The sequence below is a fragment of the Cervus canadensis genome, chromosome 9, assembly GCF_019320065.1.
Source record: "Cervus canadensis isolate Bull #8, Minnesota chromosome 9, ASM1932006v1, whole genome shotgun sequence".
NCBI classification, from domain to species: Eukaryota; Metazoa; Chordata; class Mammalia; order Artiodactyla; family Cervidae; genus Cervus; species Cervus canadensis.
Genome location: NC_057394.1, coordinates 58,385,318 through 58,457,406, shown reverse-complemented (window position 1 = coordinate 58,457,406; position 72,089 = coordinate 58,385,318).

Below are 72,089 nucleotides of genomic sequence, written 5' to 3'. Positions count from 1 at the left end.
GCAGATATTCAGGGCATGAGAAGAATGAAATCCACTCTGAGAACTGGAAGATAAATGACTAGCTAAAAGGCATCGATTTTATTAAGTTAGTACACATAATAGAAGGTGGAGCGTTTAGACTCTGATGAAATTACCTTTCAAAAGAGTTGGAGGAATATATAGATAAGACGCAAAGAAGTATGGTTTGTGTAGAGGACTGAGTTTCAGAAAGTCAGTTTCCACTTCTAGTTCAGACAGTGATGCTTTTTTCATTTCACTTCCTCTGCTCCAAGTCATGCATTGCTCTTCCGGGGATTAGAGGATCCCACTACAGGACAGTCACATTACATCCCTCCTTTCTCCCTGGAACATTCCACATGCTTGCTTTGTCCTAACTCTGTAATCTTGACTTGCACCTTTTTTTATTTTATTTTATTTTTTGCTTTAGTTTTAACTGAAAAATAAATACTTATTAAATCTAGGTTTCTTTCTTTTGCCATAACACAGAATCATGACCCTGATGGCCAGATATATCAATGCAAAGGTGTTGGAAGCCTCACCAGTCATTGATTCCAGTGTTATGGGAATTGCAGTTACAGTGGAGTTTCAAGTCCTGGGGTCTCCCACACCTGCCAAGCTCATGGAGTGGACCCGGAAGCATGAGAATCAAGAGTGTCGTGCAGATGTACACAGACGGCTGCAGGCACAACACCGCTGCAGGGGGTGCTTCCGCTTATGGAGCTAGAATTGCCCACCCTCAAGTCTGCTCCATCACAGCCCTGCTTCCCTAGGAAGCATCTCCCTTTGGCTGCGGGAGGAAGGCTGCACTCTCAGATCACCCTGAGAAGCCTGGTTCCCACACAGCCCACCCAAGTCTGAGCCACCATCACTGTCTTTGCAGCAGGTCTGCTCAGCTCGCTGGCGCTGCTGCTGCTTGTGGCGAAGTGTCTTCCTGGACAGGGGCACCTCCCGGGGGATCAGGGGCTCCTCCCTGCCCCGGGGCATCCTGGCCCTCTCCACCCAGCATGGAGCCTGGGATGGCCTGCAGGAAGAGATGGCTGTGAGGCCAGGTGGGCACATGCCCACAGAACTTGCCTGCAGTGAGCGGGCACCTCCTGACTCCCCTGTGGCTGACTGCCCTCCTTGGGCAGATGGAAAGGTCTGGAGCTGGAAGCCTAGCTGTCACCTTCAGTAAGTCTCACCTGTCGAAGTGGGGAGGGTACCTCTTCATATTACCCACCAGGGCTTTTGATTCCCTTAATCAATAGAAATTGAGATGAGCCAGACAAGACATTCAAGCACAGTTTTAAAGGGGGTCCTGCTACAGCGGAGCCGGTAGGGAAGCAAGAACAAGTAACTGGGTTCCCTCGCCCCTAGAGGGGCAAGTTGGTTCCTCAAATGTCGTGAGGGTAGGGGTGTGTCCTGAGAGTCCGGCTGGAGGGGTGGATTGGGTGGTTTGCACACCCCCTTGGTGGCGGTGTGTGCAAGGGCATGTCCAGAATGTGCTCAGTCACCCAGTGGTCTCCAACTCTGTGACCCCATGAAATGTAACATGTCAGGCTCGTCTGTCCATGGAATTCTCCAGGCAAGAATACTGGAGCGGGTTGCCACGCCCTCCTCCAGGACATCTTCCCCACCCAGAGATCGAACCTGCATCTCTTGTGTTTTTTGCCTGCAAGCGGACTCTTTACCACTGGGCCACCAGGGAAGCCCCACGTACAGTAGAGTACCTAGGTTTTGCTCCTGGCTCTTTAGAAGTGGCAGCTGGGCTTTTGGTCTTTTTGTATCTTGTCCATAATTTGTCCCAACTGCAAATGTGCATAATGATATTTATTAATAGTCCCTTATAATTCCTCATTATTTTGTTGCTTGAGGTATCAATGCAAGCACCACAGCAAAGGGACCCAGGTCCCAGGTCTCAGGCCGTCTCATTCAGAGTATCAGACCCCAGTCAAGCCCAGTGAAGGCTGGCAGCTAGGCCCAGCACACAGTGAGCCTACCAAGAGCACCCCGCCTCCACGACAGGGCTGCCTGGGCTCAGCCCCATCCGGGTGGGAAGAGAATGTCAACCTTGACCCTCCACATGTCATGTGTGAGGTCACAGACCCCTAGGAGACACCTGGGTTGCACAGAGGTTTCAGAAGGCAGGCTCCCACTTGAAGGAGCAGCAAGCAAGGAGGCTTTTCACAGTTGGACTTCTTCCCCATCTAACGTGAGAATTCCTCCAGGTTTGAGAGATGAGGGGAGCAGCCACCAGGGGTCAAGGCACAGTTGGACCTCTGAGTCAGGTGTGGAAAAGCAGAGGTTGCCCAAGGACAACTCACCCAGAACCCTCCTAGAATTCAGGTGTGGGGCAGAGGGACCTTGCACTCAAGCTATTCGCTGAGCTGAGGATATTTGAAACAGTCACCACAACGGAGGCAACAGTCGAAGACATGGAGAAACTGAAGTCCCAGCTGAGAAATATTTGCGTGAGGGAATTGTTGATAACCTTGGAAAAGGAAATGGCAACCCACTCCAGTACTCTTACCTGGAAAATTCTATGGACTGAGGAGGCTGGTAGGCTACAGTCTATGGGGTTGCAAAGAGTTGGACACGACTGAGTAACTTCTCTTTCACTTTTCATGAGGAAGGAAATGGCAGCCCACTCCAGGTTTCTTGCCTGGAGAATTTCATAAACAGAGGAGCCTGGTGTGGTATATAGTCCATGGGATTGCAAGGAGTTGGATATGACTGAGCGACTAACACACTAACACACACTAAGCCACAGAAGCAGAAGCCCGTGTTCGCCTCCCTGCTGAAGCCCGGCTTGGTGGAGATGGTGGCCAGCACTCCGAATGTGCATGTGCACAAGCTGTTGGAACACACGTCAGGAGCAGCTGTGTGTAACACAGACCTGGAGGAGCACTGCCGCCTCTGCCTTCTTTTTCTTAAAGTTAAGTTTTATTGAGATATAGCTGCTTTACAACACTGTTCTAATTTCTACTGCATAGCACAGTGAATCAGGTATATACATATATCTCCTCCTTTTTGAATTTCCTTACCATTTAGTTCACCACAGAGCATGGAGTAGATTTTCCTGTGCTATGCAGTAGGTTGTCTTCGTTATCTACTTTATATTTAAGGCTTCCCTAGTGGCTCAGAGGGAAAGAATCTCCCTTGCAATGCAGGAGACCTGGGTTTGATCCCTGGGTCAGGAAGTTCCCCTGGAGAAGGAAATGGCAACTCACTCCAGTATTCTTCCTTGGAGAATTCCATGGACAGAGGAGACTGGCGGACTACAGTCTGCCAGGGGGGTTTAAAAGAGTTGCATGCGACTGAAATATATACATAAAATATATATAGTGGTGTACATATATCAGTCTTAAACTCCCAATTCACCCTCCCTCCACATGGCTGTCCATATGTTTGTCCTCTACATCTGTGTCTCTATTTCAGCTTTGCAAATGACTTCATCTGCACCACTTTTAGATTCCATATGTAAGTCTTACAATACAATATTTGTTTTTCTTTTTCTGAGTTAACTCCACTCTCTATGACAGTCTCTACAGCCATCCATGTCTCTGCAAATCACACAGTTTTGTTCCTTTTTATGTCTATATTCCTTCTTCTTTATCCCTTCCTCTGTTGATGGACATTTAGGTTGCTTCCATATCCTGGTTATTGTAAATAGGGCTCCAATGAATATTGGGGTTCCTGTGTCTTTTCTGAATTATGGTTTTCTCCAGGTGTATGCCCAGGAATAGGATTTCTGGGTCACTATTATTTCTACTTTTAGTTTTTTAAGGAACCTCTGTATTGTTTTCCAGAATAGCTGTGTCAATTTACATTCCCACAAACAATGTAAGAGGGTTCACTTTTCTCCACACCCTCTCCCGCATTTATTGTTTGTACTGGGCTGGCCAAAAAAGTTTGTTCAGCTTTTTCTGTAACATTTTACAGAAAAACACAAATGAACTTTTTGGCCAACCAAGTGGATTTTTTGATGATGGCCATTCTGACCTATGTGAAGTGATACCTTATTACAGTTTTGATTTGTGTTTCTCTAATAATTACTGATGCTGAATATCTTTACATGTGTTTCTTGGCCATCTGTATGTTTCCTTGGTGAAATGTCTGTTTAGATCTTCTGCCCACTTTTTTGATTGGATTTTTTTCTTCTTTTTTTGTATATTGAGCTGTGTAAGCTGTTTGTATATTTTGGAAATTAATCCCTTGCCAGTTGTTTCATTTGCAAATATTTCCTGCCATTCTGAAGGTTGTTGTTGTTGTTGTTTTCTTGTTGATGGTTTCCTTTGCTATGCAAAAGTGTTTAAGTTTAATTAGCTCCCATTTGTTCATTTTTGTTTTTATTTTTACTAATCTAGGAAGTGGGTCAAAAAAGATCAAATGTCAGTGTTCTACTTCTGTTTTCCTCTAAGAGTTTTATACTGTCCAGGCTTACATTTAGGTCTTACTGCAACAAAAAGAATAAAATGCCTATGAATAAACCTACCTAAGGAGGCAAAAGACATGTATGCAGAAAACTATAAGATATTAATGAAAGTAAGGTGACACAAACATATGGAGAGATATACCATGTTCTTGCATTATAAGAATCAATATTGTGAAAACTGACTCTACTACCAAAACAATCTACAGATTCAATGAAATCCCTATCAAATTACCAATGGCATTTTTCACAGAATTAGAACAAACATTTTTACAATTTGTGTGGAAACTCAAAAGACCTGAAATGTCCAAAGCAATCTTGAGAAAAAAAAAAAACCAAAGTGAAGAAATCAGGTTCCCTGACTTCAGACTATACTACAAAGCTATAGTAAACAAGACAGTATAGTACAGGCACACACACACACACACACACAAATATAGATCAATGCAATAAGATAGAAAGCCCAGAGATAAACCCATACACCTATGTTCACCTAACATATGACGAAGGAGGCAAAAGCGTACAATGGAGAAAAGATAGTCTCTTTAATAGGTGGTGCTGGGAAAATTGGACAGCTATATGTAAAATAATGAAATTAGAACGCTCCCTAACACCATACATCTTCATTTTTAACTCATTCATTTTCTATCTGTTTTTTCCTGTCTTTGAATTGTGTTTTCTTTGCTTTTATCTACTGTATTGATTTGGAAAGTAGGCACTTAAAAATGTTAACAAATATATTTACCAAAATTTACTCTAACAACTCTTTGATGATGTTTCAATGATAATCAAACTCAAGAATAACATGGCACCTTCTGACTTTTACTTTTTTAATGCATTTTCCCTCTCTCCTTCACCTTTTCAGTCTTTTTAAATAGAATCTTAGTTTGGGCCTAGGCTTTTGTTATAACTTGTTTTTGTATTTTTTTAATCATGATTCTTAACATTTTATGATAGTCATAACAATGTCTTGTGTGACAATTAGAACCTTTGGTGTTTTTTTAAATGTTATTCTTTCTCTTGCTTGTGATTTCTTTCGCAGTTGATTTGAATTTCAATTTTTCCCAAGAAAGGCAAATGTTTGATTGAGCATATGTTAATGCTTTTAATTTACTTTCACCAAAAAATAATAGACTATATAAAACATCTTGTATTGCTGTATTTTCCACAAAATATTTGTAGACATTTCCACTATTTTTAGAACTTTATCCAGACTTTGAGTTCAATCATGCCATTAATTTTTTATAATATATTTTGCTGCCCCTGTGTATCTCTGAGATTTAAAAATTTTTCATTTATAATTCATTTTTTTTTGATATGTAAATAATTTTCTTTTACTTTTGGCTGAAATATAACTCCTTTTATATCATAATGCTTTCCTCTATACTTTAGTTAAAAATATAAAAGTTGAAAAAGCAAAAATATTAAGAAAACAAAACCTACATGCCTTTCAAATATTATTATTATGTTTGCCACATTTGCTTTCTCTCTCTTCCTGCACACATTATAGGCACACTCTATATATACTTATATACACATGTGTATCTCTCTATATATGTAGGGATAGATGGCATATAGCAAATAGACAGATGGATATGTATGTGTCTCTGTATATACACATACCTGTGTGTGCATAGATAAGTTCAGTCAGTTGGAAATAAGTTGCAGATATGATATTTTTCCATAAATATTTTGAGATGTTTTATGAGAATAGTGGCATTTTCTGATTATCATTATTATGTTATTACCATATTTAACAAGGTTAATTCAGTGCTATCAATTATACTGTATCTTCATTCTCTGACTTCTGTATTTGGCGACATCTTTCTCAAAATTTAAAACTCATTTGCATTTTTCCTCTTGATTCTAAGAACATTTTGCAAATATGTTGAATGTTTTTTGTTTCAGTTTTATTTAGTAATATTTCTGTTTTTCAGTTTCCTCTAGTGGATAACTTAATTCTGTCAATGAAGATTTGTCTTTGCATATTTTCCATACTTTGTTTCCCCATTTCATCTTGTTACCATCCTGATCTGTTCTTCTGATTTCCTGCCTTTTTTTTTCTCTATGGCCACATTTAATTACATCATATTGAGAATTCCAAATGGCATTATAGACTTCTTGTGTCTGTCTTTGATTGTGATTTTAAGATGCAGTTTCTTTTCTTCTAAGTTTCTAAGTCAGTGCCTCCTTTTCCTTGTGCTATGGGATGAATTATACATTTTTTCCAGCTACACTTATTTTTAAAAGAATGAATTTACTTATGCCCCACATTGAAATCCTGGATTGCCCTTGATCTTGCTCCATATTCACTTGCTTAATAATTGGCTTTTCTGATCTACATCTGGAAGAGAGCCTGGAATTCACAGCTCTTATTACAATATTTTGCATCCGGAAATAATTTTTCTAGCACCTTTCTAATGGACTGACTTGGAAAATTAATGTCTAGTTCTATGACACTGAGAGTGAATGTAATTTATGAAAAATAAAATTTCCGAATACCACTGATGGGGTCTTTGTCTTAAGGTCTTTGTCTTAAGAGTTTGCTTAAGGGTACCATAGTCTAAGTCACTTCAGTCGGATTCAACCCTTTGTGACCATATGGACTGTAGCCTGCCAGGCTCATGTGTCCATGGGATTCTCCAGGCAATACTGGAGTGGGTTGCTGTACCCTCCTCGAGGGAATCTTCCTGACCCAGGCATTGAACCCATATCTCCTAGGTCTTCTGCACTGGCAGGAGGGTTCTTTACCACTAGCTCCACTTGGGAAGCCAAGGGTACCTTACCCCCCAGAATTCAGCGTGCTCAGTTCATCCAAACTGTCTCCCTTCTGTCTTCCCACTGTCTGTCCTAATGAGTTCTTGGATACCCAGATCGAAAGATGCTGTTTAAAGACTCAAGCAGGCAAGACTATTACTCTGGTTACTTCATACAGACAATGCAGAACCGTATGATGCCATACCTGATAAGACGTGATGTGATTCCATGGGACATGCAGTGACATGACACAATAAAACAAGAAGCTGAAGATCGGGAGCCTAGTTTTCTGCTCGGTTCCAGCTTTTTGAGCCTTGGGCAGAAGGGGAGTATTCTTCTTAACTTTCTGATACAAACATGAGTCAGGTTCTTACTGCTTTTCTTAAAGTCCAATGATTGATAATTTGAGGATTTTAGTTTTTATCAGTATTTCAAGTTGTATTATTTTCAGCACTTTTATAGGCATTTTGGGAGAGGAGGAGCAATGTGCAATATGAGCAAATAGCCAAAGCTCTTTTAAACTGAAAATTCAAAGTGGAATTTGGATTTGATCAATTTGGCTATTTAGCTCAAGCAATTTGCATTTTTCCACACGTTCTTTCTCTTAAGAGATGGTTTCCTCCACATTTCTTATTTGGTGAGATGTTTTACAAACATTGCATCTTATTTGTATTGATTATCACAATAATGTTACAGGGTAGGCACTATTATTTACAGAGTAGAAAAATGAACCTCAAAAAATAATTTTCCCTCCAAATTCATAGTAGAAACAGATCCATTTAAATTGAAAGCCCATATCATTTCTCTGTAACTGATATTCCAAAGAAAGGAACGTCTTATTTGCAGTAATATTAATCCCTCCTCCTAGTGCCTGAAAGTGTCAAATGTGAAAATACTATCAAAGGAGATAACGGTGGGAAAATTAGTCTTACCTCTTCTCTGGAGTACATATCGTTTAAAGGGATTAGTGATCAATTTAAAGATATTGGTAACTGTTTGATATATAGAAGCTTTCTAAAGAAATCTAAATGCCAGGACATAGGAATATTAGAAAATTGCTTTATCTTGTTATGTGAAAATTGAAAGCAAGCAAAAAGTTGGTGTTTGTTTCTAGACACTGAGATTCTCCCAATTATCTCAAATATTTCTTCCTAAGGAAAATATCACAATAATATTTAATTATTTGTTATATCCCTTCCCTAGAAAACTCTTAAAAAATCTGCTTTGAACTGTCCAAACCTAAAGTGAGTACACTTAAAATACTGCACGGAAGTGTAAAGAAAATTGTACAATATTTTATATAAAATGTGCTAAGTTAGCTGAATATTCATATACAAAAAAAAATGTATCTTGGCTCCTACCTCGTAACACATACACATATTCCAAATGGGCTGCAGATCTAAATGTAAAAGGTAAAACAATAAATATATTAGTAGAAAATTTAGTAAGAATATCTAAATTAACTTGGGGTAAATTTCCTAAGTATGGCACAAGGACAAGTAACCATAAAAGAAATACATTGATAAACTGAAATGTTAAAAATCAGATCTTTCTTTTCATCAGAAGACACCTTAAGTGAGAAGACAATATGTAAGTGGGAAAACAGATTTGCAATACATCCACCTGACAAGGAATTCCTATCTAGAATATACAAAAGATTCCTATAAGTCTATATGAAATTACAGATCATCAATGCAAAAGTTGGCAAAAGAACAAAAGATTTTTACAAAAGAAAGGAAACAAATAAACCTGAAAAAGTGCTCAATTTCAGTACGGGGAAACAGAGATTTAAATCCACAGTGTGGATATGTGAAAACATATCCTTATCTGAATGTCTAAAAAAGGTAATGCCTAAAGCACAGCAGTTTTGTGGAACTGTAGACAGGTATAACTACTTTGGAATATTATTTTTCAGTCTACACTAAGCCTGAACTAAAGCTGAGTGTTCACCTGATCAGGCATTTTAACCCCGGAGTATGTGCCTGACTGAAATATAAGCGTATATTAGAATGTTCACAATATCAGTGTCAGCAATAACCTAAAATCAGAAATTATCAAAATCCATTAGCAGAAGCAAGGATATTTTGATATATTGACATACTGACATACTCACACAGTGAAATACTATAGAACAATGAGAATGAATGGGTTACACTTAACATGAAAAAAAATATGGATAAATCTTAAAAGCATAATGTCAAACAAAAGAACCCAGAAATAAAAGTATGCATAATTTCATGTATATCAAGCACAAAAGATGCAAATGATGCGAAACTAATCTATGGTGTTAGGATTCAGGGATAAAGGATGTTAGTGTCTGGAAGGGGCAAGATAAATTTCTGGATAGTGGCTCTTTTTTTTTTTTTAACTTTTTATTTTGTATTGGGGTATAGATTAACAATGGTGTGATAGTTTCAAGTGAACAGCAAAGGGCCTCAGTCACCCACAGACATGAATCCATTCTCCTCCAAACTACCCTCCCATCCAGGCTGCCACATAACATTGAGCAGAGTTCCATGTGCTATACATAGGTCCTTGTTGGTTATTCATTTTAAAAACAGCAGTCTGTACGTGTCCATTCCAAAGTCCCTAACTACCCCTTTCTCCCATCTTTCCCCTCTGGCAACCATAAGTTCATTCTCTGTGAGTCTCTTTCTGTTTTGTAAGTAAGTTCATTTGTGTCATTTCATTTTAGAGTCCATATATAAGGAACGTCATACGATGCTGCTTCTTTTCTGTCTGACTTACTTCACTCAGTGTGACAATCTCTAGGTCCATCCATATTGCTGCAGATGGCATTGTTTCATTCATTTAGTGGCAAATATCCCATCATATAAGCATACTGCATCTCCCTTATCCATTCTTCCGTCAATGGACATTTAGGTTGCTTCCATTTCTTGGCTACTGTAAACAGCGTTGCACTGAACATTGGCGTGCTTGTATCCTTAAACTCCTAGAGGAAAACATAGGCAGAACGCTCTCTGATATGAATCACGGTAACATCTTTTTAAATCCATCTCCCAGGATAATGGAAATAAAACCAAAAATAAACAAATAGTACCTACTTAAAATCAAAAGCTTTTGCATAGCAAAAGAAACAATAAACAAAATGAAAAGACAACCCACAGATTGGGAGAAAATAGTTCAGATGATGTGACCAACGGGATTCATTTCCAAAATTTAAAAACGCTTCCCTGATAGCTCAGTTGGTAAAGAATCTGCCTGCAATGCAGGAGACCCTGGTTCGATTCCTGGGTTGGGAAGATGCCCTGGAGAAGGGAAAGGCTACCTACTCCGGTTTTCTTGGGCTTCCCTTGTGGCTCAGCTGGTAAAGAATCCACCTGTAATGCAAGAGGCCTGAGTTCCATCCCTGGGTTGGGAAGAGCCCCTGGAGAAGGGAAAGGCTGCCCACTCCAGTATTCTGGCCTGGAGAACACCATGGACTGTATAGTCCATGGGGTCTCAAGGAGTCGGACACGACTGAGCGACTTTCACCTCCACTCTCATGATGCTTAACAACACCAAAACAAACAACCCAATCAACAGATGGGCAGTAGACCTATATAGACATTTCTGAAAAGACAGAGATGGCCAAGAGGCATATGAAAAGATGGTCAACATTGTAAATTTTAGAGAAATGCAAATCAAATCTACAATGAGATATCACCTCACACCAGCCAGAATGGCTATTATAAAAAAAAATAAAAAAGAAAAAATTCACAAACAGGGACTTCCCTGGTGGCTCAGTGGATAGGAATCTGCCTGCCAGTGCAGGGGACATGGGTTTGCTTGCTGATCCGAGAAGATCCCACATGCAGTGGAACAACTAAAACCTACCTACTGCAGCTAATAAAGCCTGTGTACCCCAGAGCCTGTGCTCTGCGACAAGACCAGCCCGTGCACAACAGCGAAGAGGAGCCCCTGCTCACAGCAACTAGAGAAAGCCTGCACTCAGCAGTGGAGACCCGGCGCAACCAAAATAAATAATTCAATACAATTTTAAAAATCCACAAGCAATAAATGCTGAAGAAGGTGTGGAGAAAAGGGAATTTTTCCTACATAGTCAGTGGGAATGTAAATTGGTACAGCTACTCTGGAGAATAGCATGGAGGTTCCTTAAAAACACACACACACATACACACACATACACACACACACACACACACACAACTAAACATAAAGCTGCCGTATGACCCTGAAATCCCACTCCTGGGAATATATATGAATAGTGATTCTTGATCTGGGCATTGGTTCCACAGTTTTGCAATTTGAGAAAACCCTTTGAAGGGTACATCTACTATATGAGCACTTTTCTGCATCTGTATTAATATTTATACTTCAATGTAAACCTCTAACAATTCAATCTTTAATCAGAAAGTTGACTGCCAATTAGAGTTTCAATTTTTTTTTGCAACTAAGAAAACAGTGCAAACAAGGCAAAACTTTTTGGAATTTACCTGGTACTGTGATATATGCTACTTGTGATATATACTACCACAAGTGGTGGCAGGTTGGTTTCCCCATGGCTCAAGCGGTGAGGAATCTGCCTGCAATGCAGGAGACCCAGGTTCAATTCCTGGGTCAGGAAGATCCCCTGGAGAAGGGGATGACTACTCACTCCAGTATTCTCACCTGGAGAATTACATGGACAGAGGAGCCTGGCGGGCTAGAGTCCACAGGGTCACAAAGGTTGGACACGACTAAGTGACTAATACTTTCACTTTCACGATGCTACAATCTGAAAGATTATCAGAGAATCCTAGAGACTGAAATCCTAGAATGAAATCTTCTATTTGAGACTCATGATTTTGAGTCAACTGTATGTGATTGTTATTATTAAGTAATATCTATTCAACATGCTCTGGAGAAGGAAATGACAACCCACTCCAGTACTCTTGCCTGGAAATTCCCATGGACGGAGGAGCCTGGTAGGCGACCATGGGGTCACTAAGAGTCAAGAGTCTGGACACGACTGAGCGACGTCACTTTCACTTTTCACTTTCAGGCATTGGAGAAAGAAATGGCAACCCACTAAAGTGTTCTTGCCTGGAGAATCCCAGGGATGGGGGAGCCTGGTGGGCTGCCGTCTACGGGGTCACACAGAGCCGGACACAACTGAAGTGCCTTAGCAGCAGCAGCAGCAGCATTCAACATGCTCAGAGGTCAAAGAGTTTACAGATGTGGGTAGTATATCAGCTTCAGTTTAGTTTGGTTGCTCAGTCATTTCCGACTCTTTGCAACCCCATGGACTGCAGCAAACCAGGCTTCCCTGCCCATCACCAGCCACAGGAGCTTACTTAAACTCATGTCCATTGCGTTGGTGATGCCATCCAACCAGCTCATCCTCTGTCATCCCCTTCTCCTCCCACCTTCAATCTTTCCCAGCATCAGGGTCTTTTCAAATGAGTCAGTTCTTCACATCAGGTGGCCAAAGTATTGAAGTTTCAGCTTCAGCATCAGTCCTTCCAATGAATATTCAGGACTGATTTCCTTTAGGATGGACTAGTTGGATCTCCTTGCAGTCCAAGGGACTCTCAAGAGTATTCTCCATCACCACAGTTCAAAAGCATCAATTATTTGGTGCTCAGCTTTCTTTACAGTCCTACTCTCACATCTATACATGACTACTGGAAAAACCATAGCTTTGACCAAATGGACCTTTGTTGGCAAAGTAATGTCTCTGCTTTTTAAAATGCTGTCTAGGTTGGTCATAACTTTTCTCCCAAGGAGCAAGCAATTTCATGGCTGCAGTTACCATCTGCAGTGATTTTGGAGCCCAAGAAAATAAAGTCTGTCACTGTTTCCATTGCTTCCCTATCTGTTTGCCATGAAGTGATGGGACTGGATGCCATGATCTTAGTTTTCTGAATGCTGAGTTTTAAACCAACTTTTTCACACTCCTCTTTCACTTTCATTTAAAGAGGCTCTTTAGTTCTTCTTCACTTTCTGCCATAAAGGTGGTGTCATCTGCATATCTGAGGTTATTGATATTCCTCCCAGCAATATTGATTCTATATATAGCCTTACATACTTCTTTTGTGATTTAGAACCAGTCTGTTATTCCATGTCCAGTTCTAACTGTTGCTTCTTGACCTGCATACAGATTTCTCAGGAGGCAGGCCAGGTGTTCTGGTATTCGCATCTCTTTTAAGAATTTCCCACAGTTTGTTGTGATCTACACAATCAAAGGCTTTAGTGTGGTCAATAAAGCAGAAGTAGATGTTTTCCTGGAACTCTCTTGCTTTTTCAATAAGCCAACGGATGTTGCCAATTTGATCTCTGGTTCCTCTGCCTTTTCTAAATCCAGCTTGAACATCTGGAACTTTATAGTTCCCGTACTGTTGAAACCTGGCTTGGAGAATTTTGAGCATTACTTTGCTAACGTGTGAGATGAGTACAATATCAAATTGCCTTAGTCATTTAGGAGCCCTACTTTATACTAGAATAATGGAAATGGATGATTCTGCTTGGTTCAATGTAGAAATTCCATTTAAATCTAGACTCAGAGATATATTGAGGAATTAACTTCTGAACATAATGGTGTCTCCAAGACTTATGATAAGCAGATTAAACATATATACATTAAAATCACCATCATGTCACTATGACATGTACTGATAGCTATGATATATTCTGAAGACTCTCTAAGCTTCAAAAACTTTCCAAGTACTGTTACTTTGAAACTTACCTGAAGGTCATCATGAAAGAAATTATAATGTAAGAATAGGAAGAGGCACACAGTCTCTGTTCAGTTAAATTTCTCATCTTCTACCTATAATTTCTGGAACACTTAGTGGAAGTAGCAAAACCACAATAGTTACAGATCTGAATTTCAGGCTAGTTTAAATGGTAGCTAGGTGTGTGATCATGGGCAGTTGTTAAAACTTCTCAGGCATAATTTTCATCACTGGTTAAATGAAGGCATTGAATTTGATTATCATTAACTTCTCTTCTAACTTCATGATTACGTAGTTCTCATCATGGCACCAGCATTTACATAAATGTATTTCATTCTTGCTTTTCTGAAAGTCTGCATCTCATCCCCGCCTTTTCACTTTATCTGTACCCAAAATTTATCTCTACTGAAACCTGAAATTCAGCTAACTTCAAGCTTATTCATTTACTGTGAAATGTGGGAAATATAAATAGAAAATTACTAATTTTGCAACTAATTCAAGCATCTCTAAAGATCAGCAATTATCAGAAATAAAAGGGTGTGAGTAATACTTCATAAGCCTAGTTAATTAGCAAAGTCCTTGCTTGTGCTTGACAAAATTAAATATAAAGGAGCCATTTATAGGTAATCTCAAAATTACCACAATACAGGTATTCATAAAAATGTCAATTCAAGCTCTGGCTAATGTTGAGAATAAGTTGAATTTGAACCAGCATTCAAATATAATAATGTTCAATTCAAGAAGAATTTATCACATATACTCTCCCTTAAAATTACATATGTCTAAAATTTATGCTTAGTTTTCAAATCTATTTTCTTAAATCAACTCTCCAGAAATTTTATTCAGAAGAGTTTGAAACTCTTTTAAAAACATAGTGCTTTATTTTACTTTAAGATTAAACTTAACTACATGAAATAGCTTTGTTATATAATTTTAGAAAATAATGGAACTCACAAAATAAGGTATACAATAGGAAATTTTCAGGAATGTAAAGGAAGTATTTGAAAAAGATTAAACCTTTTGAACTTCCTTGGTTTTTGAAGAATTCAGGTGATAAATGAAGAAACTACCAGAAAGTATTCTATTTGTAGATACTAGATGAAACTGTCCACATAAACAAGAAAGAGAAATTGCACAGGCAGTACATCTGTTTCCATTTTTTAAAAATGAAATTAAAGACCACTATTTTAAAAGAAAATATATGTAAGTACAATTCATAAACACCTTTAAAATGGTAAGACATTGGTAGGGAAAATAAAAGATGTAGATGTCTGACATCAGGAAGAATAAAAATTTTAGAGTGGAAAAATTCATTATATAGCAAGTCTATAAGAGAAGAACTTATTGACTTCTTTTATAATATCAGCACAAAAGGATCAGATCATGCAACACTAAAAAGTAAGTTCAAAAAGTACAAGCATCTCTACTTCTCAGTCTTGCCAAAGAGCTTTCAATAGCACCTCTATTCTGCTTGGAAAGGAGAGCTGGGGAAATGGGCAATTTCGGCCCCACTTAAAACCTGAAGCCATTGTTATCCATATAAAGATACATGGATGTGGACAACTGGGCTTGACTGTTCCAGGAAAGAGCTTGAAAGAAAAATCATTCTCTACAAATGCACTAGAGGTAACCTGGTCCAAATGAACCATTAATCCCATTACTGTACAAAAAGTCCTTAAAAGCAAAATTATCTAGAGCAGATGCTACACAAAAGAAGACTGGAAAGTTCTTTAGGGATCAGCCAATGGTGATGTTAAATTGCTGGTCTGATTTCTTCAAATCAATTTCTTCAATAATTTTGGCAAAATAATTTTAAAACTACATGAGTTCAAAGGTTGTGCTTATTAACTCGACAGCTAAATTTTTCTAGCTCATTAGTAGAGTGCAAAATACCTCAAGTAACAGATGAACAGGGATAATTCGGGTAATAAGAATTTATTTGAGAACTCAATTTAAATGAGCTACCTATTGGTAATGTATTTTCATGTGAAGTGATCAAAAATACATTTTCAGTCACAGTCACTTTGCCTTTTTAAAATCTACATGCATTTCAAATAAGATTCAAGCAACTTTATGATTCATTGCATTTTATTCATCAACGCATTGCTTTTTAAGAGTTCTTTGATGTTTGAGGAATCTTGTATGTCTTTTGGATAAGCCTTCTCAAGCCTTTTCCCCTCAAGTCAGAAAGTTATACTTCACTAACTGTAAAGAAACATCTGAGGACTAAAATTTTGCTTTGTCATAGGGAACCTAGAATGTCCCAGAGAGGTGCCAACAGAGCATCTTCTTTATCCAGAAACTAAACAGAAGTCAGGGAGTAAGTAGTTGACAACTGCTCAGTCTATTGTAAAATACTCAGCAGCAGAAGAAATCATATGAATTTCTAGAAACTAGAAATCATATGGCAAGGCTGGAGGAAAAATAAAAATGATATTTTAAAAGTAAAAGTATTGACAGAACACACAATGAAAATGCATTCTAAATGGGATATGTCCAGTTCCAAAAAAAAAAAAGCGAAAAACCAAGAAAAAATCATCTTTTCCCTTGGATTTAAATTTAGAGAAAAATAAAGGAAACATTTTGTACCCCCAAATGATCTTTGGATCTGAATGTTTTAGGAAGAATTTGAAAAAAATAGGCGGTATTTTTTTTTTTTTTTAAATTTCTAGTGTATTGCTATTTACCACATTGCCTACTAACATAAGATCATTCACCATGTTAATTACACCAGGATGATATTTACCTTTGACCTAAGGGATATGCTGGAAAGTGTATATTCCTGAATACTACATGCTTATCACCTTTTTATACCATAACTGGAAGGTTTAAAATCAGAAAAACAATACAAGTCAAACATGTTCCATGAAAATTATGGGCAAACAGTATGCCATAGCAGAAAATCTGGTATGTTTTAATGTCAGGAATTCACAGCTATGAATGCTGGATTTATTTAATCATTCTACAATTCTATTTCTTTATTTGTAGGATATTAACAAATTCTCCAGGCAAGAATACTGGTAATAATGGTAGCCATTCCCTTCTCCAGGGGTTCTTCCCCACCCAGGGATCAAAGCTAGGTCTCCTGCATTGTAGGCAGATTCTTTACTGTCTGATCAAGAGGGAAGACTAATTTGATTATACTAAAGTACAATGAAACAATATGCAAAAAAGGTCTAGGACTATGTCAATTCTCAGCAAAATATTGTTACTATGAAGAATTCTGTACAGGATCTGATGATGGATTTTGGATTAGAGAAAGTAGAAAGGATGACCTTCTCTGTGAGTTTGACAGCAAGAGGCTGCCACAACTGCCCTGTATAAATATATTGTTTGTGCACCAAATGACCCTCTGGTACTCCCTTCATTGAACTTGCATGTTGAATGCAGTGCCCGGAGTTGTGTGGTTCGTTAGTTTCACCATCAGCCAGAATAGTAGTCCAGGTAGTAGCCCTACAGAATACCCTGCAGACAGTGGTACCTTGCTTACTTCTCCATTCTTGTTCTATTTAATTCAGTATAAATTTATTGCCATGATACTGGGTACTCAGGGCTGGTGCACTGGGATGCCCCAGAGGGATGGGATGGGGAGGGAGGTGGGAGGGGGGTTCAGGATGGGGAACACATGTAAATCCATGGCTGATTCATGTCAATGAATCAGCAAAACCAATACAATATTGTAAAGTAAATAAATAAATAAAACCGAAAAAAATTAATTTATTGCCAGATATTAAAATTTTCAAAGGAAAGTAGTGCATATTTTCTTGCTATTAGGCACTCACAGAAAGGAAGGTCACAGTAAAGAGTACCAGTGTTTCCAGTAAAATTTTAAAGGGATTTACTGGAGCACAGATGTGGAATTCCAACCATTGTTTTGAGAGGGAGGATATTAAAGAGGATGGGAGAAGGTTGATAAGGAGGTGAGGAGATAGTTTTAAAGAGTATGCATGGTCTAATCAAGTGGAAGACTGTTGGTTGTACAGAGGAGACTCAGAGTCATAAAAATGCTATGTGTTTGGAAACCTACTGCAAGTTGGTTGCTGTTCAGTCGCTCAGTCGTGTCCAACTCTCTGTGACCCCATGGACTGTTGCACACCAGGCTTCCCTGCCCCTCACAATCTCCTGAAGTTTGCCCAAGTTCATGTCCATTGCATTGGTGATGCTATCCAGCATCCTCATCCTCTGATACCCGCCTCTCCTTCTGCCCTCAATCTTTCCCAGTATCAGGAACTTTTCTAATGAGTCAGCTGTTCACATCAGATGATCAAAATACTGGTTTCAGCCTCAGCATCAGTCCTTCCATTGAGTACTCAGGGCTGATTTCCTTTATGATTGACTGGTTGGATCTCCTTATTGTCCAAGGGAAGAAGTTGGTTATAACTAGATAATTGTTCAGAAAGGTAAATGCACTAGTGAGACAAAAGAGTTAGAAGAAATGAAGAGGTGGTGGCTTAACTTCCTACAAAGCCAAAGAGTTATCTGAAAGGTATTTTCACTTTTCAAATTCAATAGGAAGCAGTCTTGCCCAGCTGACCTGTGCCCCAACACTTGTCATCACACTGAATCAGAGCTGGGGAGTTTACACTGAGTTGCCTGCAAAGTGAGGACTTCCCTGATGGCTCAGACGGTAGGGAATCTGCCCGCCACGTAGGAAACCCAGGTTCGGTCCCTGGGTCAGGAAGATGCCCTGGAGAAGGAAATGGCTCTCCACTCCAGTGTTTTTGCCTGGAGAATTCCATGGACAGAGGACCCTGACAGACTAAAGTCCATAGAGTCACACAGAGTCCGACACAGCCGAGCGACTAACACACGTGCACACTGCCTGACTTAGGCTTTTGGAGAGAAGATAAAAACTTCAAATGCTGAGTGACTGCAGTGGTAAATCAACAATCACTAATAGGCCAGGCAAGATCTGGTATCAAAATGTTGCCTGGGAGGTGGCAATTTAAAATGGTAAATGAAAATCCCTTCCTTTCTGAGGCCCGTGGATCCCTCATTTGTCAAATGAGAGAACTGCATTAAATCCAATATTTTTGACACAATATGATCTTGTTAATATATAAACTGGTAAATCTAATTAGCAATGACTCTAAGTGCTTTTGTCATGTAGGGGTACAGTGTTTACATTTAATTGATCATAAATTAAAACTGCACAATTTGTCACCACATTAGTTTCCTAGTGCCGCCATAATAAATTACCAGAAACTTCATGGTTTAAAACAACAGAAATATATTCCTCCACAGATGTGGAGGCTAATGTCTGAAATCAAGGTGTCGATGGGCAGGTGCTTCCTGAGAAGATGGCAGAGGAAAATTATACTTTTCTTCGGTGACGCCAGGGTTGCCGTGGTTTGGAAAGGCATCGCTCCAATTTCAGCCTGCACTTCAAAGGGCCTCCTCTTCAGTGTTTTTGTTTTCTTTTAGTCTCTTTCTTGCAAGGACATTAGTCATTGGTTTTAGGACCCACCTTAAGCCAAGATGATCTCATTTCAAGACCCTTGTCTTAATTAGATCTGCCAAGACCTTCATTCCAAATAAGGTCACATTCTGAGGTTCTAGGTAGATAAACCTTTTCGAGGATCACTATTCAAACCACTACAATCTCCAATAAATTATCGAGTGATTTTTCTCATTTTTTGCTTCAGGATATGAAAGAATAACTTGTATCAGACCATCTCTTCAGCTAACAATTTTGAAATTCAGATAAGATAAGACAAAAACATCAGATCCAAGAGCAAGCAGAGTAACTCTGGAAGTCAGGAGTTCAAGGAAGCCAAGATATAGGGAAGACACAAATGTCTTGAGAAGAGCCAGACCCTCTGCCCTTAACCTCGGATCTGTTCATAAGGAGCGCATTCTGAAATGCTAGGCAGAAAGACGTGGCTTGGAGCCTTCCACAGTCTCAGGGGATCAGGAATACAAAAGTGGATTGTAAGGTAATCAATCTATGCAGCTAGGATTTCAATGACTAAGATTTTGAAGAAAAGGAAGCAATAGAGACTTTACTTCTTTTTTTTAATATTTGTGGTTTCATACATGCTACCTCACAATGATTGGAATGGCTATCATCAAAAACAAACAGTAAGTGTTGGCAATTGTATGGAGAAAAAGAAGCTCTTGTGCCTTGGTGGGAAATTATAGACACTATGAAAACAATATAGAGGTTCCTCTAAAAATTAAAAGTAAAACTACCATATAATATAGCAATTGCACTTCTGGGTATATATATATGCAAAGGAAATGAAATCACGATCCTCAAGAGATACCTGCACAATCATGTTCATCACAGCAGTTCATAATAGCCAATACAGGGAAACAACCTGTATCCATCTATGAATAAATAAAGAAGATATGATATGATGAAGAAGAAAAAATATATGTACTCACAATGGAATATTATTCATCCGTGGGGCTAACATATAAAACTAGCATTTTATTTTAATGTATATTTTAGTATAGAATATATATTCTATACTAAAATAATATTTAATATAAAATTAAAGTGTTGAATTTTAAATTAAATTTTAAAATTAAAACATTAAAAGTTAAATTAATATTTTAAAATTTAAAATATTTTAATATAAAAATTAAAATATTCCTTCTCTCTCAATCATGAGAAAGAAGGAAACCCAGCTTTTTTACAACATAGTTAAACCCTGAAGGCATTATGCTGACTCAAATAATTCAGATTAAAAAAAAGACAAATTATGTATGCTATTACTCACATATGGAATCTAACAAAGCTGTACTCACAGAAACAGACAGTAAATAGTGGTTACCAGGGTCTTGGGAGTGAGGGGAAGGGAGAGAATTTGGTCATGGGATACTAAGTTCTAGCATAGATGAATTAAGCTCTGGGGATCTAATGTATAGCATGGTCGTTCTAGTCAACAAAACTGTATTATATGCTTGGAAGTTGATAATAGAGTTGATAATTATATGAGGTGATGGAGGTACTAATGAACACTACCATGGAAGTCATTTTACAATGTATAAGTAAATGTGCATGTTATACACATTAAACTTACACAATGCTAAATATCAATCATATTGGTATATCAATAATCACAAAACACTCCTTTATTTTCTTCTCCAGCTTCACAAAATAAAGCTGGAAAAGAAAAAGAGGAAGATGATCACATCAAATCCAAGGTGTTCCTAGCTCCTCAAACTTGCCCTATAGATTTAAGTTACTTACTATTACTTATACCATTCCCTTGGCTTATATTGTATATATTTTGGTATCTTCTCTGTAACAGTGGAGTTCCTTGGTACAGGAACACATTTAACTTCTCTAAGTTCAACAAAACATGCTTAGAGAAATGCAAACATTATTCCTTCCCCAGTTCAACACACAAGCACAAAATAAATTAGAAACCACAACCTAAAAGACTTGCGGAGCTTGTGAGTCTTTCCTTTCTGATTGGTAAGGCAAGTATGTGATCTAGGCAACAAATGTGGTCAAATCTGAATTAGTAAATGTCTGACGGCTGAAGCCAATAGGAATCATTATGTGAGTAATTTTAATATCTCCCTGACCATTAATGAATAAATGAGATGTTTTGTTCAGTTGGCCATGAAATTGGTTGAGATAGCCTTTATTTGCAGAGTCTTTTATAGAGGAACAATGCCTAATGAAGAGTTAAAAGTACTGGTCTATAGAAAAGAGTTAAAAGAATAGTCTATAGAAATAAATGATAACAAAGATCAGAAAAAGCCATACCTTTTTTCACATCTTCCTGGTAACAAAACATTTGAGAGATTAGGTCTCTGGATATAGTTTGTCTCTGAGATTATGTCCCTTACATTTCTATATATATTAGACATCCTTGCATTCTTAGTTCCGTGCAGGGTTATATATAACAAAATGCCCTTTGTGGTTGAGTATACATGTCTCCTGTAGGGTTATTTTGTTTATGGGTGATTTTTGTATTATGTGTTGATCTTAGAAATTAACCTTATATTTCTACACTCTGAAAGTCCATTATATATTTAAATGTTAAGTCCAATTGCCATTTCTTTTTGAAATCATCCTTTTTAAAAAAATCCTGACAGGACAAGTAAGATTGCTTCAGTTCGTTGGCAGTTTCATCACCCCTCTGCCGGTGCACTTATCTCTGCTCTCAAGTTAGCTGTTTGATTAGATTGTGAGATTCTCTAGGGTTGGGAATGACTTTTATTTGTTGGTTCCACTTGGCTCACAACACCATGACTTTAACATGTTATGTGTTACAGGCATTTGTAGTGAATGAATTTTAAATTCTATTTTTCAAAAGGGCAGCACGATGACTCTCACACAAATATAAAATGAACATGTGTCAGAAATTTTGTTCAGCTCATTAATTAATGAGAGAGTTGATAAGACAGTGTAACCAGTTCAAAGAACATCTGAAGAAAGAAAGTCTGTGTGTGAAGGTGTGGGGGTGGGTGTGGGTATGTGTGCACACACGATTTAATCAGGGAAGTTATGAATATTTCTGGCTTATATTCAAAACAAGTGAATGTATTGCAGTGTAATAGACTATAATCTTTGGAGTTATCTATTCTACAAGACAGAAATTATTTGCCTCTTTTAAGGACAGAAGTCTACAATTTAACATACGACTTCACTCGGTCTGAAGGCTTTAATCAAAAGTAGATAGAGATTTGATCCCAGTATATTCCTCTAGATACTGCTTAAGTGGCTTTCACTCCTGAATGATGTTGAAAATGTATGTTTTCTCTAACCCATAGAGCAACTGTCCACTGGCTTGAGCTGATGGGTTGTATTACCAAACCCTTGTCCAGTGAAGATTCTGGAACTGGAGTGAGGAGGCCCCAGTAGTGGTCTAGGCCCTCTACAAACATACAATTTCAACTGCAAAAGGCATAATTGGTTGCAAGAGGTTAGAAGCAAAAGAGGGAAGGATAGATGAGCACAGAGGATGTCTCAGGCAGTGACAATACTCTGTATGATAGTGATGGACACGTGTCCTTACATGTTTGTCCCAACCCATTAAATGGGTGGCGCCAAGAGTGAACCCGCATGTAAATTGTGGACTTTGGATGACGAAGACATGTCAATGTAGGTTCATGTGCTGTGTGGTTAGTCACTCAGTCATGTCTGACTCTTTGTGACCCCATGGACTGTAGACCGCCAGGCTCTTCTGCCCGTGGAATTTTCCAGGCAAGAATACTGGAGTGGGTTGCCATTTCCTCCTCCAGGGGATCTTCCCCACCCAAGAATTGATCCTGTGTCTCTTGCATCTCCTGCCTTAACAAGCAGATTGTTTACCACTGTGCCACCTGGGAAGTCTGATGTAGGTTCATAAGTTGTACTAAATGTACTGGTTTGGTGAGGGAGGTGGATAATGAGGGAAGCTATGCATGTGTGAGGTCAGGGTATATGAAGGAAATCTCTGACTTTCCACTCAGTTTTGCCGTTACCCTAAAACTGCTCTAAAAAATATAAAGTCTGTTAAAAAACAACTAAGGAATTTCTCTTAAAGACATTTTTTTTACCTTATTCTAAGTTTTATCTAATTTTTCATAAATAAGAAAATTGGTTTGTTCTCACTAAAAGTATCTGTTAATTGAATGTAGCACAGTTCTTCTAATGGATTACCTGGTACGTAATGAGTCTATTAACTTAGAAATTCAGTTACACTAAATGACCAATTTTACTACCACTGCCAGAAAATTGAGGGCTCACTGTAATGGTTTAGTGACTTGATTTCTTACCATTGTTAGGTATGCTGTATAACTTGCTCTTTGAAAACATGTTACCTTTGAATATTTAGTGGCAGTAAAATTAATGATTATAATGCACAGGATTACAATACAAAAATCTCTGAGCTCTAATTTAAGTCAACTTGGAAATGGAAAATTAGGATTTGTGTTTTTTAAAAATAATCAGATAACAGTTTACTATATGATAAACTAATGAAGTTATTAATCATTTTTAATAAGAAATAAGGATATGTACAGTGAACTTCTGTTAGTTTTTATATAAACAATTGAATGTTAGAACTAGAATGGACCAAGGAAATTGCTGATTGCAACAAATTCATTTCACAGGTGAGGAAATTGAGTCCCACTTGTAAGACTTGTTGGTCATTTTGAAACACTATGTGGATAATGCAGTGGTATGCAATTTTACAAGAATGCATCACTTCCTTATAGAAGTTATGGTCATTGTCCAGTATTGAACTATGCTATTTGTTGCATTATTAGAGTTACACTGGAAAAAGAGTATATATGTGCTTCCCTAGTGGCTCAGACAGTCAAGAATTTGTTTGCAATGAGGAAGACCTGGGTTCAATCCCTAGGCTATATCCCTGGAGAAGGAAATGGCTATCCACCCCAGTATTCTTGCCTGGAGAATTGCATGGACAGAGGAGTCTGGTAGGCTACAGTCCATGGGGTTGCGAACAGTCAGACTCGACTGAGCGACTGAATGCATACTGTGTGTCCAACTCTGCAACCCTGTGGACTGCAGTTTTTGGAGTCAGTGAAGTTAGTAGTTCGAACAGAGACTGACTGATAAAACATTGCCAAATTCACTGTATTTGGGTTTCCACCTCCCAAAGTCTCTGGATTTTAAAAAGCTGAAATCTTTTGAAGGAGGAGAAATGGGTTCCTGGGGAGAATGTATGAAACTTGTGATTCACTGAGAAATAAAATTTTATCACTCCCAAATTTCTATTTTCCAGGGGATATGACTAATACTGATGAGCAAAATCTTTTCAGAAGATTGTATTCTATTTTGTAGTTTTCGTTGGTTCAGGCTTTTTTTCTGTTAGTATAAAATGTGGTGGTTTAGAAAGCTGGAAACTTTACTATTCTGACCTGAAAAAATGATCAGAGTTGAGAAAAGTAGGGGAAGAAAATTCTATCTGCCTCCCAACCCTCCACCTGCAAAATGTGTGATTGTCTCCAGAAAAACTGTCTTCCTGAACATGACAAAGTTAACACTTTTTAAAAGGTTCTCATGATTGAGTGAACAGATCTCAGTAAAAAGAAAAAAAAAAAGGCTGGTGAATTTAAACAGTATAGTATTGAACTATTTCAAAACAATAGTTCTGTGATCCACTTAAGAACAATAATTCTCAAACTGAATTCCACAGAGCACCTTGGTCAGAATCATCAGTGTTTGCTGTAATGTTAGATCTGAGGAGGAGTTAGTGTCAGGATTCTATCTGCAGGTGCAGCTTTCCTAAATAGAGAAGTTTACCAGTAGGTTATTGGGTAACTCAGAAGGTAAACACAGAGGTTGGAAACTGAGATTTGGAGAACAAGCAAAAATTGATGACTTCTCCGCCATGGTGAAGAGTCTGTCAGATTCCACTCTGACAAGATTCCTTCTGTGCTTCAGTCACTGCCTCCACTCTGTTCCTGATGCCGTAACTTCTACTGTCCCTGAGAGTAACTTCCCAGTCAGTTTTATATTTTTCAGAATTCATTTTTGGATTATTTCAAGTTACTGTCTAAAGGTAGGACATCCATTGGCTAAATCCCCATGTCTTAATTTTTCCTAAGTTTGCAAAGGGATTACTTATCCATTTGGAACCCAGTAGGAAAAGAAAAGAGAACAACTATCAGCTACACTGGTCCTATTCCAGTGGGAACCCCCCAACCTCTTGTAATAGGGAAAAACCTTCTCTGAAAGAGATTTTTTCCTATAAGCTTAAATTATATGTAACAGTCCCTCTATGGGAACACTGCCTCCCAGGTAAGGAGCATTAGGGTAAAATATCTTTATTTACCTCACAGGAAATATCCAGACCAGATTTGCTGACGAATGACTACAGGAAAGAAGAAATTAATATATCCCTTCAGAAGACTGAGAGGAACCAGGAAATGTTTGACTTTACCTCCCCTTTTATAATAGTATAAAAGAAACCTGAAATCTAACTCAGGCAAAATGATTCTTTGAGACACTAGCACACCGTCCTATCAGTCTTCTGGCTTTCTAAATAAAGTCATTATTCCTGTCCCCAACGATTTGTCTCTCAGTTAATTGGCCTGTTATGTGGTGAGCAGTATGAGCTTGAACTTGGTAATAGAAATGCATCAAAATCTTGGAAGAAAGCATGAGATTTGGCACTTTTAAGCAAATATAGTCAGTTCTTCTATCATGTGATATATTTGCTCTTGTAAATTACAGCACTGTACTAAACCACGCAATAATAACTTCAGGTCATATGAAAAAAATGGAATAAGGAACACAACACTAAAAACTTCATTAGTGATGCACTGGAAAAAGATAAGATGCTAGTGAACACAGTAGTACAGTTTGACATATGTTCAATGGCTAAGAAATACATAGCTACAATAGAAATGGTCCTTTACCCTGAAAAAGACCTGAAGTTTGCTTGTGGAAGTGGTGTCAGGAGGGTTGCAGCTTGTGTTATGAGCAAGTAATGGAAAGAAAGTGATCTGAAATCAAGTGGAAAGTTGTATGTGTGTTTGACTCATAACACACATGCTGAAGCGAGGTAGCTGGTAGAAGTTTCAGGCATATGCTTGTGTGCCTTTTGCATATTTCAATGTGTTCAGTTGGGTGAACTTTTTGGAATTCACCCTTTTCCAGATAAAATCTTGCATAAGCACAGGTGAAATTTGCATTATGCTCCAATGGTTACCTAATATACCAAAAATGTTGGAACAAATTCACCCTTTGAAACAAATATAGCAAAACTGATGGCACTCCTGTGTGATTTTTGTGTAAATCAAAGCATTCAGACACTTAGAGGTTTGAATCTTGCCTGACTATCGCATCTGTTTTTCTGTGTAATGCTCACTGGACTCCTGTAGATAAGGGAGAAGGGGCGCTTTCACCTTTTCTCTCCTTCATAAGGCCTTTCTTTTCAAGAGTTGATTTACAAGTCTTCCCTGTAGACTTTGAAATCACTGCAGTTATCTGGTAATTACCCCCATCCAAAAGGACCCATTTCCCCAGCCACAGGGAGTTTAGCTCCTGACGTATTTTCTTCTCTCCACTCCACCACCTAACGTCATCCTCAGTGATGCTTTAACTCCTTTGTGGTGTATCCATTGACACTGTCATCTCTTAGATCCTAACACTGAAAGCTACCAATCTTCATCTTTTCCCATCAGTCACTCCCAGTTGCATGATGACTCCTAGACTTTTCCACATGTACCTCTAATACTCATGGTGCATGTTAGTAAGCCTGAATCAAGTTTGTGTCATTTTCCTAGTTTTCTTTATTTTCAGATAAAATTTAAGCAAAAAAGAGTGTCTAGCATTGCATTCCCTATTTGTTCTATCTCATTTGCCTATGTTCAAGTTATTAATATAACCACCAGAGGCTACACTTGGCCACACCCTCGACTTGTTTAACAAAATGTGAATAAGGAAAGGATGCTGAGATTCAACTAATACTATGACTGCTGCAACCTTACATTTTCTTCAAGTGAAAAACTATATGAATGCCCTTTTAATGCAAAGATTTTTCCTCTGTATTTCAGTCCCAGCTGCTGTGTTTTTAACTTTTCATTTTGTTGGGGAGATTAAAGACAGAGGATCATTATGAGTCTTCTAAGAAGCCAAGAGACGGAAGTTAGATTAAAAGCTATTTATTCTGCACTTTGTATTTTCCTTGGTCTTTATTTTCAGATTGAACATAAGGTATCTGCCGCACATATTGCTTTCAGAAAGATGGATTTAACTAAAATTTATACTATGCATTCATTCAGTAAACATTTATTTTTGACTGCCTCCTATATTTCGGGGTCTCTGCTAGCCCAGGGCACATAGAAGTGGATGAGAGAAAGTATTTGTCTTCAGGGAACTGTAGTGGATTTCATGGTGCTTGCCCACATACCATCAGCACAGCAGCTGAGAAAGTTGGTGGTTGACCGTTTTTAGCTGAATCTCTCTTTGGTCCTTGCCCTTGATTCACATAAGGAAGCCAGTCTCCTACAGGAAGCCTACATCTACTGACTGGTCAATACCAGGATTATTTCTCTTGCCCCAATTTGGGATAACTCTCAAGGAGCATCCCAACTTCACAGCTCTTATAAGATTGGCTGAAGCTATTGTTATTGAATCAATTTACAGTGCAATTTCTACCCCTGTCCAATCCTGTTTTCCTCTACTTTTCCACAATCTTTTTTTCTGAGGACAGAAAACACCCTTCGGTGACCTAGCTGTATGCACACCTGTGTTTCAGAGTCTGATTCCTGTGGAACTTGCTTGCAAAATGAGAATTCAGTGTTTGGCTGGAAGATTAGTAATTGTGATAATGTTAGTCACTTGTGTTATTTCATTTTCTTCTTCTTCTTCTTCTTTTTTTTTTTTTCATTTTCTTTGGAATATCAATGTCTTTCCTATTGGTTTCTAAAAATCATTTATGAGTAAGGATGTTAAACATTTGTCATGTAGTGCAAATGAAATACCATATCTTATTGCCATTGGTTTACTATGGTGTATTGTATTTTGGTTGTGGCTCAGACAGTAAAGAATCTGCCTGCAATACAGGGGATCTGGGTTTGATTCCTGGGAGGGGGAGACCCCTTGGAGATAGAAGTATGGCAACCCACTCCAATATTCTTGCCTGGAGAATTCCACGGACAGAGGAGCCTAGTGGGCTATAGTCCATAGGTTTGCAAAGAGTTGGATACGACTGAGCGACTAACACTTCCACTTTCATTAAAATATACTCATGTTGTGTTTAAAAATTAGCATAGGTAACCTCATGTCACCAACAGCATTAGTAAATGTGATCATATTTTGAAAACTGCTCTAGTAGAGGCGACCCCATGCCATTAGGAGAGACGCCTTTATCTCAGATTGAGATGGAAGTGGGGTCAGGAAAGTTTTTCTAGAGAAGGTGGTTTCTGAGTTTAGATTTTATTGTCAGTAAGAATTAAACAGAGATGTGAGCAAGGAATAATGATTTGGACAGAGGAAATGGTACATGAAGAGACAGACCTATAAGTGGGCATGGCACATTCAGAAATCTTTTGGAAAGCCAGTATGACTTGAGCCAATGGCAAGAGAGGAAATTTAGGGATGTGATGATGAAGTGAAATGCAAGACCCAGTTCACGATGGCCTTGTATATCATGCTGAGGAACTTGCATTTCATACTGAGAATACTTGAACTTTTGAAGTTTTAAGCAAACAGCTCAGAAAGCTGTATTGATCATAATGTGAACATGAATTGGAGTGGGTGAGCATGAGACATGGAGGCCCTTTAAGAAGGTGTTGTGGAAAATCAAGTAGAGAAAGTGGATAGTAAGGCAGATGATAGGACACAGTGAGAGGACTTGGGGGTTCATTGGGTATAAGGGATAAGGATGCGGAGACCTGTCCCTCTAGGGTGAACTGATAGGGAGCATAAAAGAAGAGATTTGCGGGACAAATGTGTTAATTTTAGCTTTGAACACATTGAATTTGAAGTGTTTATGGGTTATCTGAGTGGACTGATTGAAGAGAAAAGGGGAGAAAATAGAGAGAGACAGAGACCTGTAGGCTCTACGTGAAGCTGTGACTTGGGCTCTGGGGAGAATGCACGGGGTAAGGAGAGATGTCAACAGTCCTCTTGGGGAATCAGCATGTTGAAGGCGAGATGGAGGGAGGGGGCCACAGAGACAAGCTTCTGGAACTGGTTGTTATGATTGCTATCGACTTTAAACAAGGTGAAGCCATATTTAAGTTTTCAAGTTTTTCATTCTCTCTCTGTGCACATTTGAGTAGTTCTCACAATAGTTTCTTTGAGACAATGACCTTTAAACTATAAATGAAGAAACTAACTTAAGGAACGGTTCTGTGATACTACTCTTATCATATAGTAATTTGATGACTTGACCAGGTAATTTATTTGAAAAATGATTGGAAAATAAATATCAACTTTGTTTACAAGTTAATTCCTCCCATTTTCCAGTAACATTTAACTTTAGTTATTACATCCCCATAAACCAAATTATTCTGAAAATATTTTTAGACATTCAAATAGATGATATTTTCAACATCTCAAGCTTTTATTCCTTCCCTCTTCTTCCTCCCATAACATTTTTTTCTGCCATCTTCTTCTGATTTAAAGTTAACAGCTGTCAACAAAAACTATAAACAATAAAATGTAAATATGGGTGCTATATCTTATCTCTAGTTACTTTCAAGTCATATGTTTTAATGTTGTTGTTTAGTTGCTAAGTCATGTCTGACTCTGTGATCCCCTTGACTGTAACCCATCAGGCTTTTCTGCCCACAGGATTTTCCAGGCAAGAATACTGGAGTGGGTTACCATTTCCTTCTCCAGGGGATATTCCCCACCCAGGAATCGAACCTGTGTCTTCTGCATTTGCAGGCAGATTCTTTACCACTGAGGCAGCTGGGAAGCCCATATTTTTTTTAATAGATGTATCCAAAAGGCAGTTTATATAATCTCACATTAGACTACACATTATCTCAAAGTGTGGCATATGACATCACTCATTCTCTAAATTATTTCTGTTTTTCAGACAGTATCATTCTTAATATGGATGCATATGGCACACCACATATTTCAAACAAGCTGCAGTTCTTATTTTTTTTCTTTTTTTTTTCTCTTTTTGCTTTTTTTCTTTATTTAGAAACACTGTTTCTTAGCAGCTTTCAGAACTTACAGGTATTTAATTAAGTGTAGATTGTATGGTACATTAGTAACCATCAAACATTAAGTCTTTCAGCAGGCAATTAAAAAGGGCAAAATAGTCTAAATGAATTTTTAAATACCTTCTTCCAATCATTAAGCACAGTGACCATGGCCATATTTTGTAAAATGTAAAACATTAGAGTTCTCACAACTATGCTCGTCACAGTCGTTTTTATTGATGATCTATCTGAGCTTCATTTCCTAACTGAGAAACCTTGTCAGTCAATTTATTCCAACATAACACTATTTGGTTGGGTAGTTATTAATCCTGTAATTGTTCACGGCATGCCAGGAATAATTCAGTTAATTATTACAATATGTCTTACTTTGCTATACTGCTCTATGTCAGAATAGCCTTTGCATATATTGGAAGGCAAAAAAAGATGCTCATTTAAATTCTAGACATAAAAATTGATTACTAACTAAAAATATAAAGGAAAGACTTTTTTTGTTTGCCCTGCATAGAATATCTGCTAGCCTAAATGCAGGTTGATGAATTATAACCTTCTGACTTTAATTGATCCATCATCTTTATTTTTAAGGAATCTTTTAAAACTGAGTATTAGTTTCCATTGTGTCATAGTGTAACAATTCACTCTTGATCATATTAAAAAGAGAATTTCAGTTTTTTCCAACCCAATATATGGAAATAGAGCTAATGTCTACAGTTCCATTATGGTCATGAAATTAAATGCTGTTCAGTTAGGTAAAAAGTGTGATGATGTATATAATAACTTTCATGCACAGAATTAAATTTGGTTAAAGGTATTTGGGGCTGGATATGCCTGAATGGATTTCAGAATGTAAAACCATATCAATAAAACATAATAATGTATGGATTATTACATTCTAACACTCACGATATGTTATTTTAGTTCACTATAGAAATGGAAAATGCAATATTCATTATGTGGTACTGCACTGGCATTAAATCAAGTTCAGCGGAGGCCTTCCATAAGAGAAAGGAATACAACCACTGAGTTGCAGTTAGCTTCTCCACCTAGCTTCTATCTTACTATGAGCTTGTTAGCCAAATTAACATCCTTTTTTCAGGTCAAAGAACAACAGTATTAATTGGCTGTGGCCAAAGGACTCTGCAGGGATATAAAGGCAGAGATGATTTCATCCCTGTTAATGACAGTGAGGGAGCACAGAAGCAAAATAATAAACACAAAAATGCATGCCATTCCATCAGATAAAAATGAAAGGCATTAAAGAAGAAACTGTGATGTTAGCTGGAGATCACTTAATTTGAAGTCATTTGACTCTAGATTTGCTACAGAGTTTTGCAAGTTTAAGCAAGTCATTAAATCTTAATTTACCTATAAAAATGGAATTTTAATACTTACTGGACGTAACAATAGAATGATGTAGTATATGATAATGTCTTTTTAAAAAATGTTGAAACATTGGACACATGTAAAAGATAAGATAAATTTACAAATAGACTATTTAGAATTAACACTGTGTTAATGTATATTAGGAATGAATTGACCTGTTCATTACTTCTATTATCTATTGATTTTTTTGAAGTGCTTCATAGCTTAATGTATTTTACAATATTTTTGGTAAACATGATTATAGTATAATACAGAATATACCTGGTCCTTGTCCCTGGTTCCCAGGGCATAAGGTTTCAAAAACCCATGGGATTTTCTGAGTGAAGAATGTTTTTGTTGCGCTAAAGATGAGACTTATCACTGGCCCTCATATATCTTCAGGATGTGGACACTTGTTCCCAGAAAGGCCAACTACATATTAAATGTTGGAATTTTGGGTCAGTCTGGCCTCCAGGAAGGGAGGGGTCTATAGAATGCATTTTATCACATGGCTAGTGATTTAGCCAGTCATGCAAACATACCTTTTTCTCTTCACACTAAATTTGTAGAATCTCTCGTTTTCTGCTATCTATTCCTTGGTTCTGAATTAATCTTGAAAGCACTTTTAACTTCCTATTGTATGCAGAGCAGCTGTTGTTCAGTCACTAAGTCATGCTCAGCTCTTTGCAACTTACTGGACTGTAGCACACCAGGCTCCTCTGTCTTTCACTGTCTCACACTTTGCTAAAATTCATGTCCATTGACTCAGTGATGCTGTCTGACCATCTCGTCCTCTGCTGCCTGCTTGTCCTTTTGGCTTCAATCATTCCCTGCATCAGGGACTTTTCTCCTGAATCAGCTCACCGCATCAAGTTTTTAGAGCTTCAGCATCACTTTTTCCAATGAATTGTCAGTGTTAATTTCCTTTAGAATCAACTAGTTTGATATCCTTAAGGTCTAAGAGTCTTCTCCAGCACCACAGTTTGACTATCAAGTTGGTTTTAGAAAAGGCAGAGGAGCCAGAGATCAAATTGCCAACATTCACTGGATCATCGAAAAGCCAGAGTTCCAGAAAAACATCTATTTCTTCTTTATTGACTATGCCAAAGCCTTTGACTGTGTGGATCACAATAAACTGTGGAAAATTCTGAAAGAGATGGAAATACCAGACCACCTGACCTGCCTCTTGAGAAACCTGTATACAGGTCAGGAAGCAACAGTTAGAACTGGACATGGAACAACAGACTGGTTCCAAATAGGAAAAGGAGTACGTCAAGGCTGTATATTGTCACCCTGCTTATTTTGCTTATATGCAGAGTACATCATGAGAAACGCTGGGCTGGAGGGAAGCACAAGCTGGAATCAAGATTGCCGGGAGAAATATCAATAACCTCAGGTATGCAGATGACACCACCCTTATGGCAGAAAGTGAAGAAGAACTAAAAAGCCTCTTGATGAAAGTGAAAGAGGAGAGTGAAAAAGTTGGCTTAGAGCTCAACATTCAGAAAACTAAGATCATGGCATCCGGTCCCATCACTTCATGGCAAATAGATACGGAAACAGTGAACACAGTGTCAGACTTTATTTTTGGGGGGCTCCAAAATCACTGCAGATGGTGACTGCAGCCATGAAATTAAAAGATGCTTGCTCCTTGGAAGGAAAGCTATGACCAACCCAGACAGCATATTAAAAAGCAGAGACATTACTTTGCCAACAAAGGTCCGTCTAGTCAAGGCTATCATTTTTCCAGTGGTCATGTATGGATGTGAGAGTTGGGCTATAAAGAAGGCTGAGCGCTGAAGAATTGGTGCTTTTGAACTGTGGTGTTGGAGAAGACTCTTGAGAGTCCCTTGGACTGCAAGGAGTTCCAACCAGTCCAAGCTAGAGGAGATCAGTCATTGGAGGGACTGATGTTGAAGCTGAAACTCCAATACTTTGGCCACCTGATGTGAAGAGTGAACTCATTTGAAAAGACCCTGATGCTAGGAAAGATTGAAGGCAGGAGGAGAAGAGGATGGCAGAGGATGAGATGGTTGGATGGCATCACTGACTCGATGGACATAGGTTTGGGTGGACTCCAGGAGCTGGTGATGGACAGGGAGGCCTGGCGTGCTGTGGTTCATTGGGTCGCAAAGAGCTGGACACGACTGAGTGACTGAACTGAACTGAACTGAGCTGAATACAGCCCCAATAAAAACTCAGAACAAAAGGCTTAGTGAAGCTTCTTGATGGGTAACCAACACAGTGATATCCAGGGAAGGTAACGTACCTGACTCCTTTGGGGAATTGTCCCAGACCTTTCACTTTGTGCCTCTTTCTTTTTGGTTGTTCTTGACATATATTTTATAATAAAATTATATTTTTAAGCAAAGTGGTTTCTTGAAATCTCTGAGTTATTCTAGTGAATTACCAAAGCTGAAGACATTATGAGAAATCCTGTATTTTTAACTGATTAGGCAAAGGAGAGAATGACCCCTGAGGCTTACAGATGGCATCTGAAGTGAGTTAAGTCTTGTGAAGAACAGAGTCTGACACTTCGGGTAGTTAGTGTCAGAATTTTACTGAAGTACCGTACTTGGAGTAAAAATGGAATATTTGTGATGCAGAAAACAATCAAAATATTTATTTCTTTAAACATAATAATGTGATTGCAAACTGAAAAAAGGTTCCATAAAAGATTACTACAAAAATGTACAAGATACCATATTCATGTTTCAAGGAAATATAAATTATATACAGTGAAAAATGTCTCTATGAAAGTCAGTAGAATTAAGCTATCAAATTAGCCATTTTAAAATTTGTGAACATAATTTTACTTTTTAATCTACTGATTTTCAATAAATGGATGTGCCAAAATTCTAAGGAACAATGTGGTGAACTGTATAACCTGATTTTACTTTTGCTGTAAAAGTCTAGGAATGCTCCAAAAATAATTGTAAAAATACTACAAATGTTCCTTTAAAGTGCAGACAGAACCTGAAATAACATGATCTAAATGTCTAGGGAATAAAAGCAAAGAGGAAACTAAAGCACTGTGGATGCCCATTTTGAGGAAGGTGGGTGAGAATGATGGGAGGATGCTGATTTAGGCAATAGTGTGCTGAGGCTAAAGCCAGTGGTAAAAGTATGAAGGCTGCATATTTGAAAGGTGGAATATTTAGGACTTCCCTACTGAAAGTTGTGTCCTTTGAGAGGTTTCATGCTCAGTAAAAATGTGTTCTAGGAATAAAAAGATGCTATTTTCCCCCTGAGAGTCTGGCATATTTTGTTATCTAATCTTCCTTCTTATTAAATATATTAAAATGCATTAATGGACTAATAAGAATATAAAGCACACTCAGAGGCCAAAACAAATAAAGGCAAATTCCTTGGAGTAAACAGCAGTGGAGCTGGCTTTAGGCCTTGAGGTTATTTGCCTCATGTGGTGAAAAATGCCATGAAACACCCTAAAGGATTATTCTACCAGAGTACAGGTAATTATCAATAAGCCTGTCACCTATGGGACTCCACTGCAGGAAAGCTGTTCTTGGTTCTGAGACAAGATAAAAAGAATTTTTTGTTTGAAAATTCACACCTAAAAACTGGATCTCAAGTACCTCTGTAACCAAAGTCACATTGTATGGCAAGTTTGATATAAACTCAAGACAGACACATGGCAGATTAAAAAAATAATAATAATCCTTTCTGGAGGAATAAACTTTGCATAGTAGGACTCAGATAATTTCCACAGATAAACTTTTAAGAAATATGAAATCTGAGTGAAAAATTTCAAAACATTCAAGGAAACAAGTCATGACCACTGATTGCATTCAGCAGAAATAATAGATAACAGAATTAGACTGCTGAGAATTCATATATAGGAATTATAGTGACTAAGGAACTTAAGGGACATCATCAAACAGACCAATGTACTCTCTATGGGACCACAGAAGAGAAAAAAAATTGAAAGGAGAAGAGAACTTAGTTGAAGATATTAAGACCCCAAACTCTCTAAATCTAGGAAAAGAAATGGACACCCAAATTTAGTAAGTTCAAAGGGCTTACAATATGTGGAACATAAAGAGTTCCATGTGAATACACATTATAATCCAACTATAAAAACTCAAAGACAGTTTTGAAAGCAACAGGAGGAAAGTGACTCATCATGCACTAGGGATCTCTCACAAGATTATAAGCAAATTTCTCAGCAGAAACATTTCAAACCAAAAGGGAATGGATGATACAGTCAAAGTGCTGAAAGAAAAACAACAACTGACAATCAAGGATACTATATCTGATAAAACTGTCTCACAAAATAAAGGAGAAATAAAGACCTTCCCAATAAGCAAAACTAGAGAAAAAAAATTATCACTACTAGATCTGTCTAAAGAATTGCTAAAGGGAGTCTTTCAGGTTGAAATAAAAGGCAGCTAGAAAGCAACATGAAAACATATGAAAATATAAAGATACCTGGTAAAAGAAAATAAATAAATTTTAGAAAAATACATAGGCAGCACTGTGTTACTGTAATGGTTGTACGTAAATCACTTTTAACTTTGGCATAGGATTTAAAGATAAAAGCATAAAATAACTATAGCAACAAAACTATGTTAGTGGGTACAAATTACTAAAAATGCAATTTATGACTTCAATAATATAAAGTAGGGGAAGAGAGATGTAAAGGAGTAGAGTTTGTGTCTGTGACTGAAGTTAAGTTGCTGTCAGTTTAAAACAACTTACAAAATAGCAATAGTTAAGACCTTTACTAACAGTAATTACCTTAAGTGTGAATGGATTAAATTCCAGAATCCAGAGACATAAAGTGACTGAATGGATAAAAAATAGGACCCAACTAAATGATATCTGTAAGGTACTCACTTTAGATATTTAGGCACTTCTCTTGTGGATCAGCTGGTAAAGAATTTGCCTGCAACGTGGGAGACCTGGGTTCAGTCCCTGGGTTGGGAAGATCCCCTGGAGAAGGGAAAGGCTACCCACCCACTCCAGTATTCTGGCCTGGAGTTGCAGAGAGTTGACATGACTGAGCGACTTTCACTTTCACTTTCCCTTTAGATATAGGAACATATATAGGTTGAAAGCAAAAGGATTATAAAAGATATTTCAAGAAAATAGTAACCAAAAGACAGCAGGGGTGGTCACCCTTAGACAGAATAGACTTTTAAGTCAAAACCTGTTTTAGGAGGAAAAGATTGTATAACAAAGAATCAGTTCTCTAAGAAGATATAGCAATTATAAATAAATATACACCTATCAAAAAATCCATATATATGAAGAAATATTGAAAACATTAAGGAGAGAAATGGATAGGAATATAATTATAGTGGGATATTTAAACATTCCACTTTCAATAAAGAATATATCAGTTCAGTTCCATTCAATCATTTAGTCGTGTCTGACTCTTTGAGACCCCATGAACCACAGCACACCAGGCCTCCCTATTCATCATCAACTCCCGGAGTCCACCCAAATCCATGTCCATCAAGTCGGTGATGCCATCCAACTATCTCATCCTCTGTCGTCCCCTTCTCCTCCTGCCTTCAATCTTTCCCAGCATCAGGGTCTTTTCAATAGACAGAAAATCAATAAAAATAACAGAGGACCTGTAGTTGATTTACAATGCTGTGTTAGTTTTAAGTGTATAGCAAACTGGTTATATGTACATATTCTTTTTCAAATTATTTTCCCTTAAAAGTTATTACAAAATATTGCATATAGTTCCCTGTGCTATACAGTAGGTCTTTGCTGGTTACCTATTTTATATATAATAGTGTGTATGCGTGTATCCAAAACTCCTGATTTATCCCTACCCTACACTCCCCTTTGATAATAGAAGTTTGTTTTTATGTGTGTGTGTTTTTCTGTTTTGTAAATAAGTTTATTTGTATCATGTTTTTAAGATTCCACATGTTAAGTTATATCACATGATATTTATCTTTCTCTGTCTGGCTTACTTCATTTTGTATGATAATCTCTAGGTCCATCAATGTTGCTGCAAATGACATTTATTCTTTTTTAACACAGTAATATTCCATTGTGCATGTGTATATATATATATGTATATATAAATACATACATATATACATACCAACTCTTCTTTATCCATTCATCTGTTGATAGACATTTATGTTTTTTCCATGTCTTAGTTATTTAAATAGTATAGCTATGAACATTGGGGTGTATATATCTTTTCATACTATGGTTTTCTCCAGATATATACCTAGGAGGAGAATTGCAAGATCATTTGGTAACCCAATTTTTATGTTTTTAAGCAATCTCCATATTATTCTCCATAGTGAATATAATAATTGACATTCCCAACAACAGTGTAGACACTCTAGGAGTTTCTTTTTTGCTACACCTTCTCTAGCATTTATTATTTTATACTTTTTGATTATGGCCATTCTGACCAGCATGAAATTAAAAGGACTAAAATCATATCAGACATCTTTTCTCATCACAAGGAATTAAGCCAGAAATTAACAGCAAAAGAAAAATTCACAAGAAAGTAAAAAGGAAAATTCACAAGTATGTGGAAATTGAAGAAAATACTCTTGAAAAACTAATGATTAAAAAGAAACTATGGGCAAATAGAAAATAAATAGAAAATGTATTTATGCAAATGAAAATAAAACATACTAAAACATATGAGGTATAGTAAAGGCAATACCAAGAGGTAGTTTACAGTGCTAAATCTCTACATTTAAGTAGATCTCAAATCAGCATCCTGAATTTACACCTCCAGAACCAGAAAAAGAATAGCAAACTAAACTTAAAGTTCATTTAAGAAGATACCAAAGATGAGAATAGAAATAAAATAGAGAATATAAAAAATAGATAAATCAACAAAATTGAGACACTCTTAACTCTGTTGTTGCTCAGACTCTAAGTCATGTCTGGCTCTTTCTGACCTCATGGACTGCAGCACATCAGGCTCCTCTGTCCTCCACTATCTCCCAGAGTTTTCTCAGATTCATGCTGACTGAGCCAGTAATGTTTGAGTAATGATTGAGCCAGTAACTTAACTATCTCATCCTCTGCCTCCCCATTCTCCTTTTGCCTTCAGTCTTTCCCAGCATCAGGGTCTTTTTCAATTAGTTGGCTCTTCTCATCAAGTGGCCTAAGCATTGTAGCTTCAGCTTCAGCAACAGGCCTTCCAATGAATACTCAGTGTTGATTTCCTTAAAAAGAGATAGGTTTAAAATTTAAAAAGGATGAAATGAAAGAAGAGACACAGCTGATGGTGCACAACTAAAAATAATTAAAAGAGACTACTATGAACAAAATAAATAGCCTAAGAGAAATGGATGAATTTCTAGAAATATACAACTTACCAAGACAACATCATGAAGAAACAAAAAACCTGAATAGACCTATAACAATAAATAGATTGAATCAGTAATCCAAAACTTTCAAACAGAGAAAAGCCCAGGGCCAGATGGCTTTTCGGTGAAAAGACAATCTTTTCTCCATTCTATAGCCTTGGAACCCTTGTTGATTTGACCAAAAAGATGATTTGACTGTGACCAAGTATGCTGTGCACTTAAAAATAGGTACTCTTATAGCTTTTCTGTTATGTGTTTACCAAAATTTCTAAAGAGAAGATTGAAGATATAACTTAAAGAATAAAAAACAAAGGAATGAGAATCTTTAAAAAATGTAGAATCATAAGCAAAAGGACCACAATAAACTTTTAAAACTAATAAATATTCTCACTGAAAATTGAAAACTTAAAAGAATGGGTTGTGCTGAAGAGTGAATTTGTAAAGTGGAAAACAGATTGTAAAAATTACACAGAATAAAGCAGAGTGAAATGCAGGGATGGAAAATATGAAGAGTTCAGAGGCATAGATAATGAAATATCTAGCAAATGCCAAATATGAGTTCCTGAAGGAGCAATAGAGGAGATGAGAGAGGTGCGAGATTTAGAAGAGAAATTTGAAGAGAATTACTGTAAGACCTTTGCTGACAGAACTGATTACTCAGATTTAGGAAATAACAAAGAATTCCAAGTGGATTAAATACAAGGAAATTCACACCTTGGCCTAAGTTATTTAAACTGTATGACCCTAGACTCAAAATAAATATCTTTGAGCAAAGAAAAAAGATTGTAAAAGCAAGCAGAGATCTGCAAAGAAATAACAAAGAAACTTACAGCAGATATCTCAAAAGCAAAGTTAGAAATCATAAGAGATCAAGTAAGTTCCTCAAAGGACTAAAATAAAAATGAATTAAAGTTCAAGTATAAAACTGAACAAGGAATATTTTAATTGTAACTCCTACTATTTTTTTACTGATACCATTAAGTGAAAAGGCAAACACAGGTAAATACTTGTACGTGTACTGACAAAGGACTTGCATTGAAAATAGGTAAAGAAATCCTACAAATACAGAAGTAAAAAATAGTCAACACACTGTAACAAAAGGACAAATTTCTTCAATAGCACTTTAATCCCAAAAGATGGGCTAATGGGCCAGCTAACATATGAAAACGTGTTCATAATTGTAAATCATCGATGAAAACCAAACTAAAACTATAGTGCACAGCCATCAAAATATTAACAGTTAAAAACTTTAAAAAGTGACAAGTGTTAGAAAGTCTAAGGGTCAATTAGAAGGCTCTGTAGAAGAAAAGAAAATGTGTTTCAGTGAAAAACTGTGTTAACTAAAGAACACTCCTGTAATTCATTTGATTCTAACTTTTCCTTGTCTTGAAACTATTTTTAAACAATGCATTCGTTGTCTATAGAGGACAAACTCTGGTAATCTGATTCTATCTGTTTGTTACCTTTCAGCTATTTTCAACTCAATATATTTTTTCTTTTGGGTTTTCTTTCAAGCTGATGATATCATCAACCTGCTTCTCTCAGTGAATGTGTTAAAATGCTTAAGGTGTTCATTTTCGTATCTGTATGATGTATTATGAAAGTCATAATTGTACACATTTATAAATATTATTTTTACTCTTTTACACTGCTGGTGGAAGTATGAAATGGAGGCACTCCTTTAGAGAATGTTTGGCAATACTTAAAGGTGAACATATTCATATACTATGTATACATTGTTACAGAGTGTGTGTATATGTGCACCAAAGACGGGTGCAAGAGTGTTCATATCAAGACTTATTTGTAGTAGCTTATGACTGGAAGAAATCTGAATGTCCACAACAGCACAAAGTATGAAATATATCCATAAATAATTTAAAAAAAAACAAAAAGAAAAACTCTATAAAACATGAGCAAATTATTACCATCATTATGTAGAATGAAAGAAGTCCAAACAAAAGACTACAAGCATAATTCCATTTATATAAAGTTCAAAAAAAAGCAGATCTAATCCAGAAGTAATTAACCATTGAGGACTACTGTTATATTGGTGTAGGGGACTAAGAACTGAAATAGGTCGTGAGGAAAGACTCTGAGGTGAGAGTAATATTCTATTTGTTGTGCTGGTTTGGGTTTATTGATATGTTCACTGAACAAAAATTGTTTAAGCTTCTGTATGTCACTTTAAAGAGCATTTGTCAATGTTATGTTATATTCCAACAAAACAGTATATGTATTTGTATATATAATGCATATGTCTAATTAAAAAGAGGGTAAAATTAAAACATTTTCAGACATTGAAAGCTACCTGACCCACAGCTTCTAGCTCAAAAAGTTACTAAAGATATATCTCATTAAGAAGAATATATCTCATGAGAATATATCTCATCATCTTAATGAGAACACATCTCATTAGAATGAAGGGATGAGATTCAAGAAGCAATAGTGGACAATTTTTTTAACATGTTGGGTAAGCCTGTATAAGCAATAGTCAATTATGGCAGATTATGGAGTGTCCAAACAAGGTAGACCCAAAATACAAAGCAGTAACAGCATATATGACAAAAGGAAGTTAGGAGAATTACATCTGTCCTTTGGTTAACCCACAGGCTCCACCCGCCTGCCTCTGCTCATCGCTTCTGAACCTGTGTTTAGAGTCTGCCTGTTGTCTTCTCCTTTGAACTTTTGCTTTCCAGGTGGTCCTCCAAGAGGCCTCCAAGAGGTCCTCCCACTCACGCTGTCAACTTCCAGCATGCAAGGCAGTGACCAACCCCAGATTCCCGTTCTTTGCTCCAAGAGGTGTGTCAGAAACAGGATGCTGATCCTTCTGAATACCGACGTCGGTGGCAGTCTGGAAATCCCACCATCTTCTCAGCAGTTTTCCACTTGAGCACTGACACTGATCTTGAGTTCCTCTAAGAGTTCCAGGAAACACTTTACGGCTTCATCTAAGAAGTTGCTTTTTCAGAGTGCTTTAGTTTGTTGTTTTCTTTGTTTCTGTTACTACCCACTTCTCATAGGTATTCATGATGAAGGGACAATGGTTCCGTCCAAGACAGGGGAGATTTCCTTTCTTCTTAGAATGAGCCTTACACTGAACGAGTCCGCTCTGCTTAAATCATTGGCACAGCATAATCACTGAAGTATTCTTTGCAGAACTTGAGGACCCTCCATCCCATACATCCTGCTTTTGAATTATTGATTCAATTTCACAGAACAGGTGGTCTAGCCTTTTGTTGGTACATTTCACTAAGGAGACCCGTGTACTTTCTGAGGAGTAGTTGAAAGCCATATGTGAATAATTCTTGGACTTTCAGTCAGTTTGACTTTTATGTGTGGCTGCTCCCATTCATCTGTGCAGATATCAAAAACTGTCTAGAAAACTATTCTGAGAATTCTTAGTCGCACTCAAGTCATGGTTAATAAAATGAGAAATGCATTTATTTTGTGAGGATCTTCACTGAAATCTGGACTCAATATTGTCTTAAACCTATCTTGATAGCAATCACTAAGCAAAAACGTGCAATTGCTATTTGACCATTTTGACCTACAAAAACAGACATCACATATATGTTTAGTCCAAGTGAATGAGTGATAATTTAGTTTTTACTCACAAAATGATATCATAGTATCACAACAATTTCTACTTACATATTCCTGAAATATTTTTCTAACTACTTTTCAGAGGGTAGTGGCCAGTTTTCAGGTGGGAAGACTCTCTGTGGTGCCAATTTAATTAAGAGAGAATCAGACTGAGAAAAAACTTTTACAATTCTTTCCTACAGGGACTGTTGGAAGTTATACTGATATTACTTGCTCCTCTGCCTTGAAAGATAGGAAAGAGAGACTTGTCTTCTTCTTCTATTTTTTTTTTCCAATTTAAACCCTCAGAATAGAGAAGAGCTCAGGATGCATAGGCAGGCATTAAGTATTATCACGAATGCTCAAATGACTACTTTGATTTTTATAGGTGCTGTACCTGGAAGACAAGTAGAAACTCAAATTAAATGAACACTTATTGAATTCTAGGCACTTTATTTTTTTATATTTGTTAGAATTCCTCATTAAAGAGTTATATGTACTTATTATTAACAACTTTAAATATTCTAGAAATATGTAACATAAAATGAAAATCCACCTCATCTAGTTCCCAAGGTGACAACCATTTACATGTTGTGGATATTCCCATACATTTTCCTGTCATACATATTTGCATACTTTGCTTGGAAAATCCCATGGACAGGAAAGCCTGGTGGGTTACATCTGTGGGGTTGAAAGAGTCAGACATGATTTAGTGACTAAAACCAACATCAGCATCATACATTTAAATCCAACCTGATGCAACTATTATTCATTGTAAGACCATTTATCATGTTTGGTCAACAAAAAATAGAATTCTATATCACTAAAGGTGTGCTGTGATTCACAGGGTCGCAAAGAGTCAGACACGGCTGAGTGACTGAACTGAACTGACTGAAAATTACCATTTAACAGAAAAACCTGCAATCACTTTTTAAAATTCAGATGAACATTAGAATTATCTTGGAACATTTTAAAAATACATATACACAGGTATTGTTTTTTCCTAATTATAATGAGCAACCATGTTAAAAAAAAACAAACTGGGCTATATAATGGTCTTTTACTTTTATCTAGTTTGTTTCACTTTTTCTATTTCATACTCAGTGCTCACATTTCACTTAGACATGTTTTCTAATTTAACCATCTCTTTTTGTTGCTCTTTCTCAAGCATTTATCAAAGTAGTAGAAGAGCTTCTGTATGTGTACACACACACACACACATATGTATGTATCTATGTATGTATGTATATGCATGCTATGTTGCTTCAGTCCTGTCCAACTCTTTGTGACCCTGTGGACTGATGGACTTTAGTCTGCCAGGCTCCTCTGTCCATGCGGATTTCCCAAGCAAAAATAATATAGTGGATTGCCATGTCCTGCTCCAGTATATATATCTATGCTGTTGTTGTTCGGTCGCCCAGTCATGTCCAACTCTTTGCAACCCCATGACTGCAGCATGCCAGGCATCCCTGTCTCTCACCTTCTCCCGGAGTTTGCCCAAGTTCATGTCCATTGCATCCGTAAGCCATCCAGCCATCTCATCCTCTGATGTCCTCTTCTCCTTCTGCCCTCAATGTTTGCCAGCATCGGGGACTTCTCCAGTAAGTTGGCTATTTGGGTCAGGTGGCCAAAGTATTGGAACTTCACCTTCAACATCAGCCTTTCCAATGAGGTTGACTTCCTTTAAGATTAACTGGTTGGATCTTCTTGCTGTCCAAGGGATTCTAGATAGTCTTCTCTAGCTTGAGTTAGAAGGCATAAATTCTTTGGCACTCTGCCTTCTTTACGATCCAACTCTCACAACTGTAGGTGACCACTGAGAAAATCATAGCCTTGACTACACAGACCTTTGTTGGCAGAGTGTGTATATACATATATAAATATATATACATATAATATGACATATACATATTTGAAAATTTATGAATTTTTGCCTAGCCAAAAAATTTATGGCATCTTAGTTCTACTTGTTTGGCTAAGTATGAATAGAATGCTAGGTTTCTAATTTATGTTCACTCAAAGCTTTAATATAGTTCCATTTATTCTGGCCTCTAGTATTCCTGCTACGTCTAGAAAGTTTATTATCTTAACAATTTAAAAAAATGATTGAAGCTTGAAACTTCTAATCCAACTCCGAGAATATAAAGAAGTAACATGTTGTGAAAAAAACAACAAAGGAAATTGACCTGTGTTCAAATTAAATTTGTTCAAATTAAAAAATTTTATGCTAGTGCTCATTATTTGTTTTCATACATTATTCAAGATTCCACATTGTATTTAGCTGCACTGAGCAACTTTAGCAGCATGTAACAAATTCTGATAAATTCTCCTTTCATTTTTATTTTCTTACAAATATTTTCTAATTTTCCTTATTATTACTTCTTAGGTACACCACCCAACATTTAAATGTGGACATTTAATTTCCAAATACATGGGATTTTTAAATATCTTTGATATTAATTTCTCATTTTATATTAATTTATCATTTAAATATTTTCTTGTCTGCACTCACCCTCTGTGTTTTTTTTCAATCTTTTAACTTCATTGAGGCTTTCAATGGCTAAATCAAAGCTCTCTCTTGTTAAATGTCATGTTGCACTTGTATGTGGTTATTTTCAAATATCTTTTGATATTGATTTCTAACACAATTCCACAGTGATGAGAGAACAGACTCTGTAAGATTTCGATACTTTTAGACCATGACATTTTTGCACCTTGTCTTCTGTCCCTAGATATGTTCCAGTGTCTCCTGGATTATAGTCTATGGGAACATGAATAGAATTTGTATCCTGCTGTTGTGTGGGAATAGTATAAATCTTAATTATGTTAAATTGGTTCATAGTGTTTGCAGGTCTATATCCTTCTACTTTTCTGTCTTTTCATTCCATTAATGTTTGAGAGTTTGATATTGAAACTCCAACTAAAAATCTTAATTTATCTACTTAAAAAATAATTTCAATATATAGTGGAACTATATGTAACTTTGTTCTGTATTTTCCAAGTCTCCTGTAATGTGTTATCATACTTCCATAATTTAAAAAATAAAAAAGGAAGAAGAAGAAAAAATAAAGCCACCCTGAAAGCTAAGATCCAAACCATTGATCTGGGCTTAGAAATGCTTTCTCTTTCATTATTGGAGTCCTCTTCTCTTCAGTCAATAGTGAAGTTCTGACCCCTTCTTCCCAGAGTTGGTGTGAAGTCTTGAGTACATGCCTCATGAGTGAGATCATGAGCTTTGGTTCTCTCATCTTATCCTCAGAATATCTCTGGGAGTAGGCATTTTTAACCCTATTCTTAGTAAGAACTCATAGATAAGAAGTGTGTCAGAGGTCACACATCTGATTGGCCATTTGAGTTTGCTTCACTGAAGTATCTGTGTCCCATGGATCACAGCTGGTCTTTTCTATATAATAGCCAAACTCAACATGAAAAGACATAGTTGCTCTAGACATCCAGAGTTGGTATTATATTGTTCAATTGCATGGAATGGTTAGGTAAATCTTGTTCTCACTTTTGTATCAGTTAAAAATAGGGTTTGAGCTTAAATTCAAGTGTCAACACTTCAGTTTCCTTTCAAATAATCAAATAAGGGGAAAGCATCAATGGACCAATTAATGCCATAAAGGCAGCATCTGATACCCATAGAGATATGTGTACGTATTTGAAAGCTTCTGCCACATTCAGTTCAGTTCAGTCGCTCAGTTGTGTCCGACTTTGCGACCCCATGAACCGCAGCATGCCAGGCCTCCCTGTCCATCACCAACTCCTGGAGGAGTCCACCCAAACCCATTTCCATCAAGTCGATGATGCCATCCAACCATCTCATCCTCTGTTGTCCCCTTCTCCTCCTGCCCTCAGTCTTTTCCATTAGCATAAGTTAAAATATTAAAAGCTATCATCAGAGGAGAAAAAACTTAAATTGTATGACTAAGAAAAGATAGAATATCAGTAATAAAGCAATTGGATTAAATAAAGGATGCAAAGAGGTTTACCTAGACACCCAGAGTTTGGCAATTTCCCCTCTAACAGGTTAAGGTTTTATTTTTGTCTGCTTAAAGGACTATAAAAATTCTCTGTTAACAACCTGAGTGTAAAAAATGTAAAAACTCTTATTTGTCAATAAAAATAACTTCATTTGCTTCTGCTCGTTTTAGAAATGCTCATGCCTGAGTACCTGTATGTTAATGTGAGAGCTAGTTTGATAAAAGAAAGGATGCCTGAGGCCACTGCAGAAGGGAAATGGGGACAGGTCCTAAAGCTTTAGAAACAGAAAGCTGAAGGAGGCTGTCTAATCATTTGTCTTACAAACAAAGCGTGTGTTCACATACTGGTGTCTTCTGAACCTGAAGGCATCAACTGTATTTGTCACTAACTCCAACCCAATATTTGTTTTCAATCATTTCTAACCCAAGAGGCCTGGACAATACAAACCCAGTTTAAAGGCTAACAAAATTGTCTTCCCCCATGTGTTGCAGCAACTTATATACCTCATATAAAGAGGGAGGCCTTTACTGTCTCTCCAATCTGGCAGCTTTTATTTTTGTTTCAGCTTTTCAATAATAGTCTAAAAACAGTTGTTCCAAAGATTTAGGTGTGTTCACAACGCCCAGATGGTAGAATAGGTTTGTTTCCCCGTCTAACTTGGACTGTCATCATTTTTATTTTCTTTGGTATGAAAAGAAACAGCAAGTTATTTGACAGACACAAAAATAATATGTCTAAATAACCCGTGGGATCAAAGTGGTAGCCTTTTCTGGGAGGTGTAATAGCAGGAGACCCTGGACATGGGTTTTGCATATAGAAAGTGTTAGTCACTCAGCTGTGTCCGACTCTTTGGGACCCCATGGACTGTAGCCCACCTGGCTCCTCTGTGGGATTCTCCAGACAAGAATACTGGAGTGGGTTGCCGTTCCCTTCTCTAGGGGATCTTCCTGACCTGGGGATCAAACCCGGGTCTCCTGCATTGCCGGCAGCTTCTTTACCATCTGAACCACTAAGGAAGCATATAGAAAGGCCTCCTAAAAGCTCAGGCTTGGGCAGGGTACCCAGCCTCTCAGGGTCTCATTTCCTTTTTCTTTTTATAGAGGATACAACTACCTATTCCACGGTGGTGTTGCAAAGAGCAGTGGAATAATATCACACATGTGAATTTAAAGAATGCCTGCCCTATTAGGAAACAAAGGATGTTGCAGCCATTGCAGCCCAGCAGCCCAGTGGTGGGTCCTGAAGGGACACAGGATACAAACAGGAGGCCCACCGCCAGCCGTCAGCCGCTGCAGCCACCCCATGAGGATGGACCCTGAGGAGACTCAAGATGAGAAAGCATAGGTCCTGGCCCCAGACAGCCCAGGTACGTGTCAGAGGAACGGTATCTGAGCTTGAACTCTTGCATCTTCCCGTGCATGGGAAAGCACTCAGTTCCTTAATTTGAGATATCTGGTTTTCTTTAACAGTATCTTTTGGTGTTTTGACTATCTGATCTTTGTTGCAAAAACTCCTACGTATCCTGACTTCCTCCCTCCCTGCCCCCGGTTCCCCACCACCACCCTTGCCTCTTTGGAACAGTTTCTCACTGCTATTTGAGTTGCTATGTCCCTGGCTCAGCCCTCAGTTTGTCTGATGAGTAAAACGTAACTCTCAATGTTTAGGTTGTGCAGAGTTTTCAGTTGACACATGCAAAATAATTGCATCTTACACATGAATTCCTTTCCCTTCCTTGGATGTCGATGTGATTAGCTTCCTCTTGACAAAAATATAATGTTGACCTTTTCATTTCCAAGTAGGATATGGAGTAGAATCTCCCAGATTTCAGCCTACCAGGTTTTTATGCTTGCCAAAATAAATTATAGAGATAGTTTGGCTCTATCCTGAAGATGGAGCACTAAGAAATTGGGTCCATCACTGTCGTTTTCCTCTCAGATTCCTTTCATCTGTCACAATACAGTAGTCATGAAAAATGAAACCATAAATTCAATTTAGAGGGCAATTTGCAGCTAATCTTTGGAGTAATTCCAGTGTGAATAATGCAGCAATTTGGATGCATGGTCAGTCAATTCAGCCCTGATTTATTAGTATTTAAGAAATCTTTCTTTCATTAATGGTAATTACTAAACAAGAGAAAGTAATTTCTCCCAAACTATCTACCTTCAAATCAGTGCTTTCAGTTCTGGGAAAAAAAAATAAAAGGCTACACTGTTTGTAAAAATTACAACAACTACAAGTATATGTATTGCTATTTAAAGATACAAGATGTGTTTAGACTCTGAGCAATAATTCTTTGCAGATTTTGTGTGAACTTCTCAGCCCTAGGTTATATCATCCTTTTTTTTTTTTTCCTGATATGACTTCCATTAGAGTTAACATTTTGAATATCTCAACATAAGGACCCTGGGATTTGCTATTGATTTCCCATACTCCTTATACCTTGAAGGATATATTAAAATCTAGCTGCAAAAAGAATGACATTTCTGTTCATGTCTTAGAGTCAAGTTTATCTGATATTTTCCCCTAGTTATTAAAACTCTACATTCTGACACATTCAATATACTCTGAGTCAGTGAACTTACAAGCACATGTTTAAATATAGGGTAACATCACATTAAAATGTGTAAAGAGTATTTCTCAGAAAAGGTTTGCATTCATTTCCTTTTCTGTATTTTATTGCATAGGTTTTAACTGTTAGGTGTTTAAAGAAACAGATATTTCAAAACAAATTGAAACAAAACAGAAACATAAAATGTCTCTTAAAAATATATCTTGCTTCATTTTAAGGGAGAAAAAAACCCCATATTATTTCCTATTCATTCTCCCCTCTCCATTTAAAGTAAAAGTCAGGATCATAGTTATCCAGATTTTGTATTATTACATTGAATACAAAGATAGTACTCCCGCCCTAGATATACAAATGCCCCTCAGTTTTGGCATTAATTACATGAAGTAAATAAGCAAGAGCTGAGTGATAGCCCCATAGTTGAAGTGGTGACATATGCCCTTGTAGATGTTCTATAACACAAGGATTGGAGGGCACGTACTTGAAAGATGTCGGTAGTGCTAGACCAGTTGTTTCATGAATATGGTGGTATTCCATTCCACCCAGTGTGAGCTAAATTGCAAACTGATCAACATTACCATGGAGTTGCCCAGAGGCTATATATTTGTAACCATTTATGTATAGTAGGGAAGCCTGGCGTGCTGCAGTCCATGTGGTCACGAAGAGTCGGACATGACTGAGTGACTGAACTGAACTGATACATAGTAGGTGCTTCATATGGGGTGCAATGGTAAAGAATCTGCCTTACAAGGGAGGAGACGAGAGACCTGAGTTCAATCCCCGGATCAGGAAAATCCCCTGGAGGAGGAAATGGCAACCCACTCCAGCATTCTTGCCTGGAGAATTCCATGGACAGAGGAGCCTGGCAGGATATAGTCCATGCGGTCTCAGAGTCAGACATGACTGAGTGACTGAGCATGCACACACACATAGTAGGTATTCATTCAACACTGAACATAGTTAAGAATTGAAAGGGAAATGATGCATTATTTATGGATTAACTTTAAGTGACATGAATTGACAGTGCTAAATCCAAAGGACTCCTGTAAAAAAGTGAGTTAGTTCTAGGGTTTTTCTGGCACTTGTTAAGCTCATGGGCAGAGGATAACTATCCTTTCCTTTCTGGGGGAAACATGCTCTTGAATATACATTCAAAACTCTCCATCTGAAGAGACAGAAGACCCTTAAACTTGAACTCTCCACACATCTGTTTGCTATATTGCTTAAATCCTTTTTTGGATGCTGTCTTCTAACTTTCTAAAATGATGTCTGGGAATGAGGTTAAAGCCCCCAGCAGAGAGGAGAGGAAGAGGCCAGGAGTGTGTGTTTGGAAGTGACTCAGCCTCTGCTCCAGCCATTGCTCACCCACCAGGAGTTCAAGGTCAGTTCTCTGAACAGATGACATGATGAGACTTGACCGACCCTATCTTTTTTTTTCCTCTTCCAAAGAGCACCACTTTAAAAATGCCCCCCACACGATGGCATCTTTATTCTCCTCACTATCATACTGTGAAAATGACATAAAATTCTATTGGAAACCATATTTAAAGGGCTGGCTCAATTATACTTAATTCTTTGCATGAATGTTTTAAGTTTTATAAGTTCTTTCTCTGTTTAGGAGCAAAGCAGCCTTGTCATTGTTGTTGCTTCTTTTAATTTTCTATTGCCCACAAAAAGACTTCCCTGATAGTTTACTTGGTAAACAATCCGCCTGCAAGCAGGAGACCCCAGTTCCATGCCTGGTTCGGGTAGATCCCCTGGAAAAGGAGAGGTTACCCACTCCAGTATTCTTGGGCTTCCTTGTGGCTGAGCTGGTAAAGAATCCACCTGCAATGAGGGAGATCTGGGTTCAATCGCTGGGTTGGAAAGATCCCCTGGAGAAGGGAAAGGCTACTCACTGGTCATAGCAAACACCCTCTTCCAGCAACACAAAGGAAAACTCTACAAATGGCTATTACCAGATGATCAATACTGAAGTCAGACTCATTATATTCTTTGCAGCCAAAGATGGAGAAGCTCTAAACAGTCAGCAAAAACAAGACCAGGAGCTGACTATGGCTCAGATCATGAACTCCTTATTGCCAAATTCAGACTTAAATTGAAGAGAGAAGGGAAAACCACTAGACCATTCAGGTCTGACCTAAATCAAATTCCTTATGATTATACAGTGTAAGTGACAAATAGATTCAAGGGATTAGATCTGATAGGCAGAGTGCCTGAAGAACCATGGACAGAGGTTTGTGACATTGTACAGAAGGCAGGGATCAAGACCATCCCCAAGAAGAAATGCAAAAAGGCAAAATGGTTGCCTGAGGAGGCTTTATATATAGCTGAGAAAAGAAGAGAAGCTAAAGGCAAAGGAGAAAAGGAAAGATATATCCATTTAAATGCAGAGTTACAAAGAATAGCAAGGAGAGATAAGAAAGCCTTCCTCAGCGATCAATGCAAAGAAACAGAGGAAAACAACAGAATGGGAAAGACTAGAGCTCTCTTCCAGAAAATTAGAGATACCAAGGGAACATTTCATGTAAAGATGGGCACAATAAAGGACAGAAATGGCATGGACCTAACAAAAGCAGAAGATATTAAGAAGAGGTTTCAAGAATACACAGAAAAACTCTCCAAAAAAAGATCTTCATGATCCAGATAACCACGATGGTGTGATCACAAGACATCCTGGAATGTGAAGTCAAGTGGGCCTTAGGAAGCATCACTACAAACAAAGCAAGTGGAGGTGATGAAATTCCAATTGAGCTATTTCAAATTCTAAAAGATGATGCTATTAAAGTCCTGAACTCAATATGCCAGCAAATTTGGAAAACTCAGCAGTGGCCACAGGACTAAAAAGGTCAGGTTTCTTTCTAATCCCAAAGAAGGGTGCCAAAGAATGTTCAAACTACCACACAATTTCACTCATCTCACATGCTTGCAAAGTAATGCTCAAAATTCTCCAAGCCAGGCTTCAACAGTATGTAATTGTGAACTTCCAAATGTTCAAGCTGGATTTAGTAAAGGCAGAGGAACCAGAGATCAAATTGTCAACATCTGTTGGATCATCAAAAAAGCAAGAGAATTCCAGAAAAAAACACTTACTTCTGCTTTATTGATCACGCCAAAGCCTTTGACTATGTAGATCACAACAAACTGGAAAATTCTTAAAGAGATGGGAATACCAGACCACCTTACCTGCCTCCTGAGAAACCTGTATGCATGTCAAGAAGCAACAGTAAGAACTGGACATGAAACAACAGACTGGCTCCAAATCGGGAAAGGAGTACTCAAGGCTGTATATTGTCACCCTGCTTATTTAACTTACATGCAGAGTACATGATGCGAAATGCAGGGCTGGATGAAACACAAGCTGAAATCAAGATTGCTGGGAGAAATATCAATAACCTCAGATATGCAGGTGACACCACCCTTATGGCAGAAAGTGAAGAAGAAGTAAAGAGCCTCTTGATAAAAGTGAAACAAGAAAGTGAAAAAGTTGGCTTAAAAAATGAAGTCACTCAGTTGTGTCCAACTCTGTGACCCCATGGACTGTAACCTACCAGGCTCCTCTGTCCATGGGATTTTCCAGGCAAGAATATTGGAGTGGGTTGCCATTTCCTTCTCCAGGAGATCTTCCCTAACCCAGGAATTGAACTCAGGCTTAAAATACAACATACAAAAAAATAAGATTATGACATCTGGTCCCATCACTTCATGGCAAATAGATTCAGAAACAATGCAAACAGTGACAGACTATTTTTCTGGGCTCCAAAATCAGTAGATGGTGATTGCAGCCATGAAACTAAAAGATGCTTGCTCCTTGGAAGAAAAGCTATGACAAACCTAGACAGCATATTAAAAAGCAGAGACATCACTTTGCCAACAAAGGTCTGTCTAGTCAAAGCTATGATTTTTCCAGTAGTCATGATGGATGTAAGAGTTGGACATTAAGGAAGCTGAGTGCTTAAGAACTGATGCTTTTGAACTGTGGTGTTGGAGAAGACTCTTGAGAGTCCCGTGGGCTGCAAGGAGATCCAACCAGTCCATCCTAAAGGAGATCAGTCCTGAGTGTTCATTGGAAGGACTGATGCTGGAGTTGAAACTCCAATATTTGGCCACCTCATGCGAAGAGCTGACTCATTGGAAAAGACCCTGATGGTGGGAAAGATTGAAGGTGGGAGAAGAGGGGGATGACCGAGGATGGGATGGTTGGATAGCATCACCGACTCAATGGACATGGGTATGAACAAGCTCTGGGAGTTGGTGATGGACACGGAAGCCTGGTGTGCTGCAGTCCATGAGGTCACAAAGAGTTGGACATGACTGGGCGACTCAACTGAACTGAACAGAACTTACTCCAGTATCCTGGCCTAGAGAAATCCATGGACTGTGTAGTCCATGGAGTTGCAAAGAGTCGGATAGTACTGAGCAACTTTCACCTTTCACAAATGTCTGGTGCCTGAAAACTTGGGGAATTTACACTTTGCATTATATCAGGAGAAAATACTTCTTCAGAAACCTTTCAGTTGTATAGGAATCAAGTGACTATAGTGTCCTGAGTCTGAATGTCCCCTACTACCACAGGGGCTGTTTGGAGGTGCAGATCTGCTGGCCCATCAGAGCAGAGGTAAGGCTTCAGATTTGCTCGAGGTACGTCAGAGGGCCTTCTCACAGGACCTACAAGAAGCTGACATGGCTTTGGTTTGGCGTGTGATATTTGCATTAACTTAAATCTATGGGAATCTGAGTGATTTTGTGAAGCATTATTTACCTTACCTAAAATCCCGTGGTCTTATTTGCTTATTTATTTTCTTTTCTTTTTAAAGTGGAGCTTAACATGTTTATTTGTTCGGCTGAATTTAAGACCTTTTAAAGTGAAAATGCTTGCTTGGTCTAACTATTTAAAGTAGTGCTTTTTTGTCTTCTTGCCTCTTCTAGTGTCTGTGTCAACTCAGACAAGTTCAAAATGTTCAAATTGCCTCTGAAGTTTAATTCTTTTGAGTATTTTAGGTAAGGTAAATCATATTTGCTTTTTTTTCCCCAAGAAAAACCTGTCTGTGTGGTTCCCAAACATTACCCCTTCTTAGCTCTAACTAAGAGCTAGCATTGTGTTTCTGCGGCAACTTTTACTATGCCTTAATCATATTAAAAAGCAGAGACATTACTTTGCCAACAAAGGTCCGTCTGGTCAAGGCTATGATTTTTCCAGTGGTCATGTATAGATGAGAGAGTTGGACTGTGAAGAAAGCTGAGCGCCGAAAAATTGATGCTTTTGAACTGTGGTGTTGGAGAAGATTCTTGAGTCCCTTGGGCTGCAAGGAGATTCAACCAGTCCATCCTGAAGGAGATCAGTCCTGGGTGTTCACTGGAAGGACTGATGCTGAAGCTGAAACTCCAGTACTTTGGCCACCTCATGCGAAGAGTTGACTCATTGGAAAAGACCCTGATGCTGGGAGGGATTGGGGGCAGGAGGAGAAGGGGACGACAGAGAATGAGATGGCTATATGGCATGACCAACTCAATGGGCTTGAGTTTGAGTAGACTCCAGGAGTTTGTGATAGACAGGGAGGCCTGGCGTGCTGCGATTCATGGGGTCGCAGAGTCGGACACGACTGAGCGACTGAACTGAACTGAATCATGATACTTATGTGTTTAGTTTTCTGATTTCCTGTCTAAACTTTATTGAGTTTATAGACAGGGTGTAATTCATTTCAGGACACTAGCAACCTTTATAGTGTGTGATACATAGTGGACAATCAATATTTTTGTTCAATTAAGTTTCAATTTCACTTTTCTATCATCTTCTGAGTAATGCCTATGCTGGTCCTTTCTACTCAAAGCGTTCAATCTGTGGATCAGAAATGGTAGCATCACCTGGAGCTTGTTACAAATGCAACATGGCAAGCTCTGCCCCAGGCCTCAGAGGTGCATTGTTCCAAGATCCCCAAGTGATTTCTGTCAATTAAAGTTTTAGAAACACTGTAATTCAATGGTTCTACAAGTGCCTTCCCTAGACCAGTGCCATTAACCTCACCTGGGGGCTTTTTAAAAAGGCAAGTTCTTGGGTCTAATCCCTGATGGAGGGAATTATAGACCCTCATGGGGGCACAGTAACAGGTGTAAGATTTTCAGGCGATTCTAATACATGCTAAAGCTTGAGCGTCGCTATTACAAATGTCATCCTCTCTCCCCAAGTCTCTTGGGAAAGTAAAGAAAATCAACCAACACCTGGTCTGAACTATGATTAACGCAAAGCAGATTCATGGCATCAATTATGTGAGTGACTAAAATATTTATTTAGTTCACATAGCTATAAAGATCTGGCCAATAACATTATTGATGCAAATTTGAGTATGGTAATGAAGCAGGTTCTCTGTGTTGCTCTGAAGAGGGGAATGGGACATGAGGAACCCACATTTCTATTGACATATCTAATGACAACCTGTCCCTGACCCAGAGACCTTATGTGTGCATTCATGGTAGTATAAACCACACTGAGTTTAGGAGCATGGATGCCTGTGCAGTCAAAAATCTGCATAAAAATTTCCTGCCAGCCCTCCCTCCCCTGCTTAGCATTTTCAGACTCAATCAACCACAGAGCTACAGTAGTATTTAGAGAAAAAATCCACAGATAATTGGACCTATAAGTTAAAATGTCAACTGTAAACATATATCCAGACATACCTCAGAGTTATTGCAGGCTCAGCTCCAGACCACCCCACTGCGGTAAAGCAAATATTATGAAAATTTGAGTCCTAACATTTTTTGTTTTTCCAGTATCTATAAAATGTATGCTTATACTCTACTGCATACTGTTAAGTGTGGAATAGCATTAATCCTAAAATAAAAATGTACACACCTTAATTAAAAACTATTTGGCCCTGTTTGCATTTCTGTGAGATGTAGCTTCTTTTTAATTTCTGATTTTATTAATTTGAGGCCCTCTCCCTTTTTTCTTGGTGAGTCTGGATAACAGATGATCAATTTTATGTACCTTTTCAAAGAAACAGATCTTTGTCTCATTGATCCTTTCTATTTTTTTTTATGGTTTCTATTTTATTTTTCTTCTGCTTGATTTTTATTATTTCTTCCCTTCCTTTCTTTGAGTTTTGTTTGTTCTTCTTTTTGTGGCTTCTTTAGGTGTAAGGTTAGATTATTTGTTTGAGATTTTTTAGTTTCCTGAGTTAGGCCTGTATCACTATAAGCTTACTGCTTAAAATTGCTTTTGCGGCATCCCATGGATTTTGGATGATTGCGTTTTCATTTTTATTTGTCTTCAAATATTTTTTGATTTCTTCTTTGATTCTTCAGTGACCCATTGCTTGTTTACTTGAATATTGTTTAAACTCCACGTGTTTGTGGTTTTTGCAGTTGTTTTTTTTTTTTTTCCTTGTCTTTGATTTCTAGTCTCATACTGTCAAAGTTGAAAACAATCTGTGAAATGATTTCATTTTTCTTAAATTTATTGAGAGTTGTTTCAAGGTCTAGCAAGTGTTTTATCTTGGAGAATGTTTTCTGTGCATTTGAAAAGATGTGTATTTTGTTGCTTTTCAGTGGAATTCTCTGTGTATATCTAATAATAGACTTTAACCTAATATGTCTTTTAAAACCAGTGTTTCCTTTTGATTTTATGTTTGTTGTTGTTTGGTTGCTAAGTTGTGTCCAACTCTCTGTGACCACACGGACTGCAGCGTGCCAGCCTCCTTTGTCCTTCACTGTCTCTCATACCTTGCTCAGATTCATGTCCATTGAGATGGTGATGCTATCTCATTGTCTCATCCTCTGTCATCCCTTTTCCTTTTTCCTTCAGTCTTTCCCAGCATCAGGGTCTTTTTCAATGAGTCAGCTCTTCGCATCAGGTGGCCAAAGTATTGGAGTTTCAGCTTCAGTGTCAGTCCTTCCAATGAACACCCAGGACTGAGCTCCTTTAGGATGGACTGGTTGGATCTCCTTGCAGTCCAAGGGACTCTCAAGAGTCTTCTCCAACACCACAGTTCAAAAGCATCAATTCTTCAGTGCTCAGCTTTCTTCACAGTCCAACTCTCACATCCATACATGACCACTGGAAAAACCATAGCCTTGACTAGATGGATCTTTGTCAGTAAAGTGACAGCTCTGCTTTTCAATATGCTGTCCAGGTTAGTCATAGCTTTTCCTTTAAGGAGCAAGCGTCTTTTAGTTTCATTCACCATCTGCAGTGACTTAGGAGCCCAAGAAAATAAAGTCGGTCAGTGTTTCCATTGTTTCCACAACTTCTCGCCATGAAGTGATGGGACCAGATGGCATAATTTAGGTTTTTTGACTCTTTTTCACTCTCTCCTTCACCCCCATCAAGAGGCTTGTTAGTTCCTCTTCACTTTTTGCCATTACAATTGTTAAATCTCTGTGGATTGATCTCTATCATTATGTATTGTTGTCTCCTCTTACAGTGTTTGTTTTAAAGTCTATTTTGTCTGAAATAAATGTTGCTGCCCAGGTTTCTCTTTGGTTCCCTTTGCATGGAATGTGATTTTCCATCCTCTCACTTTCAACCTGTGTGTGTTTTAGGTCTGCATTATATACCTTTAGATTTGATAGGTCTTGTTTTATTGTCCGTCCAGCCTCTTTCTGTCTTTGATTGAAGCATTTAGTCCATTTACATTTAAAGTAATTGTTGATAGACATACATTTATTGCCATTTGGTTGATTTATTTCTTGTGTTTTAGTTACATTTTGTTGTTTTACTTTCTTTTACTTTAGCTCCCTTTCCTTATGACTGATGACTATGTTTAGTGTTATGTTTGGATTCTTTTCTATTTTTGTGTCTTTTACAATTTTTGTTTTATAGTTACTGTGAGGTATGTGAATATATTTATATTCATATGATTATTTTAAGTTGAAGTTCTCATGTTCAAATGTGTTCTAATAATTCTACATTTTTACTCCCTTCTCCAGGCTTTATTATTATTTTTTTGATGTTTTATTTTATGCCCTTGGTTTGCTTTTTTTAAAAATTTATTTTGTGTACCCTTTAATTTCTAACTATAGACATGGATAATTGTATTACTTTTCTCTTTTATTCTTTCTACTATCTTTGTTAAGTGACCTTTTCTGTATGTTTGCATTTATCAGTGAGGTTTTTTTTTCTGTCATAATTTCCATATTTCTAGTTGTAGATTTTTTTTGTTTTTGTTTTTGTTTAGAGAAGTTCTTTTTAAAATTCCTGGTAAGACTGGTTTAATTGTGCTAAAGTTCTTTAGTTTTTCTTGTCTTTAAAACTCTTTATCTGGCCTTCAAATCTGAATTAAAATCCTGCTGGGTAGAATATTCTTGGTTTTAGGATTTTTTTCTTCCTTTTATCATTTTGAACATTGCGCCACTCCCTTCTAGTTTAGAGATTCTGCTGAAATGCCAGGTGATCATAGTTCTTTTATACATACATAACTAGTTGCTTTTCACTTTCTATTTTAAATATTATTTTTTTTTGTCTTTAATGTTTTCAATTTTAATTGCCATGTATCCTTGGATGTTTTTTTTTTTTTTGGAGGGTTCACCTTGTTTGGAACTCTCTGCGCTTCCTGAACTTGAATGTCTTTTCTTTCCTAGTTTAGGGAAGTTTTCAGCTGTTATTTCTTCAAATAAGTTCTCTGTCCATTTCTCCGTCGCTTCTCTTTCTGGGACCTCTGTAACATGAATGTTAATATGTTTGACGTTGTCCCAGAGGTCTCTTAAGCTACTCTTACTTAATTGCTTTTCCTTTTTTTCTGTGTAGTTTGAGTGATTTTCACTACACTCTTTTCTAGATTGCTGATCCATTCTTCTTATCATCTAATCTACTCTTGATTCATTCTAGTGCATTTTTATTTCAGTTATTGCATTTTTCAATTATGTTTGATTTTTCTTTCTATTTTCTCTTTGTGGAACTTCTCACTGTGTTCATCCAAATTTCTGAGTTCACTGAGCATCTTTGTGGTCATTATCTGACTCTTTCTTCCCTGGTGGCTCAGATGATAAAAATATCTGCCTACAGTGCAGGTGATTTTTCAGTCCCTGGGTTGAGAAGTTTCTCTGGAGAAGGGAATGGTAACCCACTCCAGTATTCTTGCCTGAAGAATTCCACGGACAGAGAAGTCTGGTGGGCTACAGTCTGTGGGGTCACAGAGAGTCAGACGTGACTGAGCAACAAATACTTTCACTTTCATTTTTTGAACTCTTTATTGGGTAGATTGCTTATCTCCATTTAAGTTTAGTTCTTTTTCAGAGGTCTTTTCCCATCCCTTGGTTTGGATCATATTCTTTTTCTGATCATTTTATGAATTATCTGTGTTTCTTTCTGTGTATTTGGCAGGTTGGTTACAGTTTTTGATCTTACAGAAGCGGCCTTAAGTAGATGATGCCTTATAGGACCCAGCAGCGTGCTCTACTCCGGTCACTAGAGCCATATTCTCTAAGGGTACCCCTTCTGTGGAGTCAGGTCTGATGGCTGGGGGTTCATCAGTGCATGACCAACTCCCCGGTCATGCTGACTGCAAGCCCTTGCCTCATATGGTAGCTATGGGCCTCTGAAGAGTGAGAACATGTCCCTGGGCAGATGGCTATGCAGGCCGCTTATCTGCTGGCTGGCACTTGCCTGCTGTTGGGGAAGTCGGGAAGCTGTGGCCAATGGAAGCCCAACGTGGCTGGCTTTGAGGGTCATGGGTTGCATCCCCAGGTGCTGGCCCACTGGAGGTCGGACTGGGCCCTTATATGAGTTGCTACACAGGCCACAGATCTGGCATCTGTCCACTGGGAGACTGTTAAGCCTCTAGCACTTACAGACTTGAGGAAGGATTTTTAAATCATCCTCATGAGCATTAGTGTCATTGCAATAGAATTAACTCTGCCAAACGCCTGTCACCAGATTCTTCATTCCCAGCTGGAGTCCCAGCTGCTTCCTGCCTCTCCAGGAGGCTCTCCAAGATCAGCAGGTAGATCTGACCTGGGTTCCTTTAAACTACTGCCTCTGCGCTGGTACTTGGAGAATGTGAGATTTTATATGCACATTGAGAATGGACTCTCTGCCCTGGTTCCTGCCTCATGTCTTTAGTGGAATACCTTATCCCCTAGTCTTTAGACTGTTCTCACTGATGATTGCTCTGTGCATGTGGGTGGGGGGAGCTCAGGGTTTCCTTTCTCCACCTCCTTGGCCTCACCTGAAAATTTGTAATAGCTCATCTTTTGGAGAATTTTCTAAAACATTCATGATAGTTATCACAAAGCAAAATATTTCCATTTTTCTCATCTATCATCAGTTTATACTTATTAAATTAAAAAAAAATGAAAACTTCCATGAATAGGCCTGAAAACAAAGGTAACTGACTTAATAAATAGAAAACTCGGGTGACAAGATCAATCTGTATACTTAGTGTCCTAGAGAGATGACAGAAAGATAATTATGGTTAACTACTGATTTTATTCATATATATTTCCTTGAGATTTAATGAAATGTGGATTTTTCTCACATAAAGTTTTTTGATGCCAAATCTAAATATACTGAATTTTTAAAGTTCTCAAGCTTGATAGTTTAGACTGGCAGCCTTATAAATATACGGATTGCAAACCGCAGCAATCAACCTTATGAACTCTTTTAAAAGATGTTGTTGACCTTTTGCACTGAAAAAATTTTCCCTTAGTATTGGTCCTAAAACTTGCATGATTTTCATTATGTCCTAAGGTAATTTAGGGAATAATCAAAAATAACCATCATTTAAACCATCAAATTCAGCTTTTAAAACATTTTCCCTGATGGTGATTTAAATCCTCCTCAAAATTAGGTTACTTTCAGGATTACTTTTTAAAAAACGTTTCTTTAGCTTTAACCCCTGTAACTATAGAGATAATATCCATTTCATAAAAGCATTGAAATGATTAATCAATGATTTCTAAACGTGTCACAGATAGAAACTGCAGACCTCAGTAGTGGAAATTATAAATTATAATTGTTTTCACCCTTCACGTTTTGGAGACAAATTTGAAATACCAGATGTGTTAAATTGGATGATTGATTAATAGAAATAGAAAATACATTTTCATAAAGCATCTATAAGCTCATTTTAAAGCACTTAAAGAAAAAAATATAGCTTTATTCATTTATAAGAAAACTTTATAGAGTGAGAATATATTGTGATTTTGTAGCTAAAAGTGTGAGATTCAAGAAGAGACTCTTATTGTGAGATTTTTATCATTCAGTTGCATAACCTCTAAAGTCTAGGGGAGGAAAGAGTATTTCAAGTAAGTTTGGCATTTTCTAGAAAATACTCTCTATACAAATTTTCTCATAAGTGAATAAAACTATACTTTTTCTTTAAGTAGAACCAGAAGTTCAAAACTGGTCTATTGATTCCATTGTAATAATAAGGAAGGCAGATAGGTCATCTAAACAAACCTGGTAGGGATAAAATCCTTAAGGAAAAGTCCAATCTGAGTTGATACAAAACAGATACCAGGAGGATAGCATGCTAGAAGGAAGTCCAATTATTATTCAGAGGGCAAACTGTTGGAAGAATGGGACTTTTAAAATCATTTATCAGGATTACTGAATATCCAAGGCCTATATACACTACTTACATCTCTTAAGAGAGATTGGGGAGAGGATTTTGAAACTACTTTCCAGGAATGTAGTTCCTTGTGTTGTGTATACTGTTGGCACTTAAAACAAGTCTAAGTAAATCCTACAAGAGTTCCACTAATAAATTATGAGATTCAATGCTATGTAGAGCTACAATTTATAGATGAAGGGATATTATGTACTATTGATATTTGCATACCTGATGTTTTATGTGCATTTGTCTCCTCACGTTTCTAAGATTTTTGTGTGTCTAGACCTAATTACCCCTCACCATGAAAAGCACCCTGTTCTGTGCAAAATAGACAGTCAATTAATACTTAAGATGCTTTTTTTGAGGTCCAGGAAACTGCAAAGTTTTGGATTTTTTAAAAAAAGATATTTATCATGGTGACCACCTTCATTTTTTTTATTATTGTTATGGGTAAACAAATCAGAAAGAAAAATGAGTAAAGTTGATTCATTTTTGAGAATTTGGAAGAACCTTTAGTTAGTCAAGCAAGATAGCCTCTCATCAAATATTTTTTATACAGTTTCTGCAGTTTTAAAATTCAAATTTGGTAAATGTGTGGACCCAGATACAGAAAAATTTGAGTTGTTTTTCTTAGTACTGCACAACCAGCTGTTGGCAGTTCTGTTGGTCACCGCTGAGAGCGGGGGAGAAGAAGGCTGTTGCACAGCTGAGGGAGGCATGCTGGATGCGGAGGAAATGTGCTGGGGTGAGACACGGCCCAGAGGAGCTAGAAACTGAAGAGGTGACTGATGTTGGTCACAAACATATGAATGGAAACCATAGTGGCAGGCAGCAGTGGCTTGAGAATTGGTGCCGTGTGTGTGTGTGTGTGTGTGTGTGTGTGTGTGTGTGCGTGCATGTGTGTGTGTGTGTGCTGAGTTGTTCAGTCATGTCCGACTCTCTGCAACCCCATGGAGTATAACCCGCCAGGCTCCTCTGTCCGTAGAATTCTCCAGGCAAGAATACTGGAGTGGGTTGCCATTTCCTATTCCAGGGGATCTTCCTGACCCAGGGATTGAACGCTTGCTCCTGCATCTCCTGAATTTGCAGGAAGAGTCTTTACCGCTGAGCCACCAGGGAAGCTCTTGTATCTTATAGGCAGAGTCTGAAGCATGTTGGCAGCACTGGCAGAAGTTCTAGGAGATGAGGTCGGGGGAGTGAAAGACTGGTGAATTAGGAGGAAAAGCGGCATAGAGAAAAGACAAGGAAGGCTACTTTGGGATGATCTTATCTCACACATGTGTTGCTTCTGCCTTAGACTATGTCATGAAGATGCCAGTATTACTTTCATCACTGGAAATGACTCTTGACAGAGAGTGATCAGGGTTCATAAATCAACTGAAACAGATTTTAATGAATAACCACCTCAGTTGCTTCTGCTGACTTCCTTATGTAGGAACAAAGACTATTACACAACTCAACTATTTTCATTGTTTCTAGCCATCCTTTCTCCTGGCCTCTCTTCATGTCCCACCACCCTTTCCCATTACTAAGGTTGTTGGTCTCTATGACAAAAAGGCTTAAAAAACACTCTTCTGTTTCATGTCAGAATCTGAAAAATATTGGATGGAAAGCTGACTTCTGCTTGAAATCTGAATTTTTTTCTTCTTTGGCCACAGTCTGAGGCATTGTCAGCTACACACAAAGAGATAAAAGCCTTTCCCCCAACTCCAGTTAAAGAATTGGGCAAAGGAAGCCTTATTGAATACACATCATTAATCCAAATACTTTTTGTGAGCACTTAGATAATCCATGGCCAGTGAATGTTAAGAATTTGCAAGAAATCTCTCAATCTGACTTCTTGGTTTTGGATATCTTCTATTTCTTTCTATTAATTAGTTAAAAAATCCCTTTAAAACAAGAGAAAGCTTGCACAGAAAGTGCAGGTAATGGAGGAGACTCTATGTGTAGTCTTCTTCTATAACTCTTCTGGAGTCAAGCTGTTACAGAAACCAGTACTCGAGAAACCCAGTACCACACTCGGAGAGTTGGAGAACTCAGGTTCATTACGCCAGTGGGCCCAGAGGAGTTAACACTCCAAGCTCTGAGCCCCGGACAAAGACACTACAGAGTTTTTATAGACAGACTGTAGTGGGCAACACTAGCTGTTAATAGGCTGGTTTAAACTAAGAGGTTTCACTTGTGCAGGAACAGTGGTCAAGATGGGAAGGGGAATGTTTGACCTGGACAGGCATGATGAAGCAGTTTGCAGGGCTGAGCGATTGCAAAGAGCAGGACAAGGGTGAGTGAGATAAACTCCAGTTCCTAGTATTGCAAGTCCCCACTTTCTGAGGCTACGTGACCTACATGATCTAGACTTTGCACGGCAAGCTGAGTTACAGAGGCAGAAGGAGAAGGTGATTATGTAAAACGTTAACTTTTCCTCTTCAGTGCTTCCTTCTCTCTTTGCTTGGAACATACTCTGACTCAGTGCCTTGGAAAAGTGGTCTATTGGCATCGCAGGAATACACTGTTTTACTAAAAGATAAAGAAAGATGCAAAATGTGCATTGGAGACCCTTTATAATTATCTATCCACCATTCAAGATATACTCTGTAAAGTTATTAATAACCTCAGTTTATTTTTCATTTCTCTAAAGAAACTTTTTGTCAAACAAGAAATGAGAGAAATAGATCTGGCTGCAAAGATTACTCATGCTTTCCTTCCCTGTGTGAAAAGTACAGGAACTTCTGGAAAAGCAATGTTCATCTATCAGGGAGGCTAAAATGTCTCTGCTGTGTGTTCCATCCAAAACTGCATCACAAAAATAACATATTAGTGCAACTTCTAAGAAGTGTTTCGGATCCAGAAGTCCAAAGAAATTCAGAAAGTAATTACTTTTGCTACTTCTTCTTTGTTGGTTTCTCTCCAAGGTATTTCCCTCCAAGAATGTGTTTCTTTTCTGCCTTGTCTTCTTTCACCAACAGATAATTTTTATTTCCAGAATCCTGCTTTTGATCACTATTATGAGGCTTGTACATTTAGAAGGCTATTGTGACGTTTTCTGAAGCCAGTTAGATAGTCTTCTGGCATAACGTAATTATAGTCTAAGATTTCACATTGTTTAATGTCCCTCTTCACCAGTCAACTGTAAACTTGATTTGTTTTCACACTAAACACAGTGCCTGGTGTGAAGGCAATGGTTATAAATCTTTTGGTAAATGGATGACAGTATTATTTGCCAGAATTCTGGACACATTCTTTGGATATGAACAATTTTAAACTCTTTCGATTGAGGAATCCATGTGTAACAACATGATTTTTACCCATAGAGCTACAATAAATAAGTACTTATTGATGATGTTGTTGATGACACAGTTATCAGAATAAAGAATGAAGACCCACAGACCTCCCTGAAAGAGAAAGATGGATAATAAGCTTCTGTTTTCTATTGAGTTACATATTATACATCACAGCACAAGTATTTATATGAATAGGAGAACCTTTTTTTCTTGTTTAGACAAGTTAAGATATGCTTCGTGGTGGAAACATTATCATGGCTTTAGGTAGGGTGCTTAATTTCCTTGTTTTGTAGTCTCAAGTGAATGGCATGTATTTTTAATGGATATGGTTTCTTTTTATTTCACTTGCATTTCCAAAGTGATTCTTCTCTTCAGGAGCTCAAATTGATTCATTTGTGTATCCTATCATATCTTCCACTGCTTACATTGTTCTGTTTTATGTTTTTGTTTGTTCACTTGTTTCTTTGTTTTATCCATCTCAACACTGGAAGAATGCTTTATCTCCAATCCATGGTGTTTATTAATAGGCTGCTGGGTGAATTTGGGATTTCATATGTTTATTGTTATATGAAATAAGGATGACTTTTGTTGTTATTGTTTAGCTTATGTAATTTGCTGTGCTGAAAGTAAGAATCTTTTTGTTTACAGATTTCAAGTTTTGTGAGTTTATCCATTAAGCATGTTTGGAACAAGTAATGGGTATTGAAATGTGATTTGTGCATCCTTTATACTCTGTTCATTTTGAGATAAGTCAAGATTTTATTTTCTCACTTTATGAGCAAGATAAAAATCTGATTTACACAAACAGACAAAAAAAAATTACACATGGCATTCTTTCTGTTACATCATTGTTTACATCTTTATATTGTAACTTTCCAAACAGTTCATATTTAAGATTTTAGAGCAACTAGCCTGCAAAAGCACGCTCAGAATTGCATGCTGCTGTGGTGTAAAGCAATGCAAGGCCCTTGATGTCAAGGTCACATTGGATTTTTTTATTCCTTAGTGCCAACAGATCATGTGGTGCAAGCTCAAGGAATGCTTGGTGAAAAAAATTATGCAGCCTAGAATGAATGATTCTGTAGGGAAATGCATTCTAGTTCACAGTCCTGAAATTCTTTTCATCTGTATTTGTACATATATATGAGGTTTCTTTAGGAATGAGAAAATCATAGTTATTTTGAACAGCTATTATTTGCTAGGTAATGTGCTAAGTGAATGTATAATTTCCTTAATTTTTCATTTTTATGATATCAACTTTGTCCCCTTTGTAGGATGAGGAAAATGAGAGAGGAAAGCATATTAGGAATCTTTAAAGGCAGAAGGATTTCCTCCATCTGAGATAATGTAAGTGTGATTCTGTTTGAAGTTAGGCAAGAGATAAGATACATTTTTATACATTCTGGTCTTATGAAGCCACTATTTCAATTAATCTAAACCTGACTGTGCCATGTTGACTTATAAAAATGACTTAGCAACTTATATTTTGTCTAATAACTAGAGTATAAAATGAAATAAAATGCATATTTTATCAATTAAGCAAAAACAATAATTTATAATAATGTTTTTCTCTTAATAGAAACAGTTTAGGTTTATCACTTTAAAACACCAATGAAAATAGAAATGTAAGATATGGCAGACCAGAGGCCAATACAGCCACTATATTATCTATTAATGCAATTTCAGGGCAACTGGCACCATGATATCTATTTCCCCAGACAGCAATATTACTATTTAATCTGTTATTATAAATTTAATAGTAAACATTAATAGTTTATGCCACTTGATTAAAATGGAAATCACCCCAAATCTTCAGGGATTGTCACCCATTCCTTGTTTATAGATGCATGAAACTAGAGCATTTTCCTTTTAATACAAGAACAGTGGCTTTTCTTAGAAATCACACCCCTGACCCAGAGAGTGTTCGTGCACAGCTGTCAGGATGGGATCGGTTGAAAAGAGGCAGCAAGAAAAAGTGCCTTACTGTCATTCATTGGTGTCAATAATTACCTGCTTGTCATGCAGAGGTGAGGATGATGAAGGTGGGAAAAGGAAAAAGGATGGAAGGGGCAGAATGTTCCTGGTGGTTTTAAAATCCAAGCATCACTATCTTCTTGACTACAATAAAATATATGTTTATGTAATTTATATACATGCATAAATAAGAATGAAAACGTTAACAGGGAACAAAAATACAGTGCTTATTGGTTATCTTGGCAACAGAATAAACTGTTTTGAGGGTCACAGTATCACTCCATCTCCATGTGTTCCCCAGCTTGGAAAGGTCTGTTTCTCCGTGAACAGGTCGTTGGTAGGAACATGAGGTCAATGGCATCACCTCACAGGGCTCTACAGGGGGTGCTTCTCAGGGATTATGTTTGCAGCCAGCCTTGGACGTAGCTCGTCTTCATAGTCATCAGCTGAGAAATGAGTTTGGTAGGTAGTTTAATGATAGTAACGCAGAGTCCATTGACAAGAAAACACAAAAATAAGTCCAAGACAACAGAAGAATATCTCACTTAGAAAACTGTATATTTAATGACTTGTATAAATGTTACTTTTATGCTGTGTTCCATATATGAAAGAAGAAAGAAAGGATCCCTCTCATAAGAAAGCTTTCTTTATAGTGAGATTTGTGTTTATTGGGACTTTCCTGGTGGCTCAGATGGTAAAGAAACTGTCTGCAATGCAGGAGACCTGGATTCGATCCCTGGGTCAGGAAGATCCCCTGGAGAAAGGAATGGTGACCCACTCCAGTATTTTGGCCTGGAGAACTCCATGGACAGAGGAGCCTGGCGGGCTGCAGTCCATGGGGCTGCAAAGAGCTGGGCACGATTGAGCGACTAACACTTTTGTGTTTATTATCCTTTCATTGACTGTGTCAGTGATGTCTTTTCTGCTCTAAACAGTAATCCTTCCTGCATTATGAAAGCAGCTAAATGAAGGAAAGAGGCAGAGATAGGGAGTGAGATCAGCATGGAAGTCAGTCGCCGGACCCACTTCCCTCTGCAGCTACTGTCCTTGGCTTTCTTTTGGTAAACATTTGTTTCAGTTTTCACTATGTGCTCCCTTTTCTAACACCCTTCATTTTGGTTTCTACAATGTTGTATTGCCATGTAATTGCCTGCGTACCACAATAAACTTATGAAGTGACATTTTGCATTTACAGGCTAGGTAGGAAACAGGCTCAGGGGAGTTTACACTCACCTTGTTTGTCAATGATAGGCTGAGACCAAAACTGAGGTTTCAAGGCTAAAATGTGTATTTCAAAATCTCATTTTAGTGTCTTCCTTTGTCTTCATTCATTTGTCTGGCATGAAAGCCTTCCATACCCCTTTCTAAACCTCTGTTTTAATCTTTCTCTCTCAGGAATGCTTTACAAAGATCCCTGACATAGCCACATCAGTTAGATCACAATTTCAAAATTGTTGGGTACCGCTTATTGGATGGGGTACTCACTTGTTGTTCTTGTTGTTTAACCACTAAGTTGTGTCTGACTCTTTGTGACCCATGGACTATCGCCCAGCAGGCTCCTCTTTCCATGGCATTTCCCAGGCAAAAATACTGGAGTGTGTTGCCATTTCCTACTCCAGGGGATCTTCTCGACCCAGAGATCAAACCCACATTTCTTATGTCTCCTGCATTGACAGGCGGATTCTTTACTTCTATACCACTTGGAAAGCCCTGGGTGCTCACTAAGCCTCAATATTTCTTTTAAAATTGTCAACTTGATATCTGTGTAGAATATGCAGATACCAAAGCCTCAGGATGCTCAAGTCCTTTGCATAACATGATGTGTGCTGTGTGCTCAGTCACTTCGGTCCTGTCCGACTCTTTGAGACTCTTTGAGACCTCTGAACTGGGCCCCCCAGGCTCCTCTGTCCATGGGGTTCTCCGGGCAAGAATACTGGGGTGGGTTGCCCTAGTACTTGCAAATAACTGGCAAACATCCTCCCATTTACTTTAAATTATCTTTAAATTACTTACAATAGCTCATTCAGTGGAAATACTATGTAAATACAACATAAATCCTATGTAAATAGTTGCTGGTGCCTGCAAATTCAAGTTTTGCCTTTTTGGAACTTTCCAGAATTTTTTTTTTTAATTTGAATATTTTCTATCTAAAATTAGTTGAACCCACAGATACGAAGCCATGGATGCAGAAGGCCAATTTTACATTTAATTATGGCAAAAATTAGATCAGAACCAGGCTGAAACCTGTGGGTGTTTCAGGAAAGCTAATTTGCATCCCCTCCAAACAGCATTCTTCAAATATTTATTTAGCATTTGATTAGCTAGGACAATGAGCCCCAGATAAGGAATAAGCACAGAAGTGATACTCCATAAGGTGACCACAGGAGCACAGTCCACCCCGAAAATAAAAGCTTTGCATTTTCTTCTCTTCAAAACAGTCAAGTTATGTCAGTGGCTTTGGCAAGGATGGGGTGGGAAGTTGCTGGGTGCTCACCATGCCCCTTCCCAATTCAAATGGCTAATTAAAGTGCTCCTTCTCACCATATGCAGTACTCTTTTTTCCAAAAGCTTCTAGAAATCTAGCTGTCTTCATCTCAGATATAGGGAATGTTCTCAGACCCTAACTGATTGGCTATCTGAATGTCTGACCCAGATTACCTTGCTTTAAATTCTCACTGGTAACAGCATTATTGGGCTTCCCCAGGGGCTCAGCAATAAAGAATCTGCCTGCAAGGCAGGAGACATGGGTTTGATCCCTGGGTCAGGAAGATCTTCTGGAGAAAGAATTCTTGCCTGGGAAATCCCATGGATAGAGGAGTCTGGTAGGCTACAGTTCCTGGGGTCTCAAAAGAGTCAGAGAGGACTGAGTGATTAAACAGTAACAACAGCATTATCATTTCCATTTAATGAAAACATACCAGCATTCAACTCTCACATCCGTACGTGACCACTGGAGAAACCATAGCTTTGACTAGACGGACCTTTGTTGGCAAAGTAATATCTCTGCTTTTTAATATGCTGTCAAAATTGGTCATAGCTTTTCTTTCAAGAAGCATCTTTTAATTTCATGGCTGCAATCACCATCTGCAGTGATTTTGGAGCCCAAGAAAATAAAGTCTGTCACTGTTTTCATTGTTTCCTCATCTATTTGCCATGAAGTGATGGGACTGGATGCCATGATCTTAGTTTTCTGAATGTTGAGTTTTAAACCGACTTTTTACTCTCCTCTTTCACTTTCATCAAGAGACTCTTTAGCTCTTCTTTGCTTTCTACCATAAAGATGGTGTCATCTGTGTATCTGAGATTATTGATATTTCTCCCAGCAGTCTTGATTCCAGCTTGTGCTTCTTTCATCCCGGCATTTCGCATGATGCACTCTGTGTATACGTTAAATAAGCAGGGTGACAATATACAACCTTGATGTACTCCTTTTCCTATTTGGAACCAGTCTGTTATTCCATGTCCAGTTCTAACTGTTGCTTCTTGACCTGCATACAGATTCCTCAGGAGGCAGGTCAGGTGGTCTGGTATTTCCATCTCTTTCAGAATTTTCCACAGTTTGTTGTGATCCATACAGTCAAAGGCTTTGGCTTAGTCAAAAAATCAGAAAGCTGAGTGCCAAAGAATTGATGCTTTTAAACTGTGGTGTTGGAGAAAATTCTTGAGAGTCCCTTGGACTACAAGGAAAGCCAACCAGTCAATCCTAAAGGAAATCAGTCCTGAATATTCATTGGAAGGACTGATGCTGAAGCTGAAACTCCCATACTTTGGCCACTTGATGTGAAGAACTGACTCATTGGAAAAGATCTTGATGCTGGGAAAAATTGAAGGTGGGAGGAGAAGGGGATGACAGAGAATGAGATGGTTGGATGGCGTCACTGACTCAATGGACGAGTTTGAGTAAGCTCCGAGAGTTGGTGATGGACAGGGAGGCCTGACGTGCTGCAGTCCATGGGGTCACAAAGAGTCGGACACGACTGAGTGACTGAACTGAACTGAACTACCAGCATTCAAACCCTGGTAAGACTTCAAACCCCATGTTCTTTGTGAGGCAATATACCAACGTTTCCACCATCTTTGCTACCTCAAAGTCCTTACTCTCACCATTTGGCCTACCTGAAATGACTCTTTTCCTGTTGCTTGGCTGGTTCCATTAACTGGCTACTCTTGCCTACTTGAATATCATTCCCACTTTGACTGCTGTGATAGAATTCTAAGCTAGTTTTATCCAAGTCACTAAGATTCTCGTCTCTGGTCTTAATTCCTGGTCCCATATTTTCAATGTTTCTTTTTCATCCATCCATTTTTGTGGAAGAAATTATCTTAGGGATTAAATGGGAATAAATTGTACCCCTTCCACCTCTTCTCTTCAGCATGCTTTCAGTAACTCAGTTTTCCCTCCCTGCCATGGTCTCTAAGGTTTTTCCTTACATCATCAAGATTTCCTCAAAGATGGAATTCTGCATTTCCAGTTTCTAGTGGGCATTTCCACTTAAACACCTACCAACACATCATTGATTTCTTTTTTAATCAAATTTACCTCTGCCCTCTCCCCTTTTAAGCCAGAGTCCTCTCTATCCATCTTACAGCTCCTAGTATAAACCGTTTTTGTGACTGCCACTTCCCTTGGCTTGCTTTAAATCATGGCTGCTTTATTTCTGTTATCTCTGCTTCCGTAAACCTCATCTCTCACCTCTTAATGCCAAAACCTTTGAGAGGTTCTAACTGATCTCTCTGCCTCCATTCCCTTTTCCACCAGCACATTTTCTATGTTCCCACGGGACTAGCCTCCTGAAAATCTAATCAGTATCTATTGCCCAGTATCTATCTGTTCACAAAACCCCACTATCTTCCTTTTATAGATTATCAAGACCCATACCCCTTAGTACCTCCAAGTAGCCTCAAATTTACTTCACCTTTGTTTTCATTTTGTCCTCTCAAGAACATGTTGCTTCACTTTATTCATTGATGCCCAACAGTCTTGCTCTTAGCGTCTCCCGCTGGCCTAGGATGTCTCTTTTCCCATCTT